Consider the following 72,089-nt stretch of genomic DNA (forward strand, 5'->3'; position numbering starts at 1 on the left):
GTAAAATCAGTCTTCTTCAAAATGTTACAATATGTAAAATGAAGAGTTCAGATTATGTCTGAACAGTGAAAATTCCTCAGCAATGGTGTAATATATTTGGTATTTTAGTCATCAATACTTTTCTCAGTATGCCACTTTTGACAATTAAATAATTTTCTCTGTCTAATCCACTATATCTACCTTATTCTATCCTAAACTGTGTAAAGATAGTCTTAAAATATGTAATTTGTTTTCTGTAGGTATCACTGTAAGTAAAAGCATACTAATTTAAAAATCCACCAATAGATTTAATAGTAAATAAATCTATTCGGAGGCCATGTATCTGACTACTTGACATCTATTTATGTAATAAGAAATATCTTTAAAAAAGATGGTCGGCGTGATGTAACCGAAACACAAGTTATATATGGGCAGAAACCTGTATTTTAAATCTTTTGGCAATGTTGAAAGCGGCCTCTGTGCAGTTTTGTATAAATGAGGACAGTAGTTCTGAAGAAGACTGTGTTTAGAAAATGTGGAGGGACACACGACGGACACCAAACAATCATAAAAGCTCACTTTGAGCCTTTGGTGCTTAAAAGATGGTAACAGTAAGCAAACAATATTGAAATACGTTCTATACTTTATTTCTGGAATTGTTGGAAGCAACATGAACCCTTACCCTACTTCAGCTTATTATCAAATTTGTCTATCATTCATAATATGTACAGTACTGTTTTCACCGGAAAGATTAATTTAAAATTTACAGTCTAAAATAACAGTATCGGACATGTTGTTGCAGGTTAGTAATGATTTGCACTGGTTAGAAATTGTTGCTGTAATGCAGGGTAAGAGTTAATGACTGTATAAAACAAATAACCTTTTTGTAAAAACAAAATTTAAGGAAAGGAAACTTAACAAAACAGAAATAACTTAACAAGAAAACTTAACAAAACAGAAATATGTCCGGATAAGCAGATGAATATTTGGTTATGCACACCTGTTCAAGTGGTACGCATACAACCCGATAGTGCTGTACTTATAGATGTTATAGATGACGAGCGCGTTGTCATTTCACTCAGTGTCACACATGACTCAGAGTGAAGCTTTTTCAGCCTCTTCTTCAATCGCGCCACTCTTACAAAATCTCTCATTATGACTGAAAATACCGAGAATACCTTACCAAGCAATCCGATTGGTACATTATTCAGGCGGCATAAGGTCATACGAGGTCATAAAATTGTGCTTAATACGGCACATCGAAAAAAAGTGATTTTTTGAAAAATTGCACTTGTTGAGATTTTGCACTAGGGTGACAAGATGTTGTTTTAAAATCTCTTTAATAACTCGGTGGTGTGTGTGTGGTGGGGGAGGAGGAGGTCATTCTAGTGAATAAATTGATCACGTTAGGTCTGACAGCTGACATGAAACTTTTGACTATTTCATAAATATGTTATCAACAATACAGAAAAGAGATCTGAATCTCAATGAGTCTCTAATCATGAGTGTTACCACAGACATACTTACTTTACAGGTATTACCCTGCAACATTATCGGGACGCAATTGAAAATGGAGGTGAAATCCCGTTTTTGTGCCAACCATGTCAGCGCCGTAGTTCACTACCACACGGAGCTACATTTATCATACAGACATCCCTGTTATCAGATAACACGACAACAGATATCAGTACTACAGATACTACAGCTGCCAATATGACAACAACTCACTGAACAGACCATTCGACTTACCAGAAATGACTATCAATAATAAGCCAGAGACAGAAGAATATCAACTGGGGGAAGAAACACTATCAACGTCACACATACAGGAGGAAATTACAACCTGCACTGTGCATGAACAAGGCAGTAAACGAGGGAAACCGTTATTGGTATCAAGTGATGGATTCAGGTACAACGTCAAGAAAAAACAAAATAACTCAGTGTTGTGGACATGCAGTTCCAGAAGTGTTACAGTTCCGTGCTATGCCACAGTTATACAGAAAGGAAATGACTTTGTGAGGGGTGCTAGTGATCACAAAAATTACCCTGAGGTCTCATTGAATCAAAAGATTTCCATCTATATGCAGGTTAAAACAAAAGCTAACGAAAATGTCTACGAATCAACAACAGCAATCGCCAAGACTGCTCGTCAAGATCACATCCAACTAAATGAGCCTGGCTTACTAAAAACTGAAACACTCGCCAGAATTGCCAACAGAAAACGTGCAAAATTCAGACAAGCAAACCCAAGTGACCTAAACTTTGTACTTGACCAGGACTTCCTCAACTGCCAAGACTTCCTAGTCGCTGACATCAGCCAGAACAACGCCCGACATCTTATCTTCGCTACTGCAGAGCAGCTTCAGCTTCTAGGCAACACCAGATGATGGTTCCTAGATGGCACTTTTAAGGTACATTATTATAGCATTATCATTAATATTGATAAAATCTTAAAAGTAGATGCCTCGGAAGCACCGAAAACAATGCAAACAGTGAAAATTGCAGACTCGGTTTGATTGAGTCTGTTCATGAGCAGTAATGGAAAATGCAACACTGCCCACGCCCCCTAGCACCGGCTTAAAGCAGTATTCAATCTTCAAATCTAAATGAGTTGAAATCAATGATCCCGAAGGACCAGAAAATATAATAACATTGAGATGAAGTCGGGGCGACCTTTTACGGCCGCCACACAGCACTTAACACCCGCTGTTGTGAAGTAAATAAAATCTGGAAAGTAGATCCCTCGGAAGCCCTTGAGTATGTGATTTATAATATAATGTGTTATGAAAATTTATTCTTTCTCTAGAGAAAAATCCTGTATCTGCTGCCGATGATGATGATGATGAATTATGCTTATAAATGATAACCTTTGATGATGCTGTCGGTTTCATACTTTAAACCAAAGGTAATGTATTCTTGTTATTTCTCCAGGTTGTTGGAGAACCCTTCTCCTCAAGACAGCTTTCTTCCATACACGGCTTCATAGTGAATGGTGGTGTTGAAAAGCAGGTTCTAGTGGCGTTCATGCTCATGTCTAGGAGAAGAACTGAAGACTATGTGAAGGTTTTGACAACTCTCCGAGATAATCTAGATCAGGAGAAGGTAGAAAACTTCGTGATGAATTTTGAGCAAGGTAACTAAATGAAAGATATTTTACTTACATATATTACATATACTTTAAATAAGCTTCATCTTTGACTACCAGATTGATCATGACGAAGACCACAATTATGATACACACTTGATTGTAAAAATATAACTGGAAACTGTCTAAAACCTTATCAATTTGATATACATATTTTGATATTGTATTAAGTTTCATTTTTGTATTTTTCCAGCTGCATGACTAGCATTCTGCCAAGTTGAAAAACATTTTTCATATTTGATTGATGACAGAATGATTATGATGATCACTCATTTAAATGATTGTTGAAAACTTAATGTTAAAGATGTAGCATACTTCACTTAAAAAAAAACTGATTTGAATGCTGTCACTATCATTATCATTTTTTTTTTGTATTTTTCTAGCTGCCTTGTTAGCGGTCCGCCAAGTTTTCCCTGGGGCATCAATCAAGGGCTGTGTGTTCCATTTCACACAGGCTGTATGGAGGAAAGTCGTTGAAATATGGTTGAAACCAGCCTACATGCAAAGGTCATCGATACATACGCATATTCGTTCTCTCATGGCTTTACCTTTCCATCCTGCCAGGCACATTGAGCCTGCCTTCCAGGAGCTTGCATCTAGATCAAACCCCCCTGCAACCACAGCTCTTTGTGAATATATGGACACCCAATGGATGAATCATCCTATTTTTGACATTCGATTGTGGTCAGTGTTTGGTTTTACTTTAAGAACAAACAATGATGTTGAGGGCTGGCACAATCGTCTCAACAATGCCACAGCCCAGCAGACGTTAAGCTTCTATCGTTTGGTGCCTGCCCTCAGGAGTGAAGCGGAGTGTGTGAAGTATGAGGTTGCACAAGTCCGTCAAGAAACAGCCACAAGAAGGATAAGGCCAACCTCAAAGGTAATTGAGAATCAAATCCGAAAAGTGTGGCAAGAGTATAGTGACAGAAAAATTGAACTGGGGATCTCTTGAAACAGTGCGAAAATATTTATGGACCTCAGTGTGAGTCTGTTGAATAAAGAAAGCTATTTAAATGTGCACCGGGCAATCAATGTGACCAAGAGTATATGAGTAAATTTCTGAATGAACTGATGGAATTTATTATGTGTTTCCTTAAATGTGTTTGTTGCTATCATAAAGTGTCAGTGCATTGTAAATATGTTGATGAATTTGACATTTACCTGAAACATGTTGAACCAAATTAATGTCTAACAGAAATGTAAAGCTGAAATTCCATTTATTTGTTATGTAAGCTTTAATTTGTTTCCTCACATATGTGCTTGTTGTTTTCATACAGAATAAGTGTATTGTAAAAAGGTAGATGTATTTGATTATTATCAGAAACATATGGAACCAAATTAATGTCTTACAGTAATTTAAAGCTGAAATTTCATTTATTTGTTATGGTAGCTTTAATGTGTTTGTTGTTATCATTAAGTACAAGTGTACTAGCTGTGAAAAGATCAATGTATTTGTAATTTATTTGAAGTTAACATTTCGGACCAAATTAATGTTTAACGGAAATGTAAAGCTGAAATTTCATTTATTTGTTAAATTGCTCCTTTTTTAAACCTTATTCTTAAAATCTTTGTGGCTTAAAATTGGTTTAAAGATCTATTTTTACCATGTCAGAAAATTTTTAAGTCTCATTTCCCAATAAAATCTTTTAAAATCTTTGTTGCTTAAAATTGGCTTAAAGATCCATTTTTATCATGTCAGAAAGTTTTTAAGTCTCCTTTCCTAAAAATAAATCCTTTATTTTTTTTATAAAGTATAAAGTTGTTTTCTTTACACTCTATATATGTTTTGTATTATTTTTGTTGTGCTAAAAATGACACTTTACAAAGACACTGAGTTGTAATTGTTTATGTTATCTTATATATCTACATTAATGAGTAAAAGAGAAGTCAATAAATTAATAATTTTTTCACAGCTGTGTTGTCTTTAAATATTATTCAGCCAATGAACATACACGTGAGCATCGATTAATTCTAACCTTACCTAATATAACATATACTTTGTTATGTTGTGATATGTTATGATTAATTTTAACTTTCTAAAACATGAGAAGTATTAGTCAGCAATTTATAATGATATAGCTCTGAAAGGCGATGATTAGGCTAGCAATTTTCAATCAAGGAGCATTAAACAAACACAAGTGATAAGATAATTGATGACTTGTTAATATACAACTAATCAAGGAGGTTACATCTCATGGTGATGAAATAATGGGTAGCTTTTAAATATACACCATATCAAAGATTTTTCACAAATTATTTTGCAAGGTATAAGAAAATGTAATTAATGTTAAAATAAATGTTCATGCACAATAGAATTTTGACAATTTTATCCAAAGGATTAAAAGAAATATACATTTAAAACTCAAAAGTAATTTATTAATTTTTTTTTGATATAGTGAAGTATGAATTTTGTTGGAATGTTTTCCAGTTACATTTTTAGTTTCCGTTTTTTAGTTTCTATATACGTCAATTTCAATAAATGCAAACCCAACAAACTCAGCAGTTTACATCATTATATATTTAGGACATCACAGTAAAGTGTTATCATTTTTTTTTCTAAATATCCCCCTCTCTCTCTCTTTCAATATCCTTTTAATGTGAAAATATTGGAAACAAACTAAACTTGCTTTTTCAGAATATTAATAATTCAACTTGCATTTTCAGATTAATTAATAATTATACAGTCAATAATTAACAAAAAATAAACACCTTCATTATTATTTCCAGATTAATATTTTGGATTATCATTACCCTTCTGAGTAAAAATTAATCCTACAAAATTTCTCAATACACACAATCTGCATAACAAAAAGTACATAAAACATGTCAAAAGTATTAATTGATCTCCCATTAATCAAAATATCATTTCTAGAGAACATAAAAAAATTTGGGAGTAAAAAGTCACCTCTTAATAAAAAATGGGAGTGAACTGTCAGGGGAGGAAAAGACTTGGGTGTGAAATGAGTTGGGAGTGAAAAGACTTGGGAGTGAAAGAGCTGACACCCCTGAAAGGCCCTGCAAGGTAGCTATCCAGATCCAGATCCATGAAAAAATCAACATGATGGTTCCGGAATAGGAGCGTGCAGAACGGGTACGGTACGAGAATTAGGAAAACTAGACAAGAGTTGTCACCCTTGTTAAGGACAGGCAACGAAGGTGAAAAATGCCAATTTTGAGCACATTACGGACCACAGCTTCGGCTGGGGTTCGTTTTGCTCAGGCATTAGTACAGAAAAGTCAGCAGACTAAAGTTCCAGGTATATATAATGATGTTTTAGTCCAAAAGTTTATAGTCCCGTAATCCGAAAAGTTAACGTGAGGTGGGTGGGGTATGGTTCTCCGATGAATCTTTATGTCAACTTCCGCAGACAGAAAATTAACAACCTTTTCGGTAGATACAATATACTGACTAAAGGATAGCGGTAAGTTTAAATAGGTTTAAAAGTGTGTGCCGGAAAAGACGCAGTAATCAGACTTAAAATAGATCCTGCCCATAATACTCGTGAGAGGTGTGAGCAGAGCTCCAGATTAGCTGCGTATTTACGCAATTAAAATTGCAGAAAACCCAATTCAATTCATACAGTGTGCGTACTGAAATGCAAGTTAAATTCATAATACCCAGTTCCTAAAAAATCACTTGGGGTATCCAGGGCACTCGTTTGGCCGTTTTTGGGGCCGAATATGGGCCCCATTCCCCTCATAAAATAATATGTTTTTTTCCCCTTTCACAGAAGAAAATTCCCCAGATAACAGGTTGTTTGACACAACTAACAGGTCTAGGAAAGTGGAGTATTTACAGATTATCTGTAAATTTACAGATAATCTATAAATTTACAGATTTTTCAATCTGTAAATTTACAGATCAAGTGTTTGAAAACTGCTAAAATTATATTTAGACACAAAATCGCAGCTTGAAATTAATTGATTTACTTATGGTATGTATAAATAAAGGTCAATTGTAACTTTCAGTCATTTCTGTTGACTTTGATTTTTCTTAAAATGCCAAAAACTCAAAGTCAACAAAAATGGCTGAAACCCACAAATGACCTTAATTTATGCATGCTGTAAATAAACCAATTAATTCCAAGCTGCAGTTTTGAGGATAAATGTAATTTCATCAGTTTTCATACACACAATCTGTAAATTTACAGATTGAAAATTCTGTAAATCTATAGATTATCTGTAAATTTACAGATAATCTGTAAATATTCCACTTTCCTAGACCTGACTAAATATGAACTCTCTTTCAAGTTATATTTAGTTACTCTAAGGAAGGTTACTGCTGCAATATAGTTACATTAGTTAGAAATGATCGAAAACAGTATTGATAAGTGTGAAAAGTAGTAACATATATATGGCTAAAATCTTCCTCTTTTTGTCTTAAAACGTCGAAAAATTCCCCTTCCTGAGGGTATGGGTACCTGTCCCCAAAAGTTGTCTAGTGCCCAGGTATTGCATTTTCCTTATTATACTCAACATCACTAATCTCGCGTCATCACTAATTTCGCGGTATTTGAGTTGCGCCACCTACGTGGTGTTTACCGGGGAAGTTCTTGACCTATTTTACTCATGCTGGCGAAAAATGTTCCTACCTGCAGTTATATTGCTAAATATCTGTCAAGATTTATTAAAATCGTATTTTTCACATATTTATTGCCAAAATCCATGAATTAAGCAAATATTTGCAATGTTTATAAGTTCGTCTACCAGCTGATCGGCATTTGTCCTCATTAATTATGCAAATTAGGTCCCGCCTATAGGTTAGAGGACACAAAATTTTACGCAACATCCCCCAGCTACAGAAAAATGAATGAAATATGGGTACCAGGCGAAACATCAAAACCTCTTAACTCGACGGATTTTAAGGGGGAGGAAGGGATGGGGGGCCCCTGACCATCTCCTCAAAATACACCCATGATACTGAGCAGTGAATTTTAACATGTTAGATAACTATCAAACAGAAAATATTTAGTACTTTGTACTAGTAGGATTCTTAGGCTCCGCTGCATTATGACCACTCCCGCGACCTTGTGATTTACTTGCAAAATATCTGGTGTGTCTGCTGCACAGAGGATAATATTTTCGATAGTGCCAATGTAAACAGATATAATAAAAAAACGTTTAAATTGGCGTTTCATGACTTTTGAGTGTTCCTGTTAGTTTGACTTAGATAGTTTTTCAGTGTTTGAATTATATTTAGTGTTTTATAACCTATGATAGTTTGATTGACACAATTGTTGACCTATACTGCGACATTAGTGATGTGACGTTACACGATAACAATGGCTGACTGTTGTTGTTCAAAGTACTCATGTATGTTTCTTGAATGATATCTTATTCATTTTCACACAGTTATTGATGCATATGACATGAAATATTGTGGTAAAGACAAAAAATACATTGTTTCTCAGGGTTCGATCTTAACGCAGTCCCGCGATCCCGAGGACACCTATTTTAGCGGAGGGCCTCCTGAACTTGGAAGCTGGCTGTCCCGTCGGGACAGTAAGTTTTCAGTTCAATATCTATAGCTAAAAAAACTTATCAAAAATACCAAAATGACAGAAAAACCTTGCTTTGAAACGATTTTCGAAGTCGACATCTCAGCAGGGGTGTAAAATTCCACTCGCCCGCTCGCATTGGCGAGTTAAAGTCTGAGTAGGACGAGTGGACCTCGCTGTATACTCGACCGATCGGGCGAGTGGTTTTTTTACGTCCTTACTTTACCAAAATTCAGAAATACAACTCCAGAACGTCAACAAACTTTGAGATGGTTCAATCGCTACCTGGATTGACTGGAATTTACCCGCGAATCGTAAAGATATCAAAACGTCATGCCGGTAATTTTCCATTCCACAAGCACGTGCGACCTATCGTATTAAATATCTAATTTACATCGACACGTACACAAAAACCGTGCGTAGTGCATTCATTTTTTAACATTTTCACTTCAAGTTTTCAACACCTCTTGAGAAATAATACTATTTGAATTCTATAATGATTTTAATAAGATATCGACAGAAATGTAGGCAAAATTCTATAAAAACGGTCGAATTTTCATATAATCATTTGTAAAAATTCAAACAGCGCGGTCTTAGTTACTTATTTCTTTCTAAAAGTAAATCAATGATGAATACTCTGGGCATAAAATTCAGACTTTTGACCAGAAGGAACAAAAAACAGAATAAAAAAATCTTAAATAATGAAAAAGCGGCAGCAATTACAATACATGGAGTAAAACGATTTTTGGCAAACAGATGAGATTTCTGTTAGTGCGGCAGAATAGGTTACGTGACCTCATGAACGTAAATAAAAATGCGATTTTAAAATAAAGCAATGTGATGTCATTGCTGTTTTTAATAAGTTTTAAATGAATCTTTGTACATGTATTTTTTGACCAACAATTTAAGTTTTTTTTTGTCAAACAGTAATGTAAATTCCTTGAGGGCAAATAGGTCACAGAGGTAGAATATCCACTATAGTAACTATCGTTTGAGACATTTACCTTTTATACGGGATCTAGCACTTTCGCTTTTGATAACAAATTAAAGAAGAAACTTTTTATTGATTTCTATTTCTCAGCAATTTTAAGAACCGATGCGGTACGATCAGACAGTGATGTGTCACATGGCGCGAAAACATGACGTAATGCCTTGACAATCTCGAGCAAAAATACCGCTTTGATCTCCACTTCAGATGTCAAGATACTGACACACTGACACTTCTTTTAGCTCTACTTTGAGGGGGTGTAAATTGATCATGAAAACAAGGTCAATTACTTAGTTTATCAACTGAATAATTACCGATAATCTTTAACGTTTTTTCCCATCTCTTTCAACACGGGTGGATGGACGATGATTATTGTGTCCAAATTTTTTAGACACTTTTCAAAATAAATATTTTTCGGGAAATAATACTATTGTAAATAATACTCCTTTCATAAAAGTGACAGTATTAAAAGTGTCAGTTATTAGGGCGAGTGGCTGTTCACTAAGGGCGAGTAGATATTACTGGCTACTAGTCCTGCACGGCGAGTGAAGTGAAATTTATTTTTACACCCCTGTCATCTGTTCTAACCACAGTCCGGATGTTTACTCTCGAATACATACATGTACGTAGACTGGTTCCGCGTTATTTTCAAAGTTCATGGCTGAAGGACTACAAATGTTAATGTATCGATTCTTTATGTTCAATAAATATAAATAAAAGAAAGATGTATTTGCTTTGGTTATATATGTTTATTGAATCTTTTTAAATAGTGTTAACAATCGATAAAATCACTGAAAATGGGAGGGATTCCTGAAATCAGGGAGGGACAGCTGAATTTGTAAGGAGGAATCCCGCCAGGATTGTTAGAAAAAAAGTAAGCATCTAACCCTGTTTCTTGTTTAATGTGGTTACGTCGAATGTCAAGTACCGCGACATTACAGATGAACCGTATACTAGAACGGGTATGAGACTTTAACGCTAGATTTAACCAGGCCTTTTTTTCATCAATTTGGGAATGCCACCGACACCGGTGGAATTGGGAAAATGCTCTCGGAAATTGTCTTAATTGGGACAATTTGCAGATTACCAAAATCTACATAAATGTGTTTTTGTGTGAAATATTAATGAATTGCATTTTAGTATTTGTTCAACAGTATTATAATTTACCTAAATATACATACAAATCAGCAAAACTATCTTATAACAGCAAAAACCCTTAAAGGTATAATCATTTGGGAATTTTAAATTCAACTTTGGGAAAAAAACATACTTTCTTGCATTGGGATTACCTCCTTTTATAGGAGGTAGATTTATAGCGGAAAAAAGCCCTGTTAACTGACTGGTTATACGTTACCGCAGAACAGGGTGCAATTTATCGGAAAAATCACAGGACCATTCAATCGGCTGATCAGTGTTATTTGGACGCTTTGTAAACAATTCTACTCCCATAAAATGTAAAAGAGGTCACAGAAAAAAACATTGTTGCAGCACAAACAAACAAATTAGTGGGGTATTTTGCTGTTAAAGAATGACAGTTATCTATTTGTGACAATGTAGTGTCACCAATACTGGATGACATCTTTTGGGAGACTGCATATTGCGGTGACCACATTGTTTGGGATACTGTGGATGAACAGATCTCCGACTGCATTAAAAGTGAAAAAGAAAACAACAGTATGGAATATTCATTACAGTTTTAAATACATTTTTGTATTAAACATTGAAGGGGCCATTAAAGTACTTAGGTACTCAGTCAATCCTGTTTAATGATATATACCATGTATACTGTAAGGAAATATACTCAGTTGTTAGTGTGAGATTGGTAAAGTACCCAATTGGTTTTAGCAAATACCCAGTTACTTCTGATAAGGTAGGGTAATGATATTATCTTTACCCAATTCAAATTTCCAATACCCAATTCAGACAAAAAGTGATGGGTAAATACCCAATTGCACCAAAAGCTTATCTGGAGCTCTGTGTGAGGCAGTATAAAGAGATAGATAGATAGAAGCATTGACACATAAATTTTAGGAAGTGTCTAGCCTTTGATTGACAGCCGAAATAGCTGCTGACTGGCTAGTTCTTTTGTGTAATTGTAAGCTACACTTTTGGCAATTTTTTTGTCCCGGGGAATCGCTGTTGAGATGTTTTGGTGTCCTTTTCGAAAACGTTTGCATACAAATACACATAAATAAGCGTTTTCGAGAACACTGACACCAATGTCATGGTCGTGCCCATGTAACGAGTTTTAGGTAAAACATGCAGTTTTCAGTTGTTTTAGCATTTTATTTAAGGTGTTTCCAAACCTTGGCATCAAAGCCATGCCGGTAGGAAGTTTTTTGCACTGGTTATTACCAAGGTACCAAGAAAGAGTGTTACCACATGCCTTGATCAATTATTTTGTATAAAAAAGTTTCAGAATCAAAATGATTGGTGTTACACTTAATTCATACACACTGTATCGATTATTTGGCATGTAGAATAAGTCACACTTTAGACGTCTGAGCGCTCCTGAGAACATGTTAGTATTTTTAATCTCAAATATATGAATCGGTGATACACCACCATATAATTCACCAGGGCTATAGTCTCATGAAATTATTCTTTCAAGCATATAACCTCTTCATATTGTTCGAGTATGTTGAAATAATGCTCTGCCATATTTTATTTCATAAAAGAACTTATGCACTTCATTCACATGGCCAATGTGTTACTCCATATTGTCTCTCAATAACTAGAGGGTCTGCCCTTAATTACCCTAAGACAATGAACATACCCTGACTTGACCATTTGACCTTGAATATATCACATAAGACTATTCTAACATAAGATCTATTTTAAGTCAGCGAGACAACAGCAATGAATATACAAATGTATGCTCGATCTTTTGTGATCAGTAAAACTACATTGTATTTTTTGCATGTGAGCTTTGAACACAGACTGTCTGTCATGACCCTCTTGCTTGTGTTCTTGTTTTGTTAATGTATATGATTTACAAAAAGAGAATAGTTACTTCAATCTTTAGCCTTCTGGCGGCAAGTGATTCTGCCTTTGATCAAAATCAGCGTGCACATCCGTGCAGTCTGATATGGTCTGCATTGTTCACTATTCAGTCAGTAAATTTTCAGTAAACAACCCTTGGAATAATAAGTGGAATTACCCAAATTGAATGATAGACCAGTCCATTTTAAAAATTTAGCAGGCTAAGGGTTAATTCCGTTTTTGTACTTTTATAGCAGAAGGATTATTACAATTATTCTTTTTATTTTGATTTCAGTGAGGTATATGGGTGGTAATAAAATGGTAGTAAGACCATCCAGGTTTCAATCCCAGCAGCTCAAAGATGATGTGGTATGTATGTGCCCCCACTCCAAAAAGCATATTTTATCCTCTCAAATTAAAAAATAATGCCCTGTTTTAGCCTGTTGTGATAAGTCTAAAAAGCTTTTGCAGTGCATATCATTAGCTTTTCCATTTTAGTCTGTTTCGTTAAAAAGACAAACATGGCCTAGTTTTTCTTATTTGGCTTCATGTTTGTAAATCTTGGAAAAGCTCTTACTCTGAAACTACAGACATTAGTTTCAAAATAATTTTACAACTAAATGGAACTTAAAATATTTCTTTGCTATGGTAATACCAACTGAATGACAAACTATATGTACATAGGTTCAATAATCCTTGCATTCAGTTTGATAAAGTAACGTCCCTTTTGTAAAAGGCTGCTCTAGAATGATTTAAGAGCCTATAAGTTTGTGTGTCCAAAAGAACATGACCATGACCTATAAAACTTTACAGGACTGTTGTTCAGCACATAAGTTGTGCACCTAGGGTTTTATTTGAATTAATGCTCCACACACTACATACCCAGCCTCCTGCAAGTGACATATTTTTAACCATAAATGGGCAGGAAGAGAGGCACAAGTGTCCAGTGGACACACTTCATACCTTTTATGTACATTTACATTGTATAAGCACTTCAAAAAATTTTTAAGAAAAAGTCGTGTAAATTTGCAGGCATATTACTTTACTGTATAAAGCAGTCTAGTTGGTTATAAGTGTTCTTAAAAAAATATACTTTGTCTATTTTCAGTTTTACTTTCTTAGCCTTGGGATAGTACCTCTTGGATTGATTGTATTGTACACTAACGTAAGGATAGGTAAGTTGATTTTGTATTATGTTGGTTTGGAGGGATTAACTACGGTGTATGCGATGAGGAAAGAATTATCTGGTAAGCACAAACAGGATCGTTTAGTTTGTAATAGATAGCGCAAGCTTATGCTTAAAATAATGCAAATAAAACTCACGGGGCCGTTGGTTACCAACCAAGCTTTAAAGTCATCATATCCTATTTGTTTTGGTGCTTATCATAAGCCCATTTTAGAAAAACAGAACATATTTTTTAAGAAGCTTGCTTCTGTCCGTCTTTCTGTCTTAAGGTCATATTTTTTATTCAGAACATAACTTAAAGACCTAAGATAATGACTGTAAACTTTGCATATATAGGTAGATGACAATGAGATTATTTGCAAAGCACAGAAATTTGATTGGTAGCTCAAAGTATAAGATTACAGAGGTCAAAGTTCCAGTATGCCCACCATTATTTTTTGTCAAGAGCATATGAGCTGTGCCATGAGAAAACCAACATAGTGCGTTTGTGACCAGCATAGATCCTGACCAGCCTGAGCATCGGCACAGTCTGGTCAGGATTCATGCTGTTGGCTAATAGTTTCTCTAACTGATAAAGGCTTTGAAAGCAAACAGCATCGATCCTGACCTGACTGCGCGGATGCGCAGGCTGGTCTGGATCCATGCTGGTTGCAAACACACTATGTTGGTTTTCTCATGGCGCAGCTCATATAATAACCATTTAAGATATGGACTTCAAGCTTAGAGAATAGATAGGAAGGAATGTGATGATAAGCAGAGTGCATGAATTGGGTTGAGACTACAAACATACATATAATTATAAAGACAAGATCGGTAATGAAAGGCTCATGTCACAAATGAACTCAAAGATCGCGATCATAGTTCATGTCCAGAGCAGAACTTGAACCATCCCAAGTATTGGTAGTTGATGATGTGCAGAGTGGAGTCCAACAACTTTTATTAATCCCACACCCTCCCCCGACATTAAAACTACGTAGCCTAGTGGTAGAGCAACCGCTTTGAGTGCGGGAGGTCGCAGGTTTGATCCCCGGCCGCGTCATACCAAATACGTTAAATATGGTACTAGCAGTTTCCTCGCTTGGAGCTCAGCATTAAGAGGGTAGTGCTAGGACTGGTCAGCCTGGTGTCAGTATAATGTGACTGGGTGGGGTATCATGTCACGTATCTATGGCGTGATATTCCAGTGAGGCAGCACTATAAAGATAAAGTGCTCACTGTTACAAGTAGACACCATCGTTTATATGACTGAAAAATTGTTGAAAAAGAAGTTAAACCCAAACACACACACACCTCCCCCGACATAACCCTACTTTAACCCCCACATTAGAACAGGTCAATTTGAGTTGCTTTTGCTCAAGTTTCTCATGATCACCACTGCACAGAAAAAAAGTCCAGTGCACCCCAACCCTTACCCACTACCACACTACCCCCTCACCATCCCAAACATCTCCCGAGTTTCGTATGAACTATTTGAAGAATAAGGAGGGCTATTACGCTTGCCATGGCATCAGAGTCTACATTTGTTAAAGCAGATACTTTGATAAAACTTCACACTTCATCTAATGTTTCAGGAAATTTGAATAACACACAGTAACAACATAAAAGTCCCATGAATCTTTTATGGATTTTATGAAAATGAACTGCCTTCTTGGATTTAGAAAATTTGGGCTGAAGTTTTGCACACACATTGTTCTCTCCGGAGTCAGTGGAGATATATTGAATTGAAATTTTATTCAAGCGGAGAGGGATTAAACATGGTGAATGTCTCATTATTCTGAAATGTATTTTGGCAAAAGTATGCCCAATTTTTTACATAGAAAATGCAAGTTTTGCATGGAAAATATTAAAAAACTAGTCCCATAACTCTTACTCTGGAACTGGATCATATAACTATTCTTAGGGTGACCATTTTACTTACGAGCTTGCAAAAGTCGAACATACTGTCATGACCTCTTGTTTTAATGTTTCTGCCTTGTGCACAAACTACACTGACAACAAGTTGTGTTGGCATGGCTTGTAATAGGGTGCAGTAAAATTCACTATAAATACATATTTTGATGAGTAATATTATTACTCATTGTGTGTTTAACTGGTTGGATAAATAAATTCTGAGCTCATTTTTATTAGCTCATCTGATTTTTTGAAAAAAAATGATGAGTTATTGTCATCACTTGAGCGGTTGTCGGCGTCGGCGTCGGCGTCTGCGTCGGCATTGCCTGGTTAAGTTTTATGTTTAGGTCAGCTTTTCTCCTAAACTATCAAAGCTATTGCTTTGAAACTTGGAGTACTTGTTCACCATCATAAGCTGACCCTGTATAGCAAGAAATATAACTCCATCTTGCTTTTTGCAAGATTTATGGCCCCTTTTGTACTTAGGAAATATCAGATTTCTTGGTTAAGTTTTATGTTTAGGTCAACTTTTCTCCTAAACTATCAAAGCTATTGCTTTGAAACTTGGAATACTTGTTCACCATCATAAGCAGACCCTGTACATCAAGAAACATAACTCCATCTTGCTTTTTGCAAGATTTATTGCCCCTTTTGGACTTAGAAAATCAGTTTTCTTGGTTAAGTTTTATGTTTAGGTCAGCTTTTATCCTAAACTATCAAAGCTATTGCTTTAAAACTTGCAACACTTGTTCACCATCATAAGTTGACCCTGTATAGCAAGAAACATAACTCCGTCCTGCTTTTTGCAAGATTTATGGCCCCTTTTGGACTTAGAAAATATCAGATTTCTTTGTTAAGTTTTATGTTTAGGTCAACTTTTTCTCTTAAACTATCAAAGCTATTGCTTTGAAACTTGCAACACTTGTTCACCATCATAAGCTGACCCTGTACAGCAAGCAACATAACTCCATCCTGCTTTTTGCAATAACTTTGCCCCTTTTGGACTTAGAAAATCATTTTCTTGGTTGAGTATTATGTTTAAGTCAACTTTTCTCATAAACTATCAAAGCTATTGCTTTAAAACTTGCAACAGTTTTTCACCATCATAAGTGGACACTGTACATCAAGAAACATAACTCTATCCTGCTTTTTGCAAGAATGATGGCCCTTTTTAGACTTAGAAAATCATGGGTAGGACAATATTTCTATTACACAAAAAAAAATCAGATGAGCGTCAGCACCCGCAAGGCGGTGCTCTTGTTTATATTAAATTGGATGTACATTATTTTTAGCTCGACTATTCGAAGAATAGGGGAGCTATCCTACTCGCCCTGGCGTCGGCGTTAGCGTGAGCGTCACACAAATGTTAAAGTTTGCGTACCACCCCAAATATTTTCAAAGTCCATTGAGATATTGCTTTCATATTTTGCATACTTGTTTACCATCATGACCCCAGTCTGTAAACAGGAGCAGACAACTCTATCAAGCATTTTGACTGAATTATGGCCCCTTTTCGACTAAGAATATGCTTATTGTAATGTTAAAGTTTGCGTACCACCCCAAATATTTTCAAAGTCCATTGAGATATTGCTTTCATATTTTGCATACTTGTTAACCATCATGACCCCATTCTGTAAACAGGAGCAGACAACTCTTTCAAGCATTTTGACTGTATTATGGCCCCTTTTCGACTTAGAATATACTTAATTTAATGTTAAAGTTTGCTTACCACCCCAAATATTTTCAAAGTCCATTGAGATATTGCTTTCATATTTTGCATACTTGTTTACCATCATGACCCCAGTCTGTTAACAGGAGCAGACAACTCTATCAAGCATTTTGACTGAATTATGGCCCCTTTTCGACTAAGAATATGCTTATTGTAATGTTAAAGTTTGCGTACCACCCCAAATATTTTCAAAGTCCATTGAGATATTGCTTTCATATTTTGCATACTTGTTGCGATAGAAGCTGTATTTTTCAACTGATCCTAATGAAATTTTGTCAGAATGATTACCTTAATGAAACCTAGGCCAAGTTCGAAAATGGGTCATCTGGGGTCAAAAACTAGGTCACCAGGTCAAATCAAAGAAAAACCTTGTGTATGCGATAGAGGCTGTTTTTTTTCAATTGATCATCATGAATTTTGGTCAGAATGATAACCTTGATGAATTCTAGGCAGAGTTCGAAAATGGGTCATCTGGGATCAAAAACTAGGTCACTAGGTCAAATCAAAGCAAAACCTTGTGTATGCGATAGAGGATGTATTTTTCAATTGATCTTCATGATTTTAGGTCAGAATGATTACCTTGATGAAGTCTAGGCCAAGTTTGAAAATGGGTCATCTGGGGTCAAAAACTAGGTCACTAGGTCAAATCAAAGAAAAACCTTGTGTATGCGATAGAGGCTGTATTTTTCAGTTGATCTTCATGAATTTTGGTCAGAATGATTTCCTTGATGAAATCTAGGCCAAGTTCGAAAATGGGTCAACTGGGGTCAAAAACTAGGTCACTAAATCAAATCAAAGAAAAACCTTGTGTATGCAATAGAGGCTGTATTTTTCAATTGATCTTCATGAAATTTTGGTCAGAATGATTACTTTGATGAAATCTAGGCCAAGTTCGAAAATGGGTCATCTGGGGTCAAAAACTAGGTCACTAGGTCAAATCAAAGAAAAACTTTGTGTATGCGATAGAGGCTATATTTTTTAATTGATCTTTCTGAAATTAAGTAAGAATTATTGCCTTGATGAAATCTAGGCCGAGTTCGAAAATGGGTCATCGCGGGTCAAAAACTAGATCACTAGGTCAAATCAAAGAAAAACGTTGTGTATGCGATAGAGGCTGTTTTTTCCAATTGATCTTTATGAATTTTGGTCAGAATGATAACCTTGATGAAATCTAGGTCAAGTTCGAATATGGATCATCTGGGGTCAAAAACTAGGTCACTAGGTCAAATCAAAGAAAATATTTGTTTATACTCAAGATTTTTGCTTCAATTTCTAATGATAATTGGTCAGAATATTTTTTTCCATGAAATCAATAGGTCCAACATGTTTACACTGTTTTGGTGTGTTTCTCAGGTGAGCGACCTAGGGTCATCTTGGCCCTCTTGTTGTATATAAGCTGGTATCTCAGTAACCACTTGTGGAAATAGATTGAAACTTCACACATTTATTCACTGTGGTAAACTGACTTACACTGCACAGGTTCCATAACTCTGGTTGTTTTTTTTTTTACAAAATTATGCCCCTTTTTCAACTTGGAAATTTTGGTTAAGGTTTTGTATGTAAGCTGGTATCTCAGTACCCACTAATTGGAATGGATTGGAACTTCACACAATTGTTCACTGCCATCGTCTGACATGGCAGGTCCCATAACTCTACTTTACATTTTTTCAAAATTATGCCACCTTTTTGACTCAGCAGTTTTTGGTTACGTTTTTGTATGTAAGCTGGTATCATTGTATCCACTAAAGGGAATGGATTGAAACTTCACACACTTATCCACTGTCATGAGCTGATAAGCACTGTGCAGGTTTCATAACCCTGTTCCCATTTTTACAAAATTATGCCCCTTTTTCGACTTTTGTATTTATTCAATTGACAAAGCTGTTGAATAGTCGAGCGTTGCTGTCCTCAGACAGCTCTTGTTTTTTTTTCTTTTAATATGTAACATGTGAGTATTAGTTTTCTTCGTATGATATAAAATTATGTGCTTTTTTCAGGTCCAGCAGAATTGGTTGATACGCCGGAGGGATATGTACCTGAAAAACATGAGTATTATAAAGTAATTTCAAATTTTCTCTTTTTATGCCCTCGCCATGAAATGTGGGGGACGGTGGGGGCATATAGTGTTACCCCTGTCCATGTGTGTGTTTGTTTGTTTGGAAAAGGGTGGTGTTCATGTCAGGGCCTGACATGCATGGTTCATTTTCAGAATAATTTCACACAAATGATAAGCATGGATAGACGATGTGTCTTGCGCAATAACCAGGTCCCTATGTCTAAGGTTAAGGTCACAGTCTTTGGTTTAACTTAGCCAGTTGTCACTACATATATACTGATAATGTGGTCTTCGTGTCCGGTCCATAACTTTGACATGCATGGTCTAATTTCAAAATAATTTGACACAAATAATAAGCATGAATAGACGATATGTCATACACAAAAAACCAGGTCTCTAGGTCTAAGGTCAAGGTAACTCTCAGAGGCCAAAGATCAGATACAAGAATGACTTTGTCCTGAGCATTTCTTCTTCATGCATGGAGGGATTTTGATGTAAGTTGACTCAATTGTACACCATCATGAGACAGAATGTCATGCGCAATAACCATGTCCCTAGTTTAGAATTACTTCCCTTTGTTATTACTATAAATAGCTTATATTGTTACTTTTTTAGCTCAACTTTTCAAAGAAAAAGAAGAGCTTTTGCACTCACCCTGGTGTTGCCGTCACCGCTGGTTAAAGTTTTTTATAAAGTCAAATATCTCTGTTACTATCAAAGCTATTGACTTGAAACTAGTTATTCATTATCAAAGTCTACATCAGGAGAAACAATCCCCATAACTCTGATTTGAATTTTGACAGAATTATGCCCCTTTTTAACTTAGAAATTTTTGTTAAAATTTTTGATAAAGTCAAATATCTCTGTTACTATTAAAGCTTTTGACTTGAAACTCAAAATAGTTATTTACTATCAAAGTCTACACCAGGAGACACAATTCCCATATCTCTGATTTGAAATTTGACAGAATTATGCCCCTTTTTAACTTACAATTTTTGGTTAAATTTTTTGATAAAGTCAAATATCTCTGTTACTATCAAAGCTTTTGACTTGAAACTTAAAATACTGATTTACCATCAAAGTCTTCACCAGGAGGAACAATCCCCATAACTCTTGTTTGAATTTTGACATAATTATGCCCCTTTTTAACTTAGAATTTTTTATTAAAATTTTTGATATAGTCAGATATCTCTGTTACTATTAAAGCTTTTGACTTGAAACTCAAAATAGTTATTTACTATCAAAGTCTACATCAGCAGACACAATTCCCATAACTTTGGTTTGAATTTTGACTGAGTTATGTCCCTTTTTAACTTGGATTTTTTTTTTACTGGCAAAGCTCTAATTCAGAGTCAAGCACTGAGAAAAGTCAAGCGCGCTGTCTTATGGACAGCTCTTGTTAGCTCATCTGATTTTTTGAAAAAAAATGATGAGTTATTGTCGTCACTTGAGCGGTTGTCGGCGTCGGCGTCGGCGTCTGCGTCGGCGTTGCCTGGTTAAGTTTTATGTTTAGGTCAGCTTTTCTCCTAAACTATCAAAGCTATTGCTTTGAAACTTGGAATACTTGTTCACCATCATAAGCTGACCCTGTATAGCAAGAAACATAACTCCATCTTGCTTTTTGCAAGATTTATGGCCCCTTTTGTACTTAGAAAATATCAGATTTCTTGGTTAAGTTTTATGTTTAGGTCAACTTTTCTCCTAAACTATCAAAGCTATTGCTTTGAAACTTGGAATACTTGTTTACCATCATAAGCAGACCCTGTACATCAAGAAACATAACTCCATCTTGCTTTTTGCAAGAATTATTGCCCCTTTTGGACTTAGAAAATCAGTTTTCTTGGTTAAGTTTTATGTTTAGGTCAGCTTTAATCCTAAACTATCAAAGCTATTGCTTTAAAACTTGCAACACTTGTTCACCATCATAAGCTGACCCTGTACAGCAAGAAACATAACTCCATCCTGCTTTTTGCAAGATTTATGGCCCCTTTTGGACTTAGAAAATATCAGATTTCTTGGTTAAGTTTTATGTTTAGGTGAACTTTTTCTCTTAAACTATCAAAGCTATTGCTTTGAAACTTGAAACACTTGTTCACCATCATAAGCTGACCCTGTACAGCAAGCAACATAACTCCATCCTGCTTTTTGCAATAATTATTGCCCCTTTTGGACTTAGAAAATAATTTTCTTGGTTGAGTATTATGTTTAAGTATACTTTTCTCATAAACTATCAAAGCTATTGCTTTAAAACTTGCAACAGTTTTTCACCATCATAAGTGGACACTGTACATCAAGAAACATAACTCTATCCTGCTTTTTGCAAGAATGATGGCCCTTTTCATACTTAGAAAATCATGGGTAGGACAATAGTTCTATTATACAAAAAAAATCAGATGAGCGTCAGCACCCGCACGGCGGTGCTCTTGTTATTACTGGTTGTAGGGAAAAATTAAAACCACTTTTCTGTAGTACAACATGCATGTTGCATCCACTTTTGAGATGTATTTTGACCTATCTGTACCTGGTAAGGATTTTTGTGTGGACTTAGAATTTTTTTTTATAAGATTAACTTCCCTTGGCCAATGGTCCTTTTTGTTTGTGAGCAGTACCATGCCTGACCTTTATCATGTTGCAGGGGGGTGGGGCGGGGGTGCATCCGTGTCTGTGACACATTTCTAGTTTATAATACATTATGAAATAATGCAGATGATTAAGGAATACCTAACAGATTACTGACAATTTCAGTTCATTAAGTTAGCATGTTAACAATCATGTCCTTCATCATTACTCACATCAGATATGACAAAGTCATTGACTGTTATACCATCAGTCTGTACTTTCAAGTTAATGTTTTAGCTCACTATGAGCACAAAATGCTCATAGTAGCTATTGTGATCATGCTGTGTCCGTAGTCTGCTGTGTGTGTGAGCCTGCGTCTGTCCATTGTTATTCATTATCTTGAAACAACATCTCAAGGGATATAAACTAGCTATGTTTATTTAGGGGCCCAGACTGTCAAAAATAAATGTTTAACATTAGGTATATGGGTATTTTCTCCAAAGATTTAGGGGCCCAGCCCAAAATCTAGGGGCCATGGGTTACTGGGTCCCTGCTAATTTATATCCCTGATCTCCTCCAAAACCACTGACCTTTTGTTTTATACAGTTGTCTTTAAATCATACTTTTAAAATAACCATCATTTGGTATATGCTATATTTTTCCTAGTGCGTTTTTGGTTCCTGGTTTCATATTACTTAATGTATTATTTTATATGTCATACTTCCAGGAGTGTGTAAATATTGACTGGAGTATATAAATACTACCAAAAGAACATAAATACATGTAAATTCTGTCAGGTGTATGTAAATTATAATAGGAACTCACTGAAAAAGTCTCTAGCTTTTACTATGTCTCCCACCACACAGTGGTCTCCCACCACACAATGGTGTGGGAGACACATTGATTTACTCCAGTCTGTGTGTGTGTCTGTCAGTCACAAAGCTTGTCTGCACTCTAAGTCAAACATTTCTCATCCGGTCTTCACCAAACTTGAACAAAATGTGTTTAACCGTAAGACCTAGGCCAAGTTTGATAACTAGCCAAATCGATCCAGGCATATTGGAGTTACGGCCCTTGAATTACAAAAAATCGTCCTTTTTACTCTTGTCCGCACTCTAAGTCAAACATTTATTCATCCGATCTTCACCAAACTTGAAGAAAATGTGTTTGACCATGAGACCTCAGCCAAGTTCGATAACTAGCCAAATCAGTCTAGGCATTTTGGAGTTAGGCTCTTGAATTACCGAAAAATTGGCCTTTTTACTCTTACCTGCTCTCTTAAGTCGAACATTTCTCATCTGATCTTCACCAAACTTGAATAAAATGTGTTTGACCATAAGACCTTGGCAAAGTTAGATAACTAGCCAAATCGGTTCAGGCATTATGGAGTTACGATCCTTGAATTACCGAAAAATCGGCCTTTTTACTCTTGTCCGCCTCTAAGTCGAACATTTCTCATACGATCTTCACCAAATTTGAACAAAATGTGTATGACCATAAGACCTTAGACAAGTTCGATAATGAGCCAAATCGGTCCAGGCATTTTGGAGTTCTGGCCGCTGAATTGTAGTGAGTAAACAGTATATAAAAACTGACTTGCTATTTAGATGATTAGGTAGTTGTGGGAGACATTCATTTTTCTCAAAAGCGGCTCCAGTTTTATTTACATTGATTGAGATGCATTGAACATGCCATTTACAAAATTCTAATAGATATAGATTCAGTTCCTTAAATTTTAGATTTTTCATTCAGCAATATCCATTTTACATAATTATAGCTCAGATATTTAGCAAAATTTGTAACTTTGATTTTGGTTACTTGATATACTATTATTTGTTCAAAACAGGTTTCCTGAGTGGTGAACTCATGTTGGATGTTTAGAGGGGGTTTTGTTAAAATTTGATTTTGCTATTATTTAAACATATTTTGTATAAATTTGTAAAACATACCTAGTCTAGTGAATTATATAAATATAAGAAGTTTTGTATTGTTAAAAAGTTGCATTTGCAACAATATACTGAGCTGAAAATCATAACAAATTAGAATATAAAATTTAAAAAGTAAGTCTGAAGCCACACACAGTTTTGAAACTTGCCTTTTGCTTCACTTTGTTGAAAGATCCAGATGTTTATCAGGTGGAAATATAAATTAGAGCTAACATGGAAATTGAAATAATCAACTAAGCTGCCCACTTACATATTTAAAAAGTGGCAAAAAATCAAAATTGTATGAAAAAAATATACATTCTAATGATGATCTAACTTTGTGTAGTTTTTTCTAATTTGGTGTTTTTGTTCCTTGATAAATCTGATAGAATATATATAAAAAGTGAAAAGGTTCTCAAATGTTGTTTAAATTATATGTTTGATCACTTTATAAAATGTCCCGAAAAAGATTGACCACCTTGAAAAGTTTCTTAAAATGTTGCTTAACCCTTACCCTGCTAAATTTTTAAAATGGACTAGTCTATCATTCAATTTGGGCAATACCATTTATTACTTGAAGGGATGTTTACTGAAAATTTACTGACTGAATAGCGAACACTGTGCAGAACATGATCAGACTGCATGGATGTGCAGTCTAATCTTGGTCTGCACTGGTCGCAAATGCAGAATCACCTGCATCCAACAGGCTAAAGGTTAAAATTTACTGTGGTTAACCACCTTTAAAGGGACTGACCCACACATTTTCGGCAAAAAATAAATTTCTTTTAAAAATCCATAAAAGGTGTGTACTCTGAAGTGACCAGTGGTACAAACTTATTATCGAAAGATTTTTGCATGGTGTCATTACAAATAACACAAAAATTAATGTTGTGCAAATGCAACAACATTTTAAATAATGCAGAAAATGTGATTCTTCATGCATTTTTACCACCATTTAAATTTTATTTTCACCCACTTTAAAGTTTACCATTATTCAGTGTCATATATACATGTACATGCAATCTGACTAAAGTACTCTATCTTCTGAACGAAGATCTGAAAATGACCCATTCACATTCGTCTTCTGTATATTTTGGATTTCCAATATTGCTATTTTTATTTTTGCAAATCTTTTTAGCTCATCTGATTTTTTGAAAAAAAATGATGAGTTATTGTCATCACTTGAGCGGTTGTCGGCGTCGGCGTCGGCGTCGGCGTCTGCGTCGGCGTTGCCTGGTTAAGTTTTATGTTTAGGTCAGCTTTTCTCCTAAACTATCAAAGCTATTGCTTTGAAACTTGGAATACTTGTTCACCATCATAAGCTGACCCTTTATAGCAAGAAACATAACTCCATCTTGCTTTTTGCAAGATTTATGGCCCCTTTTGTACTTAGAAAATATCAGATTTCTTGGTTAAGTTTTATGTTTAGGTCAGCTTTTCTCCTAAACTATCAAAGCTTTTGCTTTTAAACTTGGAATACTTGTTCACCATCATAAGCAGACCCTGTACATCAAGAAACATAACTCCATCTTGCTTTTTGCAAGAATTATTGCCCCTTTTGGACTTAGAAAATCAGTTTTCTTGGTTAAGTTTTATGTTTAGGTCAGCTTTTATCCTAAACTATCAAAGCTATTCCTTTAAAACTTGCAACACTTGTTCACCATCATAAGCTGACCCTGTACAGCAAGAAACATAACTCCATCCTGCTTTTTGCAAGATTTATGGCCCCTTTTGGACTTAGAAAATATCAGATTTCTTGGTTAAGTTTATGTTTAGGTCAACTTTTTCTCTTAAACTATCAAAGCTAATGCTTTAAAACTTGCAACTCTTGTTCACCATCATAAGCTGACCCTGTACAGCAAGCAACATAACTCCATCCTGCTTTTTGCAATAATTATTGCCCCTTTTGGACTTAGAAAAATCATTTTCTTGGTTGAATATTATGTTTAAGTCAACTTTTCTCATAAACTATCAAAGCTATTGCTTTAAAACTTGCAACAGTTTTTCACCATCATAAGTGGACACTGTACATCAAGAAACATAACTCTATCCTGCTTTTTGCAAGAGTTATGGCCCTTTTTAGACTTAGAAAATCATGGGTAGGACAATATTTCTATTATACAAAAAAAAATCAGATGAGCGTCAGCACCCGCAAGGCGGTGCTCTTGTTTTATTTTAACCAATCAGACGGCTTAATCAAATGACAAAGAGAAAGAAAAATGTGCTGTCAATCCAGGGCTCAAACCCGGGACCCCTCGCTTACAGAGCAAGTGGCCTACCGACTGAGCTAACAAGCTCTCTGACACATTACGACATAAGAATTGTAAATATCAAAAATTAAGACTGACTATAGATTTGCAAAATGTTGTAAGTTAAGCTCTGATTGGCTAGCGAAAGGGTCATCAGAATGAGGCTATTAATAGCTCGTTGTCAGATCCTAAGCGTAGCGTAATAGGAGATATACTTTAGTCAGATTGATATACATGTACATTCTTGAAATAAACGTGTTGAAAATTTTCATCTAAAACTGTGGGCAAGTAGCTTTAAAAGTTTCCTAAAATGATGTTTATATGTGACTAATCACCTTTAAAAAGTTGTTCATCATTTTTCAGCTGCCTATAACTAGATATATCAGCAAGTATTTGTCCTTCAACAGCATAGAAAAGTACCATGAAAGATCATTATATTACTTGTATAAAGCTGATATGAAAAGAAAAGCCAAGTAAGTAGCTATTGTAGCCATGGCATGGAAAATTTGTTCTACGCTCAGATCCACTTCTTCTGTATTACATTTTTTTCCTTGATTTCTCTTGAAATATAGTAATGTTATTATATTACCGCCTTGATCTGCAATATTGTATTCGGCATTAATGGATTATGACAGGCCTGGAGGCTGGTTCATACAAGGCGCTTGCAAATATCTGGCAAAATTCATGAGAGCCAAATGTATCATTGCTGTTCAATGTATTGTTTTAATGACCCTTTAATGATATGCATACATGTACATCAGTTTCTATATCAGCCAAAATTAAATATGATTTTAGATGAACAAGACTGAAAATCATTTGAAATTTTGGTGAACTTCTCGACACAAAGAAAGATGAGAAGCCATCATTGTTTCGTTTCTGAATGAGTAGTTTTTAGTGGCCTTTGGGAGTTGTATACCGGTACAGGCATTTGTTTTTAGCTCACCTGAGCACGCAGTGTTCATGGTGAGCTATTGTGAATCAAGCTGTGTTCCTTGTCCATTTATTTTGATGAAACTTGGCCTTAATGCTCCTTGGTTGGTCCTGTACCATTCCATACTTCATGTTTTTATTTCGATGTAAATGAGATGTGAAACCAAAATTTGTAGTCCTGTTTGGCACCATATAACCTATACTGTGTTGGAACGCCGTAAAACCCAAATAAATAAAATAAATAAATGGTCCTGTACCAAATTTGTTTAAATAGTTCTGCTTTGTTGCACATAGGAACTACCAAAGCTAAAAATGGCAGAATCTTCGAACAACATCTCCTAAATTGCTGGTCCAATTTTTAAATAATATCCACAAATAAGTCATTTTCCAAGTTCAAATTATTCCGATTGGTCAAAAAGCGTGGCCGCTAAGGCGCATGGTCACTTTGCCCTGTATGTATATTGTGGAAACTTTAAATATCTTTTTGGGTGAAAGTGCTAGCCCAATTTTAACTCCCCTGAGCACAAAATACTATTGGGATCACACTGTGTCCATTGTCATGCATGCATGCATCCAATTGTCTTCAATAATTTCTTGAAACAACATCTCCAAAACCACTTAATGGATTTTGATAGAACTAAGAAATGATCTCTGAATGGCACTCTTTCAAATTTGTTAAAATGGTTCCAGTTCATTGAACATATGGGTGAGTATGGTTAAAAATAAGCTTCCAGCAGTCTTCTCTGAAGTGATATTGATATTTGGCTTTTTGGCGATGGTATATTTGTGTTACCCTTTTTAACTGAAAAACGGTGATTGTGATAGTAAATGTTAAGTTGAAAATTTAAGACGAACATGCGAGTGACTTCGTTTGATAAAATGAGTAAAAACAATACATGTGTTTACAGTATACTGTAATAAGTGGGAGACAAATGACAAATGTATTCAGCGGCTGAAGCTGTTTAAAGCTGACTGCACAAAGTGTATTTGAACATTTTTTGAGAAAATTGTGGAAATATCAATCGGGAAAGAGTGCACTTAAAAGCCACATGAAAAGTGTTAAACATCAGCAAAATTATTATGAAAACAATATTTTCTATGTGTTGTTACTTTACACATGTAGGAGCCTTAAGTATGAAGCCATGCATTTGGTATGGCAAGTAATGCTACCATTTTGAATGTTGTTTTACTTTTACATTACATGATGACACAATCAAAATGATTCTGATTACGTCGTGGGTTTGAAAAAAAAATAGCCCGTGAAAAATTGTAACAAGTCCTTGAAAGTCCTTGAAAAGTACATGCACGTGTACTTGATTTTCATCTCAGATGCTCTGTATGAACCATGATTTAAATTTTTCAACTTAAAAAACCTAATGTAAATATCTGTCTTTGGAATTATGGCAATTTCTGGAATCTGAAAACATATGTATTTGTTGTTGACTTTCTTTTCAGACTTGAGCAAAAAAAGGTGCGGCAGCTTCAAAAAAGTCAAGTTGATCAGAAAGGTTTGTTTGTGGAAAATGTGTCTATTTTCCTTAGGCTTTTCATTGTTAATTATGGTATCCATGTATAGTAGATATATTCATTTAGATGTTATATTGATGCAAAATATGCTGCTTAAATAATCCAACTTATGAACATAGTTTTAGGGCTGGCATTGACAGAAAATTTTGGTAAACAAAAAAAGCTACCTGCATGGACTTACAGATCAATTTTTTTTGCTCATTAGAAACATATCAAGACAGAACTGTTTAGTGTTTTATTAGCTCATCTGATTTTTAAAAAAAATCTGTGAGGTATTGTCGTCACGTGATCATCAGTGTTGGGGCTGGTTAAAATTTTTGTTTAGGTCCACCTTTTCTCAAACACTGTAAGAGTTACAGCTTTGAAACTTTGCAGACTTGTTTACCATCATAGGGGACTATGTAGGCAAAGAACCATAACTCTGATATGCATTTTATCAGAATTACAGCCTTTTTTATACTTAGAAAAATCTTAAAATCTTAATTTTAACTTTTTTCTCACATATCGTCCAGCGCTTGCAGATGAGCAAGGGCTCCGGTAGTTGCTGCTCTTGTTTCTCTTGGAAGGATATATGAGCTGCGCCATGAGAAAATCAACATAGTGGCTTTGCGACCAGCATGGATCCAGACCAGGCTGCGCATCCGTGCAGTCTGGTCAGGATCTTTGCTGTTCACTTTCAAAGCCTATTGCAATTAGAGAAACAGCGAACAGCATGGATCCTGACCAGACTGCACAGATGCGCAGGCTGGTCTTGATCCATGCTGGTCGCAAAGCCACTATGTTGGATTTCGCATGGTGCGGCTCATATATTTTATAGATGGAACCATGATAATGATGTAGCAATACTTTCCTTGAATAAAAACTTGAATGAGACAATATGCTGAGTAAAACTTATTTTATATTTTCAGGCTGGTATTATGTTCCAATACAAGGGACTTTAGAGCAAAGAGAGCAGTCTTATGAAAGCTTCAAACCTAATAAAAAAGTCTGAGTAAAGCACTTGGATCAATGATTTTGAGAATTTTTATTGATATACAAATGTATAGACAAGGTTAGAAAGATTTTAGGTCTGGATTTTCTGTGGAACATTGTGAAGAAAATGGATATATCTTAATATTAGGTAAAGAGAAACTTACATGGAATTTGTATGTTTATTAAAGTGATTGGAAATGTTTCTTACGTTTTATCTTGTTTATAGTTGTTTATTTAGTGGAACTTCCACTCTCGATTAGACCATGAAAAAATTAAGATCAGATAAGAAGGGTATCAGTATTGAGACACAAGAAAATTATTGTGAAGGTAACTTTATATCTGAAGCTATTACAGGTATCTTGATATCTGAAACTATTAAGGTATCTTGATGTCTGAAACTGTTAAGGTATCATGATGTCTGAAACTGTTAAGGTATCTTGATGTTTGAAACTGTTAAGGTCTCATGATGTCTGAAACTGTTAAGGTATCTTGATGTCTGAAACTGTTAAAGTATCTGGATGTCTAACACTGTTAAGGTACATGTATCATGATGTCTGACACTGTTTAGGTATCATGATGTCTGACACTGTTAAGGTATCAAGATGTCTGAAACTGTTTTAAGGTTTCAAGATGTCTGAAACTGTTAAGGTATCAAGATGTCTGAAACTGTTAAGGTTTCAAGATGTCTGAAACTGTTTAGGTATCAAGATTTCTGAAACTGTTAAGGTATCAAGATTGCTTGAACTGTTTTAAGGTTTCAACATGTCTGAAAATGTTGAGGTATCAAGAGGTCTGAAACTGTTAATGTATCAAGATGTCTGAAACTGTTTTAAGGTATCAAGAGGTCTGAAACTGTTTCAAGGTTTCAAGATGTCTGAAACTGTTAAGAATCAAGATATTTGAAACTGTTTAGGTATCAAGATGTCTGAAAATGTTTAGGTAGGTATTAAGATGTCTGAAACTGTTTTAAGATATTAAGAGGTCTGAAACTGTTGATACCAAGATGTCTGAAACTGTTTTGGTATCAAGATGGCTGAAACTGTTGAGGTATCAAGATGTCTGAAACTGTTTTAAGGTATCAAGAGGTCTGAAACTGTTATGGTATCAAGATGTCTGAAACTGTTAAGGTATCAAGATGTCTGAAACCGTTTTGGTATCAAGATGTTTGTAACTGTATTTATGTATCAAGATGTCGAAAACTGTTTCGGTATCAAGATGTCTGAAACTGTTACAGTATCAAGATATCTGAAACTGGTATGATTTCATGAGGGATGAAACTGTTATAGTGTCGAGAGGTTTGATATTAAGGTTTCAAGGGTTTCGAGAGGTATAAGACTGTTAAGGTTTCAAGTGGTCAGAAACTGTTAAGGTTTTGAGAGGTTTGTAGACCAATCTATTTCCGGATGATACGTGACCAGGAACAGTTAAATGATTTCTGGATGATAACTCGAGAACACTTTGGCCTGGGATCATAAAAGTTAATAGGGAGGTTGATCATGACCAGCAGATGACCCCTATTGATTTTCAGGTCAGTAGGTCAACGGTCAAGGTCACAGTGAACAGGAACAGTTTAACAGTTTCCGGATGGTAACTCAAGAATGCTTTGGTCTAGGATCACGAAAGGTGATAGGGAGGTTGGTCATGGCCAGCAGAATACTAGTATTGATTTTGAGGTCAGTAGGCCAAAGGTCAAGGTCACAGTGATCCAGAACAGTTTAACGATTTCCAGATGATTACTCAAGAACGCTTGGGACTAAGATCATGAAAGTTGATAGGAAGGTTGGTCCTGACCAGCAGATGACCCCTATTGATTTTGAGGTCAGTAGGTCAAAGATCAAGCTCACAGTGACAAGAAACAGTTTAAGGGTTTCCAGATGATAACTCGAGAACACTATGGCCTAGGATCAATAAAATTGGTAGGGAGGTAGCAGATGACCCATATTGATTTTGAGGTCAATAAGTCAAAGGTCAAGGTCACTTTGACCAAGAACAGTAGAACTTTTGTGCATTTCTGTTCCTTGTGCAATTACTGAATGCATCAAGGGTGGGGGGTGGGCATTTCATGTTCTACGAGCTCTTATTTTGATTTTCTGAAACTCCTGGAAAGCATATCAGTTATTATTGTAGCAAGCTATCGTAAAATGTAACTCTAAGAATTGAATGTTATTTTTTGTGCGTTTATATGGGTATGAACCACACTGAAAGGCTTCTTGCTAATCATCCAAGAATCGCTAGCGGGATTTCATAAATTTGCAAGAAGTCCCAATGTGGTTTATACCCATATAGACTCACAGAAAATTATTAATAGCATTCAATTCTTATATATAGCTACACGTGTGTGGAATATATGCAAATCACCTTGTAGTAAATACTCTAAAATGTGTAGGAACTGATCAGACTGCTGAGGGCAAACTTTTACTTATTCACAAATTCAAAACAGACAAAATGATGAAACTATTTGAACAGATTCTTATTTCATTCTTCAAGTTTTAAATATTGCAGTTATAGGAAAATGTTGTAAGCATTATATTGATCTCTAAAACAAAGTTAAAGGTATTGTTTGCCATATGTTGCTTGTTGCATTTTAATATCACAGTCGTCCTTGCCATGATTATTGATTTTGAAAACTGACAATTTCAGTAATGTTTCTCTACATTCTTGGAAACAATCGAGTAAATAATGATACAGAGACAAAAGTTTTGTGACAGATGTTTAGGCTAAAATTTAAAATCTAAATTCACGAAATGATAATAAAGGATATGTGTAGACGACATTAATAATTTGTTGGTTATGAGCATTTGTTAAATATTTGCATCCTGTCTTTATATCAGTATTTACCTGACATTGTTCCTACCCCCGTACGCTCTTCTAATCAGATTATTATTGCTTCTATGGAGTTTTGAGCTTTTTTAGCCCACCTGAGCAAGCTAAGATTTTGTGATAGCCCTGTGTCTGACGTCCGTCCGTCGTACGTCATCAACAGTTTGACTGTTAACACTCTAGAGGTCACAATTTTGGCCCAATCTTAATGAAACTTGGTTAGAATGTTACTCTCAATTAAATCTTGGACTAGTTCGATATTGGGTCATCTTTGGTCAAAAACTAAGTCACCAGGTCAAATCTAAGGAAAAGCTTGTTAACTCTTTAGAGGTCACATTTATGACTGTATCTTCATGAAACTTGGCCAGAATGTTAATCTTGATGATCTTTAGGTTAAAATTGAATTTGTCGTGTGGGGTCAAAAACTAGGTCACCAGGTCAAATCAAAGGAACAGCTTGTTAAGACTAGAGGCCACATTTATGAGTGTATCTTCATGGAACTAAGTCAGAATGTTAACTTTGATGATCATTTGGTCTAGTTCGAATCTGGATCATGTTGGGTCAAAAACTAGGTCACCAGGTCAAATCAAATGTAAAGCTTGTTAACAGTCTAGAGGCCACATTTATGACCATATCCTAATGAAACTTGATCAGAACGTTAACCTTGATGATCTTTAGGTCAGGTTCAGTTCTGAGTCAGATGGGGTCAAAAACTAGGTCACCAGATCAAAATCAAAGGAAAAGTTAGTTAACACTCTAGATGCCACATTCATGGCCTTATCTTGATGAAACTGGTGGTTAATCTTGATGATCTTTAGGTCAGGTTTCAATCTGGTTTAGATGGGTTTAAAAACTAGGACACCAGGTCAAATCAAATGTAAAGTTTGTTAACACTAGAGGCCACATTCATGGCCATATCTTAATGAAACTTGGTCAGAATGTTAATCTTGATGATCTTTAGGTCAAGCTTAAATCTGGGTCAGGTGGGTCAAAAACTAGGTCGCCAGGTAATATCAAAGGAAAAGCTTCTTAGCACTAGAGGCCATATGGCCATATCTTAATGAAGCTTGATCAGAATGTTTATCTTGATGATCTTCAAGTCCAGTTCAAATCTAGGTCAAGTGAAGTCAGAAACTAGGTCTCCAGGTCAGATCAAAGGTAAAGCTTGTTAACACTCTAGAGGCCACATTTATGTATATATCTGATGAGCCTTGGTCAGAATGTTAACCTTGGGTGGGGTCAGAAACAAGGTCACCAGGTCAGAACAAAGGAAAAGCTTGTTAACACTCTAAGAGGCCAAATTTATGACTGTTTCTTCATGAAGCTTTGTCAGAATGTTAACCTTGATGATCTTTAGGTCAGGTAGGTTCGAATCTGGGTCATGTAGGGTCAAAAACTACGTCAGCAGGTAAAATCTAAGGAAAAGCTAGTTAATACTCTAGAGGCCACATTTATGACCAATTCCTAATGAAACTTGATCAGAATGACCAGAATCTTGAAGATCTTTAGGTCAAGTTTCAATCTAGGTCAGGATGGATCAAAAACTAAGTCACCAGGTCAAATCAAAGGTAAAGCTTTTTAAGACTCTAGAGACCTAATTGTGCTGCCCCCATGAGTGGTTCGGGCATATAGATTGGTCTTGTCCGTGTGTCCGTCCGAAGTTCGTTACACGCCTAGCTCAACAAGTTTTTGATAAAAATTGATGAAACCTTGCATGAGTTTTTAGCTCACCAGTCACAAAGTGACAAGGTGAGCTTTTGTGATCGCGCAGCGTCCGGCGTCCGTCGTCCGTGCGTGCGTAAACTTTTCCTTGTGACATCACTAGAGGTCACAGTTTTCATGGGATCTTTATGAAAGTTGGTCAGAATGTTCATCTTGGTAAATTCTAGGTCAAGTTCGAAACTGGGTCACGTGCCATCAAAAACTAGGTCAGTAGGTCTAAAAATAGAAAAACCTTGTGACCTCTCTAGAGGCCATACTTTTCAAAAGATCTTCATGAAAATTGGTCAGAATGTTCATCTTGATGATATCTAGGTCAAGTTCGAAACTGGGTCACGTGCCTTCAAAAACTAGGTCAGTAGGTCTAAAAATAGAAAAACCTTGTGACCTCTCTAGAGGCCATATATTTCAAAAGATCTTCATGAAAATTGGTCAGAACGTTCATTTTGATGATATCTAGGTCAAGTTCGAAACTGGGTCACGTGCCATCAAAAACTAGGTCAGTAGGTCAAATAATAGAAAAACCTTGTGACCTCTCTAAAGGCCATATTTTTCATGGGATCTGTATGAAATTTGGTCTGAATGTTCATCTTGATGATATCTAGATCAAGTTCGAAACTGGGTCACGTGCGGTCAAAAACTAGGTCAGTAGGTCTAAAAATAGAAAAACCTTGTGACCTCTCTAGAGGCCATATATTTCATGAGATCTTCATGAAAATTGGTCAGAACGTTCACCTTGATGATATCTAGGTCAGGTTCGAAAGTGGGTCACGTGCCATCAAAATCTAGGTCAGTAGGTCAAATAATAGAAAAACCTTGTGACCTCTCTAGAGGCAAGATTTTTCATGGGATCTGTATGAAATTTGGTCTGAATGTTCATCTGGATGATATCTAGGTCAGTTTCGAAACAGGGTCATGTGAGGTCAAAAACTAGGTCAGTAGGTCTAAAAATAGAAAAACCTTGTGACCTCTCTAGAGGCCATACTTGTGTATGGATCTCCATAAAAATTGGTCAGAATGTTCACCTTGATGATATCTAGGTCAAGTTTGAAACTTGATCACGTGCCGTAAAAAACTAGGTCAGTAGGTCAAATAATAAAAAAAACCTTGTGACCTCTCTAGAGGCCATACTTTTCATGGGATCTGTATGAAAGTTGGTCTGAATGTTCATCTTGATGATATCTAGGTCAAGTTTGAAACTGGGTCAACTGCGGTCAAAAACTAGGGCAGTAGGTCTAAAATTATTTAAATCTTTTGACCTCTCTAGAGGCCATTTTTTTCAATGGATCTTCATGAAAATTGATCTGAATGTTCACCTTGATGATATTTAGGTCAGTTTCGAAACTGGGTCACGTGCGGTCAAAAACTAGGTCAGTAGGTCTAAAAATAGAAAAACCTTGTGACCTCTCTAGAGACCATATTTTTCAATGGATCTTCATGAAAATTGGTCAGAATTTTTATCTTGATAATATCTAGGTCAAGTTCAAAACTGGGTCACATGAGCTCAAAAACTAGGTCACTATGTCAAATAATAGAAAAACGACGTCATACTCAAAACTGGGTCATGTGGGAAGTGGTGAGCGATTCAGGACCATCATGGTCCTCTTGTTATCATGATATGAACTTGCGCACCTATTTTTCATCTGGCTCCGCCCCCTATTTCCAGAGTTGTAGCCCCAGAAACAGTCAAAAATACAGTTTCACCTTGTGATGCGCCTAGCTCTAAAAGTATTCATTATGTCTCCCCCAGAGGGGGGAGACATATTGCTTTTGCCCTGTCCGTCCGTACGTCACATCATTTCCGAGCAATAACTGGAGAACCATTTGACCTAGAACCTTCAAACTTCATAGGTTGGTAGGGCTTATGGAGGAGACGACCCCTATTGTTTTTGGGGTCACTCCGTCAAAGGTCAAGGTCACAGGGGCCTGAACATGGAAAACCATTTCCGATCAATAACTCGAGAACGACTTGACCCAGAATGTTGAAACTTCATAGGATGATTGGTCATGCTAAGTAGATGACCCCTTTTGATTTTGGGGTCACTCCGTTGAAGGTCAAGGTCACAGGGGCCTGAACATTGAAAACCATTTCCGGTCAGTAACTTGAGAACCACTTGACCCAGAATGTTGAAACTTAATAGGATGATTGGTCATGCAGAGTAGATGACCCCTATTAGTTTTGGGGTCACTCAACTAAAGGTCAAGGTCACTGGGGCTAGAACATGGAAATAAATTTCCGTTCAGTAACTTGAGAACCATTTGACCTAGGCATTACAGAGAAGTTGACCCCTGTTGTTTTGAGGTAACCCCATCAAAGGTCACAGGGGCCATCCGTTCGTCACACTTCATTTTCGATCAATAACTGGAGAACCATTTGACCTAAAACTTCAAACTTCATCGGGTGATAGGACTTGCAGAGTAAGTGACCCAATTATTTTTGGGATTATTGGATTAAAGGTCAAGGTCACAGGGGCCTGAACATGGAAAACCGTTTCTGATCAATAACTTGAGAACCACTTTACCCAGAATTTTACTATTTCTTTAGATTTCGATATAATTTCTAGTTTTACATTTACATTTTATAAATATTGGGATATTTCAACTACCTGAAACAAAAGGCAAGTTTTAAAACAGCGAATAGCTTCAGAATACATGTACTTCCAATTTTATCTTGGTTGCGCAACCGAGTTGGGCAAAAGGAGGTAATACTAATTTTATAAACTTACATTTCTAAATTATTTACTGGAAACTAATTTCGACCTTTCAGTAGCCAGGTCTGTGTGACATTGACTTTGAAATACTGACCTAAAATCAGTAGAGGTCATCTGCTGGTCTTGATCATCCTCCAACAGTCCAGTTTTGTTACAAATGAAATTATAAAGTAATACTGTATGGATTCTACGGTTACAAAGATCCAGAAATAAGAATAAAATTAGCATTAAAATTTATGCCAATGGCACATCATTTTATAAAGATTGCTTATAGAAAGTAACTTTTTGACCAGTTTTTGTAATATCAATAAAATGTGTGAATTGTAAATAATAAGTTTTCCGGGATCATGGAGCGCATACAATTTTGATTTAACCTTATATAACTAGTCTTTTTGTTCCTAAAATAAAGCTCTAACAGAATATATGAAAACTGAAAAATGTCATAAAATGTTGCTCAAATATGACTGACCCCCTTTAAGAATACACTATATCGGTGCTAGGGCGCGTATGGAGTGTTTAGGTGTTTCATTACCTCTCATGAACAGACTCGGTAAAACGAGGTCTGCTAGTATTATGCCACTCTTATGAACAGATTCGGTCAATTATGTCCCCCACCCCCCGGCACACACTGGGCCCACTGTTTTGCCCAGGCAGTCCATCCGTCCATCATACATCATTTCCGATCAGTAACTAGAGATCTGTTTGACATAGAACCTTTAAACTTCATAGGGTGGCAGGGGTTATGGAGTAGACGACCCCTATTGTCCTATTGTTTTTAGGGTCACTCCGTCAAAGTTCAAGATCACAGGGGCCTGAACATGGAAAACCATTTCTGATCAATAACTTGAGAACCACTTGACCCAGAATGTTGAAACTACATAGGATGATTAGACATGCAGAGTAGATGACCCCTATTGATTTTGGGGTCACTCTGTTAAAGGTCAAGGTCACAGAGGCCAGAACATGGAAAACCATTTCCAATCAATAATTTGAGAACCACTTGACCCAGTATGTTGAAACTTCATAAGAAGATTGGACATGCGGAGTAGATCATCCCTATTAGTTTTGGGGTCACTCAACTAAAGGTCAAGGTCACTGGGGCCAGAACATGGAAATCAATTTCCGATCAGTAACTTGAGAACCATTTGACCTAGGAATTACAGAGCAGATGACCCCTATTGTTTTGAGGTAACTCCATCAAAGGTCACAGGAACCATCCGTTCGTCACACTTCATTTTCGATCAATAACTGGAGAACCATTTGACCTAAAACTTAAAACTTCATCGGGTGATAGGACTTGCAGAGTAAGTGACCCACTTATTTTTGGGATTATTGGATTAAAGGTCAAGGTCACAGGGGCCTGAACATGGAAAACCGTTTCTGATCAATAACTTGAGAACCACTTTACCCAGAACTTTTAAAACTTCATAGGATGATTAGACATTTAAAGTAAAGTAGGTTGATTTTGGGGTCACTCTATTAAAGGTCAAGGTCACAGGGACCAGAACGTGGAAAATGTTTTCCGATCAATTTGACCCAGAACCTTCAAACTTCATAGGTTAACAGGTGTGATTTGTTTTCGGAAACCCAGCACATCATTAGTTACAAATAAATTCTAGATATTTAAGTAGTTTCATATGAAAAATCGGTGGATACGTGCAAACTATTTCTCGGTAATTGAAAGAAAAACGTACAACTTGTGTAATTCATAAGGTGTGCTACACTTCAAATGTGATAAAGCAAAATAAATAATGATTTTTTCACTTGTGAACAAGTGTCACAACAACCTCGTTTGGGTACAGGTAAGTATCCAGAAAATTGAAGAAAGTTCTAAAATTCGAATGATATTTTAATACTGCAACATTTTCAATAACAACAGTTTAGGAAAAGCAAAACAACGGCCAGATATTGCTAATTATACATAAACTTATTCTGCAACTGTTTAAGCTCACTAAGATAGAAAGTGCGTTTTAGAATGCGCTTTGCTAGTGATATCTTAAAGTATTGAGTCATTACTGCTTTTCCGTAGTATCTGATGTATACAGCATCTTTTAAAGATATTAAAACAAAAGCATTGTATTAAATCAACAGCAGTTGTATAATAATGAATTCCAGATTTGTTTTATATTCAACAAATTCGCTATGATTCAAAGACACATTATTCTCCAATCTTGATTGAAACAAGCTGTCTTCACTTACACATGAGACTTGGCTAAACGAAGGACATAAGTAATTTATGAAATATTTAAAGCTGCAGGAAGTGCTTCAAATTATGCATTGTAACTGGCATGATCAACCATACCTGAAATGTTATACATATCCGTAAACAATGGCTAATATCATCAGTAAAGTTCACCATTCACTGAGAAAAAAAAAACAGACGCGATGACCAATATAAACAATTTCACAAATATGCACAAACGTTGTCTATTAATCAATAATGACCATCATTCAATTAAATAAAACCTGGAAAGTAGATCCCTCGGAAGCACCGAGAACAAAGCAAACAGTGAAAATGGCAGACTCGGTTTGATTAAGTCTGTTCATGAGCAGTAATGGAAAATGCAACACTGCCCGCCCACGCTCCCTAGCACCGGCTTATGCAGCAGTATTCAATCTTCTAATCTAAATTAATTGAAATCAATGTTCCCGATGGACCAAAAAAATATAACAACACTGAGATGAAGCCGGGCGACTTTCTACGGCCGCCACACAGCACTTACCACCAGCTGTTGTGAAGTAAATAAAATCTGGAAAGTAGATCCCTCGGAAAAATCGGTAAAAACATAGACTACGAGCAATGCGTACAATATCGCATACAGTATATCGAGCATCATTTTAAAGAATTTCTGTGATTTTCAAAACATTTTGGTTACACGTTGCTGACTTTGGTCAAGCTAATTCTGGGGCATTTTCAGTAGACACTACACTACAATCAAATTTCTTTTTCCACCTGGGAACCGTCTCATTAGACACCGTACTAGACCCATAAAGACGGGTTATTTCGGCAGAAAGCTCTTTCAAGGAACAACCGAGTTTATTGCGAACTTTATTATATGAACGAATTTCTTCAGTATTTGTTATTCGTTTTCTAACCATATTTGCTACAGTGCTCAACGACTGTCTTAACTGAAATAGCGACAACTCGGTAAAGCGGTTATTGAATGGATACATGTACATACCATTGTGTAGCTATTAGATAGAGGTAATCAGCTGTATAAACATCGACGTGAAATTCCTTGTTGAAATGGCATGTCACCACAATGCACAATACTTTTCGGACATTCCTCTTAACTCCCATCTGAGTTTTCAGGCAAACCTAACAGTACGGACCTGAGTTCACCTTGCTCGTCATGAATGGATCCAAACTACTTAGACTTCCCCTGTAGAGTGTTACTACTTATGGATCAGATACCTACCATATAACCGAGAGGTCGAGGTAGAAACTGGGTGGTAGGTCGCCAGATAACGCCATGGCATTAGAAATAGGATCAGGGAAATAATGCGATGTCCCCTACGTCAAACCTGGAAGGGACAAAACAAGAACGATTAATACTTTATATAGAAATAATCTGACACAACACTATGGACAACAGACTATATAACATGTCTGAATATTTTGCAACTAATGTGGCAACCACTGATAAACTCACTTTGTAGATGTACGTAGCGAAGACATATTAATGGTAGGACATACTTCGTTAGAATGCCTTTTAATGATGTTCGAACGTTTTATTTCCGTATTTGTCTCCCTTATAGACAACACATTAATTTTGGCGTTATGCAATTTGTGACTTATCAAAAAGTGCTTGCGAGGACAACTTGACGAAATAAGAATTACGGTCTTCTTAGTTGTTTATATTAGACCTTTGCAACAATGTAATGTAAATATAATCAACTGTTGAGATACAGGTAAAATTGTTTGAACATTTCAGCGATGCAACTGCTTTAAACGCTACTCAAATTAATGTGAAATCACGGTCATAGCTCTTCCATCGATGCGATAATCTCAAAGGATGTCTGTGCCGTTTGCCGCATATTTCTCGGAAAATATTTGTCATTTAAAAACAAGAATTCACTAGGCTTTGGTTTTGATTTTGAGTCTGAGTTCTATTTGTAAATATTTGAAATATATCAAAGTCCGTGTAATTTTTGATCCACCCCTAGTAATGCTACGGGATCAGAAATCAATATGAAACAGAATATATACTGTGCACTCATCATATTACTGCGTGTAACAGTGCATATTGAAATGATGAAGATACTTCTTGCGTTTTCTCTTGTAGCTCTTACCTTGGGTGAGTCTGTTTACATTATTGTAATTGTATTTACGAAATAATTCTAACTTGGCTTTTGGTTTTTATACAGTAATATTATTCTCTTTTATACGTCATATAATACATAAAATATTTTATTTTTAACGTTTAAAATGACGAGACATTTATTGAATTTTACCACATGTTAAACGTCGCGGGAGGGAATTAAAGTCATTACATAAATTTTATAATACACTAGTAGTGTAATAAAGCTTTCATGTCGACGTCGTTTTAAGTATAGGAAACGTCAGACTCTGTGGAATAGACTTGTATATAATAGTTAAAGAAAGTGGATTTTTAAAAAAAATATTTAGGCTGGAAAAGCTAACATGTGACAAAAAAGAATATTACATTTGTGACTTTCCACATTGAATTTATCAAACTCGTTGAATAAAATTGATAAAATGCTCGGCAGAGCCTCGCATCTTGTTATTTTATTCAACCCGTTTAATAAAATCCACATGTAATATCCTCTATATCTTGAAATGTAAAGAAAGAAAGAAAAAGTAGTAACCAATGTAGATATTTTGTAAATAAAATGTTTAAGAAAAATTCGGAACTGCAACTGCGTCAGTTTAAAACTTGAAGAAAGTATTTGTGTGGTTAATTAGTTAAATGCATGGGCAATAATTGTTTGTGTTTGTAACAGGAATAAGGATATTAATCGTTCAAAGATATGCTTCTTCTGTGTAGTTGAAAGAAGTAAAAAAAATAAACAACATTTCTTTGCATATTTTCATGTAGAACGTACGCCTGCTTTAATCACACTTTTTCATAACTAGCTAGAATGTTTCCATGTTTATATTTCAACTATGTTAAATGTTTTGTATCTCGAAATCAAAAGTGTTTGATTCTAAAATAACTTGATGCGAACGTGCATAATATCTATAATGTAACTCAAGGACTTTATAATGTTCTATCCAATATTAAAAGTTAAACAATATTGGCCTTGATGACAATTTAACTATAATTTAAGCCCAAATTACACATACTGTCATTTAAAGCACACATGTGTACAAGGCTGTAAACAGGAAGTGACATTTCTCATTAACAGTAATTTTATTATTCTGAAAAAAAGATGTGTGAGCCAATCAATAAAAAATAACACCACCATCGATTCAATGCACCCTTAAATAACATTTTAAAATTTTAAAGCCCCTCATCGCGGCTATTCAAATTCTATTGTGTGTATGCAACCCATGATTACAATAGGTAACAGTTAACGGCCACGTGCCACACTTTAGCATGAAAAACCACAGGTATTCTATATAGAATTTTATATAAAGGACATTGTGTGATTTCAATTACCATTCTCCTCAAGTAACCTTAAGGTTTAGCAGTATATCACAAAACAACAGATTTTTTTAGTAAATGAACAGCATCTTGACATACAATTTATCTGTCCAATACATGTTTTACTGTTCTGTCCCACAGAGTTGGATACTTAAAATATTCTAAATGAGTTGTCCCCCTTTAAATAAGAATGCCATTTGTAAAAAAATAAATGTAAACAATTGTCAAAAACGATGTTTTATCTAGTTATGTAAAGTTTAAACACTCGCACGATGTTGCAAATGCATCTAAACGAAGACATGTAACAGCTTTTAAAAAATGGTGAGTTTTTAAAGGCGCTGAATTGTTCAGAAGTGTGGCCCCTTCATGCAGTCACTTTCCGGAATTCAATACATATATCAGTAAATTGACAATGGTTTTGTAGAATAATATAAATGTTTTATACGCTGTTAAATTTTCATGTAAAACAATGCTTTCTTTCTATGATTTGATGACGTTCGAACTTTTTTCTCCGAAACATGGAGCTATACCTTAAAAATAAAATTTCTACTAAACTTTTATGGAAAGAAAAACATGACCCTGATAATGAATAAAAACGACCCAACAATGTCTTCATTCACAAAAAAATTGTAAAAAAATGACTTTGAAACGTTTTGTCTGAGTACTTTCCCCTTATATTTCATATACAATTTCATTTGCAAATGGCATGCCTTTACCCACCGTGCATCAAGAAGCTACTCATGGAATATATGTAAATATCAATAATCAACATTATGTGTTTATAATTTTTTTATGCATTGGGTGGGGGGGGGGGGGGGGGGGAAGTACTTTTATTTAAAAAAAATGCACATACAGGCTGTACCATGATTATTGACACATATACATTTTTTGTATGATGAGTTTCTATCAAAGAAAATATTTTACACTTGACAGGGGCGATATTAACCATTAAATAACATTAGCATGGTTCCTGGACACTTCACAGAATTAATATGTTGCCTCTCCGCCCTTCTAATTATCATACTATTGGTCATATTAACCTCATTTTTTTGACCAACCTATCAGATATTTGGTATGTAGGTACAATTGAAGGACTTCTCATCTTTGATAAGGTTAAAAGTACAGGACTGAGGTCAAGGTCACTGATACTAAACAGATTTCTGAACATTCTATTTTCAACCATACAATAAAATACACGATTGCCTCTCTAAACTGCATTTTGCTATATGTGTGTGATGTAAGGACACCACTCTATGGTCATTTAAATCAAAGACCATTGCAGATACAAATCAATGCAAAAATGTTTATTTCTTTTAGTTTTTGCTTAGTTAGGTACTGTAATATATGTCATATAAAATTCTGTTGACATTGACGTTTACATGTCTTAAAATGCTGATCAGGAATCACTAATAGTTTTTGGATATGGTCATTGTAAAGAAAATCATACTTAAGTTTAAGTACATTGATTGAATGTTTCACACATTGTAAACAGAAGCCTAATATATAGGTTCATGTATGATAAAAATATTTCAGTGGTTTGTCACTTAAAAGCTACCTGAGAATATATCTCTCCATATTTTACAATACAATAACCAAGGTATACGTACAATGTACTCTGATTGATATATAAATAAGTCTAGATATTGACCATTACATGCAGAAACATACCGTCTGTTTATACATGTCTTAATTTATACACAATAGAGTGGTAAAAAGGTTGATATGAAAACGCATGGGTGATTTCAATGATACAGGGTGGACTATAAGTTTTATTATGATTTGAAGTTTTTCTGTGGAGTTTTTATTGAAAATTATCTTAAACACTTAAATAAAACGTGTTTTCTGCTAAACTATATACTAAATGTGTATCATAATTATTTAATCTTAGATCATTACTAAATGAAAAATATAATTAAAGAATATTTTTTTTAAAAATCAACCCTTGCTAATTTAATATCGTTATTTTCCTTTTAATAATCGGAACTCAAAGAGTTATTCAATGAATGTGTACTGGAGACATGTCAAGCTACAAGATTAAATTCACTTTTTTGCCCTTGTGCGCCTACTCTTTGAAATATTCATGGTTGAAAATGAGGACAAAATACCATCAAATCGTACGATGTCCTTAGACTCTATTTCGACAGGCGTCTCTGTCCATAGTCAGGATTTTCCTGCTTTTTCAGAGACAATTCAAGGTTAAAAGGTAGGACTGGAGCAGGTCTTTATTACTAATTGCTTTACACATAAATATTTGCAGGTTTAAGCCCTCAGTTTAACCCTGATATGTTACAATTCCCTGTACAGTCCAGTTCTGCAACACCTGGGTCTCCTGTCGGAACTTCATACGCTTCAGCAGACAACGTAAGTTTTTTCTCATGTAATTACTGGACATTATTATTACAATAACCAAATCACGCGTTAGAAAACGGTTTCAATATGTACTGTACTAAGGCTTCGATATAATTATGATGAGACGAACTGTAAAAATTAAAGCGATTTCCTTCCGACAGCCGGTGTATCACGACCACATGTTACTAACCAAGACTTGTATCACCACAAAAATGCTGTGAAATTGTTACTACTTGTCGGGGAATAATTTTCACTAATGCTCAGCTTCTGAACATTTGCGAAATCATATTCCAACGAATCCGCAAACACTTGCTTTGTCCTTAATGCGTTAAATAGACCACAGAACATCCGATTTTGCAGACACAACGAACTTTTATACTTGCAAAAATAAATGATTTCCCAGTAATTGTCACCATAGTACAATTTTCAATGCTATATATTATTCACGGACGCTGTGTTTTCTAAGATATACCCAGTAGTATTACTGTACATAATTATGTGTTACGAAACTATGATGTTTCCTTACACATTTATTTCTTTTTTCGGTTATTTAAAATTACTTTCAGAAAATAGACCTTTGATGAGTGCGAATTGCTAAAATATTTTGATATTAATTTTGATACCTTCAGTGACTGCGTTTGTTAAACCTTCAGTGACTGTGCGTTTGTTATTGTTAATCTGCAATAGCTGCAATCGCCCTTCTTTCAATGTATACGTTAATTATATCGACTGATTTTTTGCAATATTTTAACAAGATCTATCAGTAGTAATATATATAGCGCTTCTGGCGTTGTTTGACCTCACCTGACCCCTCACCCTCTTCTAAAATATCCAAAGCCGGCCAATTCAAATTTAAAAAATCCAAAGCCAGCCAGTCTTAAAATACTAACTCAGTGCATTTGTACCCTGAAAATCTTTGATGAACGTAAGGTTGAAGGGTCAATCTGACCTCCCCCGACCCCTCACCCTCTTCTAAAAACCCAATACCAGACAATTAAAAAAACATCTGGTTTTATGAACGTAAGTGGGTTGAAACGTCGTCTACCCACACAATTAAAAACTCCTACAAGTTTAAATCCATTGAGAAAACATATATTTTATATAAAATATATTTCATTTAAAACACTAAGAAACAATTTTCAATAGTAGTGCCCTTATTGATAAAACACAACGCATTAGATTTATACTACGTTTATTCATTCATGAAGCGTAGTAAATATCGGTCGGGTTGCCATGGCGCTGAACAAATTTATCCAATCGAGAGAGTTTACCGCACGGAGTGACAATCGATATGCTAGATTATTCTTTTCAATATAGTGTTGTATTATAGGAGAGATCGCCGTGACGTCACGCGTTACCATCTGTTTATCTGGTGGTTGGCAAAACAAATGATTTTAACACCGTTTGCGTATTGAATCAGAATTTTTAATTTTTAATAACTTTTTTACTCATTTATGGATTTTCAAAATTCAAAAAGATTTGAAATACTAACAATCTTCATATTTTTGTATCCAAATATCTTTTTTCAATGAATAACTGTTTTAAATGACATATAATTTTAAAAGCGGCGTAGTGATTTTCACAACGAAAAACAGTGTAAGTTAAGCGTTCATAATTAATCCATTTTATTTCGAAATAACAATTAAAAGTAATCAATAAATTGCTTGTTTTATAACCTTTCCATTGATCAAAAAACTATTTATGTAATTTGTGTTTTAAGAAAGTTTAGACCGTTAGAAAAACATCACTGTTTACAAAAAACATGGACGGTCGGCTTCTGCCCACCCGATCACTGTCTTATCAGTTCTAAAAATAGAATTTGTATACAAACACGATCTCTCCTATACATCGGACATTTATCAACTTAGATAAAGGAATGGAATGCTATTTTGAACAGTTATGACAAAGGATATGTCTTATAAAGTTAAATAATTAAAGAAAGGACTTATTAGAACACTACAAAGATATGATTATTCGAGATTTCTACAGAGATACCTTGAGTTTTAACTACGTATTTGGAGAGGGATGGAGTACTTACTTTGACAATCATATATTCGTTATACTGTGACAAATATTATGAACTTACTAAACAACATGTCTGGAATTCAGATAAATTACAACAATAGAACTTACACGCAACGGACTACTAACTGTTTACAAATATATCAAACTTGAAAAACAGTCGATCAATTAATAAAATCGAACAAAAAGGATATGATTTTAGACTTTAATAACAAAGGATATGTGGAAATATTATTGAGAAATAAAAAGAAAGGATTTAGTACCACACACACCCAGAACATTCTACACAACGAAGCTTACCAGAGGCTCCACCGGCGGTGTAATATTGTATCAGACGACACACTAGAACTTTCTTTGCTAGAACATTCTTTGTTAGTATAAAAAGCTGCGTAGAAGCTGTTGTTATATACCACAACACAAACAACGATAGAATAGAAGGAAGGGAAATTCAAAAACGACTAAAATGTAGCATAAACATCGGAACTTTAATAAAAAAGGGAAACTGATTGAGGAAATATGTAAAGAATTAAACTGGTAATTTATATTAAACGTGTACAATGTTCACGTTTTTTTTTTAGTTACTAGTCACTGCTGTGTACAATTTTCCGTTTTTTTTAAATTTAAAGGGGAATTTCTATGTATTAATCTTTCCGTGTAAAATTTTCAGTTTATTTTAGTAAAGTTTACCTGTAAACGCACGTCACTTCCATGACAATTTTAAAGTTTTTTTTAACTTTTTTTGAATTTCTTATATTTATATTTTATTTTAGTAACGTTTACAATGTAAACCCCTTTTCCTTCGTTAAAGTTATTTTTTTTAACTATACTTCTTTTATAGTAATGTTTCAATGAAAACCCCGTCACTTCCGTATACACTTTTGGGAGTAGTAGGAAATTTAACTTTTTGGGTACATTTTTGTTGTAGTAAAGAATTTTATGATACTATTTTATTAAAAAATTTTAATTGTTTGTTCTTTACTTTTTTTGATTGTTAACTTTTATATTTTATACAAAAAACATAAATGTTATCCCATTTTGTAACTTTTAATGAAAAATAAACAATAAAACCACAGAGTGTACTTTTTTTGTCTTGTATTGTATGTTGTTATATTTTAACCCCAAGGTATATCCCTAAAATTCTTTTGGCGGGGGAAAGTCCAAATGGATCGAAGTAAAAAGTTTTTAAAGAAACAAACCCAAATGGTTCCGGGGACCAACAGAGTCGTCCAATTTATTATTACCATTTTCTTTATTCAATTTTTTTTTTGGTAAATTATTTTTACAAATACCCCCCTAAATTTTTTAATTTTTAATGTTTAACCCCATTGTTAAATTTTCAAAGTTAAATTGGTTTGTTTATAATTTTTTTTTTTTTATATTGGGAATTCGTCTGTAAGGTCCCCTTGAAAAATTAATTGTAGTCCTTTTACTTAACAAAGATGTAATCAAAGGTACCCCTAGCTAGCGGCCAGATGCCAAAAAAAAACCCCCGTCTTGTTTTTTTTTTTTGTTTTAAATTTTTAAATCACTCCAATCCCACTGTTGCTTTCTTTGGGGTTTGGTGTAAGATATGGCGATATGATTTTTTTTATCTTAGCTACCGAAATCGACCTTTTCCAAGTATTTTACTTACCCATTTCTGGCAACCCAGATAAAGCCCCGTTGCCTAGAGGGGCAAAAATTTTTGGAACTTTTTTGCGCATGGAAATTTTTTTTCCAACAAACCAGAAAAACTCAAAACCGCCATTTTGACCTTTGGGGACATTTGTTTTTTTGAAAGTATTTTAAACCCCTTGTTATTTTAATGATTTTTTCAATCTGATTAATTGGTTTTTTTTTGTTAAAAGAAAAGGGGAATTTTCCCACGTAATTGTTCTTTTTTAATCTAAAGTTTGGGGTTTTTATTATTATAAGCCTGTGCTAAATTTTTTCTTTTGCCCTTCTGTTGGGTTTAATTTATATTCGTATAATTTGATGTCATTATTTATTTAAAAATTTATTTTATTTAAACAATAAACAAGTTCATTTCCATAGTATTTTTTTTCAATGTTTCTCATACATACAATTGGTAAACACGAATATTAGTGCGGGTGGAATTTTTTACTTAACTTTTAAATGTAATATGCTTGGATCTTTGTTATACTTCCTTTTTATATTCCAATTTAAAATAAACAAAATCCAAAAATTTTCGAAATTTAAATCTATTTAAGAGACTCCAGTAGTTTTGTTATTTTGTTTTAATAAAAATTTAAATTAATCATCATTATTCTTGATATATTGTGTATTTGTTTTTGATAAAAAAACACCATTACCAACTTCAAGACGAAAGGTCAAAGTGCAATTATCATTTCGCTTTTAATTTAAATGTATCTAAAAAATGTGGATTATGTTTTGTGAATTACTTTTATAGGTCGTTGTAAAAAAACAAATAATTGTGGTTTTGTTAACCCCGTTATTCTAAAGGTTATATTATTTTGTTGTATATCATGATTGTGTCACCTTCCCCAAAGGGTTTTGCCCATCTTGTTTTTTAAAATCTTTCAAAATTAGTTTAAGTCCAAAATCAAATTAAACGGGGAAACCCCATAAAAATTAATTTTGTTAAAATTACTCTCCCGCTCAGCAGCATTAGCTCAAAAAAATTAATTTTCATAAACCGTCGTGCGGTTTTATTTGAATTTGATTGGGGAAAATTTATTAGTTTCAAAACCCTGAAAAAATGAAAAATTATTTAAGGGAATTTTGCATTTATTTTTTTACCACCCTCGTTTAAATTTCCTTTTAAAATTTTGAAACCTTTATTTCATATCAGCGCAGTAATATATCTAAATAGAAAATTATTTTTCCCAGTTGATTTTAATAATCATTAGATAGTTAAACAAAATGTTTTATTTTTATACTTGTATAAATTTTTAAAACATATACAATTTTTCATTTTGTTTAAACCATAACGATCATTATTAAGCTGCTTTTTTGTTAAAGCAATTTGATCTCCGCCATCTAATTTTCCCTTTAGCAATTTTATTAATTTAAAAAACTTATTAAAAAAACCCATTAACCAATCAAAATATAATTCTATCTTTTAATTGAAAGTGATACCGTTTTTTTGTTGTTAACTTTATTTCCAAGACGTTTTAAAGGCGTATCTAATTAATGGAGTTAGTTCGTATATCAACATTTTGTTTTTTCTAAACAGTTTATAAATTTTTTTATTTTTTATAAATTAATCTTTTAAATACTTTGTGCCCCCGACCGGACAAAAATCTATTTAATCTTATATCAAATCCCCTCCTCATTTTTTTATGTTTCCTTTTCTTGTAATTCCTTGGGCAATTAAATTAAACTGCCGGAGAAGGTTTCTTTTTAAATTTCAACAATTTATTACGCTAATTTCCAACTTCCCTTTCCCAACCTTTTTGTTCCACTTTCAAGGTTGGTTTTCCTGCGTTTCCGAGCCTTTTTTCCAGCTGTGAAATTTGAAGATGCAACCCCCGGGAAACTTTTTGTTAAAGTGTCAAAGATACCTGTACCGTGTATATTTTCTTTCCCGTTTGGCATCAAAAAAAAATAAATATTCCTTTTTTTTGTCTAAACTTTCTTGTACATTTTTTTAAAACAAAAATTTAATTAATTTCTTTTAAAATTAGTGAAAAAACTTTTTCCCCCCATTAAAATTAATTTTCTACCGACACTTTGAAATGTATATTCTTTTTGAATTTTGTATATTTATTTTTTAGAATATTTTCTCTTTTTGGTTTTTTGTAAATGGATAAGTTTGTTAAATCTGCAGTACTTAAAAGATAGATAATATCACTAAAATTACCATCAAAAAGTAAATTTATCAAAAAATCACAAGAAGAAATTTGTACCCACAGAGTTAGTTATTTTGTGTCGAGTTCCCATTCAGTATTTTCAATGCTTTTTTCTCAAATCCAAGCAATGTATGAATATTTGACATTCTTAAATCCAACATAAAATTTTTTTAAATTGAAATCAAATTTAAAATATTAAAATAAAATTTCCCAAAACTTTTGGAGCAATTTTGATTTTCAAATTTAATCTCATTACTTATCAGCTTTTCCCCTTTTTAAAAATATTGTGTCGATAAACGTAAGGACCATTTGAAAATTTAAAAATATCTTTCCATCCTTTACCTTTTTATAACGATTTCTTTTTTTCATTTCACCCTTTAAATATTATGCCAAGAATAAGTCATAGTGTTAATATACCCAAACCGACAACATAATTTTTATTTTTTATCTAAAATTCAGAACCAAAAATTGATTGTAAAACCTGGGTATTTTTATTATCATTTTTAAACTGTTTAGACTTAATCTATTTTTTTTGTTCCATTTATATATTCAAGAAAAATTTTTTATTAACTTTTCATGTTTTTTTGGTAAAAATTTCATTCATTTTTAATAATTCATCAATTATCTAATCCTTATTTTTTAGTTTTTTTTTTTTTCCCAAGCATCAATAAACACAAATTAACCCCAAGTCATTAAACCCAATTTTTCTGGATTACATGGAAAACGTCATACCCCCGTCCCCAAATTTCTTTTTTAAACTTCAAGATCTTTTTTGATGGGAAATCCTGATTTTTCTGTTATTCTTGAATTTTTTTTCTAGAAGAATTGAATGCTTTTTTTTATGTTATTCTTTTATTAATCAGATCAATAAAATTATATATTTATTTTTTGGGGTTTTAACGTCGCACCGACAAAATTTTTTAGGTATATGGCACTTTCCACTTTAATGGGGGAGGAAGCCCCAGGTGCCCCTCGTGCACATTTCATCACGAGGGGGACCTGGGTAAAACCCCCGCCCTTCGTAACCCAGCTGGAGGTCCTCACGTGAAGAATTCTACGCCCCAAATGAGGTTTCAAACCCCACACGAGGGGGCAAATGGTTTGAAGTCAACGACTCTAACCACTGGGGCCACGGGGGCCCCCCAGATAAATAATCTTATCTACTTTAGTTTTTAATTACTTTTTTTCCGTTTTCTATCCTTAGCGATTATTTTTTTTGGTTTAAAAGTTTTTTTATTTTAATAATTAAATTCCCAATTGCCCATTTGGTGAAATTTTATATGGATTTATGATATCTTATTCCTTCCAAATACTTTTTGAGTCTTTAATCATTTTTGTAAGCGTTCACTGATTTTTTAAGTTTTCTCTATGTAATTCAACCTGAACATATCCCCTGCACCCATAGGTTCTGCATCTGAAAATTTTAATTTTTTTTTCTGGTTCTTGTTTATTATTTATTTTATCCAGAAAAGCCCTTTAATTTTGGTGCCCCCTTTTTTATTGACCCAATCTCTTTATCTTTGTTTATTGCAAACTTGTTAATGTGGAAATCCATATTTGAAATACATCTTTACGAATTTATCTCAAAATTTGCCGCAAATTCTTCGGGAAATTTTCAGTGTCTTCAAACTCATCCCATCACCCCCTATCCATACCCAAAACCCACATGATCTTTAGGAGGACCCTGTTTTTGGGTGTGGTTCTTGGAAAAACTGTGGAAAACCCTTGATATGTTTCTATGTCTTTCATTTCATCCCCTGTAACGCAAATTGCCCCTTTAAATTCCCAAGTAATGCTTTTAACTGACTTGTAATTTTTTTTTTGCTTTCATTCCTTCGAAATTTGGGTTATAAATTTCAGTGTAGATACCCCGTTTTGTAGCTTTTTAATTTTTTCTCTATTATTTCTTCTCTAAGGCTTCATCTTTTTGCCCCGAAAATTTTTTTTCTTATTTCTTTTCATTAATTTTTGATTGATTTAAAATTAATAATGAAGATAATGAAAGCTATTGTAAATAATGTAATATTATTATATTATATTATAAAAAGGGAAAATTTCCCAAAATTTGATACAAAAAGTGATAAACCCAAATAATTTTTAAAAAAATTAAAGAAAACCTTTATGCGGATTCATTTTTTAGAATTTTTTAATATGTGGATTTTGGATCTGGAAAACAAATCACTATGTTTTGATACAAAACATTTTTATATTATGATTAATTTACCTTTTTGTAAAAACTTGGAACAACAAAATTTTTCAGGTTTAAATAAATGACTTAAGTCAAATTGCAAAAAAAAAAATTAAAAGTAACCCAAATAAAATACTGAATATTCGGCGTTTCCAACCAAATTAAACCCCTGGGGAAAACTTGAACCAAAAAAAAAAAAATAGTAATTTTTGATGATTTTGTATGCGAAGAAAAAAAAGGTTCAAAATGAAATAACAAAATACTTTATTAAAGGACGTCAAAAAAAATGTTGTGTTTTTTATTTAAGTCAGTTTTTACTATAAAGCCCCAAAAGTATTCAGATTAACTGTTCATATTATATTTTATTTGAAAGTCCTGTAAACGAGAAAATGATATGATTTGTAATGAACAAAATATTAACCTAACTCTTTTGCTAATTTCACAAAAAAAAAATATGATTTCTTATATAGAAAAACCAAGGAATTTTTTTAAAAAAAAAATTTACAGGAATTATAAGTAATTATAAAAGGGGATTTTTTAAATGATGAAAAAACAAAAAAGGAAACCCTGACAGTATAAGTAAATTTAAAATTGTATTTTTTAATGATTATGTACTTAAAAAAAATTTCAAAAATTAAAAGAATCGGAGTCGTATTTTACAGAAAAAAGGAATTTGAAACCCAAAAATAAACGAGCGTTTGTAGAGAGGTAATAACCCTTTTTAACCCAGAAAAATCCAGATAAACCCAAACGAGCTTTTTCAAGACGTTTTATGATAAAAAGTTCAAGGTTTTAAATTTTCTTTTTTGAGTATCAGAGTAAAAAAACAGACATAGAAAAGAAGTAAAGAATATTAAAGAATTAACAAAAGTTTTTTAAAAAGAATTCATTTTAATGTTCAGTTACAAGAAAAAATTGAAAAAGAAATGAAAGTTGGTTGTTTTATTAAAGAATTTAAAGAAAAAATCTGTTTTGACAGTAAAAACTTAAAAAAGTATTTCGAGTCGTTTAAACATTTTATTCATCAAATTCAAAAATTTAAAAGATATATGATTAAACATAAAGAACAAAAAGACAAGATTATTGAAAGCCGAGACAAAGTTAAAAAATATGTATCAGTTAAAAAATCAGAACAAAGAAAATAAAATAACACTGAAATGAAAAAAAGATCAAGATTTTTTCGATACTTTTCAAAAAATTTGCAAAAAATAAATCTGAAGGAAAAAGGCGCTTCACAAAAGGGTGATGACGACACAGCATTAATAACCCCTTAAAAAAAAGCTTAATTCTAAAAATAAAAACTTTAAGAAAAACTTCGGATTTGATTTTTTTAATGTGACAACGTCACAATTTTAAAATAGCAGACTTAAATACATTCAGGTTGTTACAAAAAGTGGCCGCTTAAGCTAAAGTTGAAAAAAAATAAAAATGAAAAGACGTTTTAATTTTTAAAAAACAGTTAAAAAAGGAGGTTAATTATGCTAAAAACTAAAGCTAAACCCCTAAAACTCAATCAATTTTTCTAATTAGGAAAAAAAATTTCAGAAGTAAAAAATGTTTTCTTAAAAAAGAAACCAATTAGCCAAACAAAAGGTTTTGTTGGCAATTTTTTTTGCTTCTGAATTGTACAAAAAACGAGTTTGATTTTGCTGAAGTAAATTTCGAACATGAAAATAAATTTTCGATATAAATTAAACTGGAAAAAGTAAGCTGAAGTGTTTCTTTTTTAATACAAGGTAGAGATTACAGTAATTACACAACGGCCTTAAAGAATACTCGCATATCATTTAAGAAAAGTATTTTCATAGCCACGGGGCTGGTATTATCATTATTGCTTCGGTGGGGGGCGGGTTATATTTAAAGGGGGCCCGGGCAATGTGGGCTATTTTTATTTATTTTAAATTTTGGGCTGGAAATATCGTAAAAATTTAAAGATTTTTAAAAAAAACCAAAGAATTAAACGGCGACCGATGTACCTTTAAAAAAAGTGTTTCAATCAAAAAAAGCTGGAATTTTATAAAAATATCAGGTTTTATTTTAAAGCAAGAGTTTGGCGGGGGGTGCGAGTATGCCCCCAAAATCCGTTTTGTTTTTAGTTGGTGACGAGAGGGTTTATCTGAATTTCCCCCGGGAGGTAAATATAAAAAACCCGTGGTTAGTGACATGAATAATCATGCTTCAGTGATGTGATATAGTATTTGTTCGTTAAAAATCCGCAGTATCTGTGTATGAAAAAAATCAAAATTTTTTTTTTAACGAAAAGACAAAGTTTGACTTAATCTTATAAAGGGGGACTCAACACCCCAATATAGAATTTTTTCTTTTGCCAGGGAGTTATGTCAAAATTTAATATTTGGGGGAATATTAAATTTTAAGAAAGTAAAATTTTTTAATTAAAACATTATTTAAGTTTTAATTAATATAATGGGAAATTCAATTAAAATAAACGAAAAAGTAAGTAAAAAGAAAGACAATTTTAAAAAGAAAACCTCCATTGTTCTTAAAAATGTTAACCGAAAATACCCATAGTGGGTTTTTTCAATGGAAAACTGTAAATGTAGTCCTGGTTTAGTTCAAAATGGTAAAAATGTAAGAAATAATTTTTTTTGTATTTTTAAATTTTTTTGTCCCGCAATTTAAAATTTGTTAAAAGGGGAAGTTAAATTAAACTAAAAATAAAGAAATGTAAAACTTTAAAGTTAAATGCAAAAAAAAAACGAAAAACGACTATTTCTATTAATTATGCAATCAATTTCAAAACAAAAGATGTAAATTTTTTATTGTTCTTTAAACGTTAAAAAAAATTAGTTAACAAATTTTTGGTTTATTATTTAAGAAAAGCTAAAGTATCAATACCATTTCAAGAATAATCTTTTTTCGTCATAACATGATAAAGATGTTTTTTTTTTTAAAATAATGGAAAGATTATGTTATCAGAACGAATAATTTTAAAAATGTGTTACTTGGGTTTTATTAAACAAAGTATCTTTTAATTTTTATGAACTTTTGTTTTCTTTACAACATGTTTTTAATTCTTTACATTTTTTAAAAAACTTGTTTTCTAATAAAATGAATAATTTTTTTCTTAATCCAAAAAATTAAAAAAGGGGAAAGCGAGTTTATCTTTAAATTTTTTCCAAATTTCTTTTTTATTATTGTCGGGAAAAAATTTTGATTCGGTTTTAATCAATGCATCTTCGGTTTTTTTTAAACATAATGAAAACAGGGGTCAGTGAATAGTAATTTTGAATTACTTTCTATTTTTCCTTAATGTAATTATAATGAAAATCATTATTAAATTTTTGATAAATTTGAATGCACATTCCCAAAAATAACAAGGTCTTTTTAATAACAAAATTTCTTTTATTTTATGAATACCCAAAAAAATTCTTGTTAAACCGTTGAACTAACAAATGAAGGTTTGGCAAATTTTAATAAAAGGTTTTATCATGAGTTAATTTTTTATAACCCTCTTGCGTAAATTCTCCATCGTTTTTTTCGAATCGGGTTTTTATCAACTTTAAAAAGGGGGCCTTTTAAATGATTTTTTTGGGTTCAGATCTTTTTGATATTAAAAATCAATATTTTTTAACCAAGACTTTCGTAAAAGTTAATTTCTATGTATTTTTTTTTCTTTTTAAACCCCAATTGTGTATATGTTCAAGATTTTTAAAAAAGAACAACATAATTTTGTTTTTCATTAAAGTTTGGAACAATTTTTTTACATTACTTTTTTTTATTTCAAATTTGTTTTAAAATTTTTTTAATAATTTGAAAGCCCTATGTTGGTATTTTGATTTTTTTAGGAGCCCAAAGGGAAAACGTTGTGAAAAAGCTGTAATTCTTTTGGATGTTCAAGTTTAATTAACTATAAAATTTGTTTTACCATTTGCAATTAATTTCTTGAATTGTTTTTCGGGAAAGAATTTAAAGTTTCCAGAGGGTAAAGGTGACACTGGCCCAACCGTAAAGTTTTGGCGTCGAGGGACATAATGTATTTTGATTCTAAATTTAGGGTCATAATTTTTTATGTATTGTTTGCTTTACGTTTCTGTTTGAATATAACTTATTCCCCCTCCGTCCCTTTTCAATAAAAAGATAATTCGAAATTTTGTTATTAAACTAACTGAATTTCCCGTCATTTTTAAATTGATTCCCAAACTAAACCAGGAAAATGAAATTTTAAAGACAAGGGGTCTAAATTTTTAGTATTTTAAATAGTTTTTAAAATTTTCGAATCTCAGTTAAAAGTAAAACGTCAGTTTTTAAATAGATCATGATTTTCTCCCTTGTTTTAAATTTTTTAAAATTTATTCCAAACAGTTTTAGCTGTTCTTTTTTTCATTAGTAGTGTGTTTCTTTTAAATTGAAAAAAACTCTTCTTTTGGGGTAATTTGTTTCTTTGAATTTTTAAAAGAATCCATTAACATAGGATAAAAACCTTTTGTTTTGAATAAATTAAGTTTTCTTTACAATTTAATTCAGTTTTAAGGTATTTAAATTCTGGAAAATTTTTTATAAGTTTTCCCAAAGTTGAGCTAAATTGGAATAATCAAAAAAGCCAAATCGGAAACCGTAAATGCAAAAACTTTCCATATTATTGGAATAACTTAATTTCTTTTTTGAATTTTTTATTTGTTTCTAAAAAAAAGCCTCAAACCCCTTTAAACTGAAAAATACAGGGATTTTGTGTGTTGTCTAAAATAAAATTTTCATTTTTGGTGGCACTTCCCTGAATTTTCCTGATTTTTGACATGTACTACTTTGATTGAATCTTTGTATATTCTTTTTCCAGTTGACAAAACATTGTTTTTTAAAAATTTATTTGTCTTTTTTAGACATTTTAGTTCTTTTTAAAGTAACCTAAATTTTTCCCTTTCAATATTCCTCTTCCCCAGCATTTTCCAATAAATTTAAAACGCATTTTGGGGCCCCGGGAAATCGGGTTGGGGTTTGATATTTTTTCGTATAACAACAAACAACTTTATCCCCTAACCCAATCTATATATTTTTATACGGTTTAGTAAATGAAGTTCAGGTGATGGTAAGAGTTTAAAACTTTTTTATTATTGATTCAAATCAGATAAATTACAAAAAATACTGCAAACCTTAGATAATTTTTAAATTGACTTTTCTTCCCCCTTTTTGGATTTTTTCCTTGAACACCCTAATGCTAAACAATTTTGGTATGTGTTCATTTAAATTTTTTCTTTAGTAAAAAAATGCAGGGGCTTTTACAAAAATGTTTTTTAGTTTTATTTTGTTTTTTTTAAACGTTTAAACTTTTAAAATCTTTTATAAAAAATAATGTGTTATTTCGTTATTTTTAATTAGCAATTTTCAAGTGTTCTTCATTTGATATTTTGATTGTACAATGGATAAATTCCCCTGGTTCTTCATAAACCCCAAAAAAAATTAATGAAAAAAAAAATTTTAAAATTCAAATTTTTGGGGTTTGATTTAATGTAACAGGAAAATTTATTTCCTTTTTAATAAGACGTTTTTATGTTTTTTATTTTTGAATTTTTTTTAGGATCTTTTAACAGGAAATTTTAGGGTAAATGACACCCTCTAAAAAATTCATTTTCACATTTTTTAAAATTTATCAATCCCTTTTTTTGGATTTTGTAATGGTTTTGGGAAATTAAATAACTTGAAGCAGCCATGGATAAACTTTCTATTTAAATTTTTGGCATCAACTGACTCTTTCCCAGCCCCTTTTTTCAAAATCCAATTTCCAAATTTTATTTTTATTTCATCAAGGCTTGACGTAAGGTGTTTTTTTATTTGTTTTTGTTAATAATTTTAAAAACTTTGATTGAAAAATGGCTGATTTTTATATTGTACTGTTGCATCTTTTTTTCAAAAGTTATTTTTTAAAAAACGTTTATTTTTATCCTTTTAAAACTTTAAGTTAAATTTTTAAATATTTCATAAGAGTCGTTTATAGTTAAAAATAATTTTTTTTTTGGATTTGTTATATTCAATTTTTTAATTTCAAATTTCTTTTAATACTGTTTTTTAGATCTCTCAATTTCCAGCTTTTTTTTATATTTTGAAAAAAAAAAAATTGTTAAGCAAAAAAGGATTTTAAAAAAATAAAAAAATAATAAAATTTAAGAAAAAATAAAATTTTAAATTTATATTTTTTTCCCTTTTTTTGATTTCATTTTTACTCTGTTTTTCCTTCCAGCAATTTTTTTAACCTGAATTTATCAAATTCTTTAAATGTTGTGTAAATGCTTTTATATATTTTTTTTCTTGGTCACAATCGGGTTCAATAACTCTTTTGGGTTGTTTCGATGATTTTTGGTTAGGCAATCACATAACCCTTTTGACATTTTCTTCTCAGTTTAAAAGACAACCCAGCCATTCAAATAAATTCCTTTTAATAGTAAGGTTATAAAATTTTTGTAAATTATCAGTGACATGATTTTTTATTCATCGCTAACTATTTGATTAAGTTTTGATTTAATAAGTTTTTTCTTTTGAGTACGTTTTTTATGAATTATTGTTGGATTTTTTCTCATAAAGTGCTAGATATTTTTGGGGGATAATATTTACTATTTTATTAACCACTTTAAAACTTATGAAAAAAAATCTCTAAAAAGCCGTAAAGAAATTATATTGTTTGAGAAAAATTTTTTTTTATTTTCTATATCTTTTGAATAAAGATTTTAAAGTTTTTTTTCAAAATTTTTATAACTGTTAAAATTTTAATACCCTTTTGAGCATTTTGTTTTAACCCCTTTTTATGAATTTATGTAGTTTTTCTAAATAATCTAAACCAATTATTTTTTTATTTTTGTTTCTTTTTTGAAGTCTTTTGGAAACATATTTTTGGATCGGGGTTTTTCATAAATAAAAGCATCAATTTGGGGGTTTTCCCGTATTTTAATACATGGTCAATTAAAAAAAAGATTGTATACTGCCATTCGGGACATTTATAACTCCCGGTGACTGATATTGTTTTTTAAAAACTTTTCTGTTATTAAATTTAAAATCTTCAAGAAAAAAAACCCCCCAAAGTTTTTAGCAGAAAATTTAAAATTTTTTTTGTGATGTTTAAAAATTGCAATTGAAAAAGGGAAAAGAAATTTTTGGGTTCTTGAGCAGCAAGTTCAAAAAAAGGGTTTTAAAGAATTATAAAACGAGTCCAAATTTTTGCCATTTATGAATTTGGGTTTGGGAAATTTTATTTTAAAATTTGGATTTATTCTTTAATAATATTAAAAATACTTTTTCCCGATGGGAATTACCTTAATGTATAATTTTTTCATTTTATAAAATCTTATAGAAAAAAATTTTTAAAATAAACCCTTTTTCTTTTTTTACTTTTTTTATCCCTTAAATTTAATGTCTTCTTTTAGTTTTAAAGGGATTAAATAAATTTTTTTTTTTTCTGCATTTCTAACAGTATTGTAAAAAAATCTCGAATAATTTTTTTTCTTCTTCTTTATTTCTTTTCCAAACCTTTTTTTTTGTTTTTAGTTTTTTTTATTTTGTGATGATTTTTTTAAAAAGATTTTGTCTTAAGTTTTAGCTATTTGTAAATATGGTAATTTACTGTGGGAAAAAACCAACAACGCTACAAATATAGGAATAGCTGGAACAATGGTAATGCGCAACAACCCAAAAATATTTTTGTAATATATAACCCAGTACTTACTCTCCCCAAAAATTTATAACTTTTTCTGTAGCAGCAGCTAGTTAGTTGGTGAATAATTAATTGATCTATTGTTTTTTTCCCTTTTTAGAAATTAATTTTTATTACTCATTTTAAAAAATAAAATTTTCATTAAATTTTTTCCTTCATTAAAATGGTACCAACTATTAAAAATTTTTATTGTAACCTTTCCCTTTTATAAAGTTGTTTTTTTTATGTCCCCTCTAATAAATTTTTCATTTTAAAAAAATTTTTGTGTAGGGAAAAAGTTTTTGTTCATAAAAAATCCTTTAATTATTTCACATTTGAATTTTTAAGTGTATTTCGGAATTGGGATTTTTAATTTTTTTAAATTATAAATTTTTCCCCTGTCCAGTTTGGTGTAACCTTTTTTTAAAATGTCTTTTCAGTTTTTTAAACGAACTCGATCAAATTTTAAATTTTGGTTTACTCTTTGGATCTTTAAATTACCTATAAATTAAAGTAAAAAGTACCTTTTTTTAAGTTTTTACTGGTTCGTTAGTGTCATTTTTTACAGAATGTTTTGTTTTGTTAATTTATCAACCCTTTTCCGCTATTTTTAAAATTTAAGGTAAAGTTATTTGCTGTAAAATTTCCAATTTTTCTTTTTAAAATTTTTATTTAAAACTTTCGATTACGACAGCTTTTCCCTTTATTAAATCATGAACATTTAATCTTATTTTTATTCAAAAAAGATTTAAACTTTTTATTTAAATTCTTTTCCTTCATTACCATAAATTTTTTTGGGGTTTTTACCTTCTGAAAATTTTTTTTTAAAAAGCTTCAGTAAAAGATTCCCAGTTTTTTTTTAATGGAAAAACCCCAAAATATTTACTGAAATATCAATAAAGGTTAACAATACTTTACTCCTTTATTTTAATTTTTTAAAAAACTTGATTCAAAAAATCAGAGACCCGATATCAAAATTTATTAACAATCACCCCTCGTTTCCCAAATTTTCTTTTAATTGGTTTGTGTAATTCTTCTGCTAATTTATCACTCCAGCGGTAGCCCAGAGTTATCGGCTCTGCAGTTATTTCGGGGGTCTTTTTGAGTAAGCTCTTAGCTTCCAAGGACTATCGTCCAAGTAAATACTCTACCCCCTTTTCCCGTTTTTTGACTTTCGTTTTTGTCCTAGTGAGCTTCCGCTCCCGGGGACTTATGTCCCAGCCCAAGTTTATATTTCGTTTTATTTGCAGGTTTTACAATTAAATGTTTTGCAATCTTTTCTCCAAATGTTTTTGATTTAGTGTTATTTAAGTTGGAAAGCATTTGTTTGTCGCATGTACCCTTTTTTACACCGCTGTCATAGCAAAAGTCGTGGGTCTTACATACTGCTTTCAGTTCGTTGACAGGAGGTCCATTATCTAAAGGATTTCCTGGTCCACAATAGTTATATCCTGGAAGTGTTAACCCTTTTTTAGGTGATAAAGGTAACACTGCTTTATGGATATCTAAATTGCCTGCTTTGATAGTACTTTTAACAAACTTTGATTTCATTCTTTCACAAGATGAACAGGTGGCCATTATCATTCTTTTCCTGTTTTTTGCTGTATCATAATGGGGGTTTATATTATCAGCAAATCTTCTTTCTTTCAAACAATATATTTTATTCTGTAAACTCATCTGTATCATATATATTTAAAACTTTTAATTGGGTTTAAAACCTGTGGTTTTTTAATTGTCCGGTATTTGTCTGGACTGGTCAAGGGCTATAGGTTAAATAAGGTCAGATTGACCATTCAACCTTACGTTCATCAAAGATTTTCAGGGTACAAATGCACTGAGTTAGTATTTTAAGACTGGCTGGCTTTGGATTTTTAAATTTGAATTGGCCGGTTTTGGATTTTTTAGAAGAGGGTGAGGGGTCAGGTGAGGTCAAACAACGCCAGAAGCGCTATATATATTACTACTTCTATCTTACTTGTAGGGGCAACCGGTAACCTATTCGCTTGTACATGGTGACTCGGAGTATTTTAGCATTGACGCATCGAGTGGTGAGATCACATTTAGCAACATTGATCCTAGTGGCAAGGTTATGATGGTGTTTAGTGTCAAAGCTGTAGATTCCAACGGGATGGAGAGCTACCAACCAGTCGCCGTTTGGTTCGAAGATTTGTTAGTAAATACTTGCTAGTCAAACACAAATAAATATAGATCTATGTCTTTGTTTTCTCTTAAAACATTGGCTTTGCCACTGGAAATATGTGTCAATATTTCTATATACATGTAACCATAAGTAATACAAATCGTTTGCTGTCTGCGTTCAACAGATTGACTAAATCCCAGCTAAGAAGGAATCTCCCTGTACGAGAGAGAGTGTATACCTCTGAAAAAAAGGAGAAAGTAGGAGTAGTGTCATTTTGGAGGTCCCTCCCCACCCATCCTCCGATATTTTTGCTCCGACCCAATATTTCTGCTCTAAACCCGCCGCCATATATAGGCGCTTAAAGGGAAATAAACGTTATAAAGGCTCTTGTCAAATGTTGAGAAGAGTTCTTCTTCCTAATGAATACACCGTGCCTTGTCTTGGAATGCGGGTAAGCTGATCTGCAACCATTCTGCCAATCATTCGAGGTTGATTTTACCGATTTTAGAGGTAAAACAATCTCCCTCGTTTGTGCCTTTAAAATCAGTTTTCAACTAGACTTGTCATTTGTTGTATTATGACACGTATAACATGGCCATGGATAATAAAAAGGAGCAAATTTTGCAACGTTTTTTTTTTTCAAATAAAAAAAAATCCCGCTACGTACGTAGTTGTTCAAACGTTTTAAGTTCTAAACAAGAAGCACCACGGAATATTTACAATCACTTAAATAAAGCAGACCGATCTGTAATGAAACAAGGCTACATGAAGACGACATCAAAAATTAATCTTTACGTTTGGTTCCCAGCGCAGTAGGTCAAACTAGCATAAATATTATTCCCTATAAATTCTATATAAAACTGACATTTTTAATGAGCTACCAAACATAGCTAGACCCATTTTAGAGAACAAATCCTTACTTCATTGTAAAGCGTTATGATAAAACTGACATAAAATGAAGAGAAAAGTAGGGGTCATGTATCTTCTAAGAGAGGTTTCTCTTGTCACATTTGCTTACTGTAAAATCACATCAAAATCACACTGCTGTGACCTGAAGTACTACTCGTACTAAAATTGAGTTCACCAAATACAACCTTCTCTCCTAATTTGTCAAAAATACACCCACAATGAAATGTAAACAGAAACCAGCTTTAATTTAGACCTATTTGTCCATGCCAAAGTGAAAAATTAGTGTTTAAAAACCTGTCCGCCATTACGCGACTAGACCAGATGTCTCCCACGATGGTTCCTTGACTATAGTTAGGCCAGTATACAAAGTAAAAGTAGCGTAGTGACAGGAGCGGGCAATCAGATGGTAGAAATTATGCTCAGTTTCAAGAGCTTCATTGTCAACAAGAAACCCCAAAAGTATGTACCAATTCACCAACCTTGATAAAATTGAATTTAGTAATAATTCAATTGAGGAAAGTACGGTTATATTGAGACATGCTACTCAGAGATGCATTTTGAAACAGACGCATAAAATACCTTTTTAATTTCAAATTGTGAAAAAAATGCAATATTTTTCCTCAAGTCAACGGCCATGCAAACAAATAGGACAGATCAGTGTCCTATAAGGATTTATTCTTTAAATATCAATTTGATACTGTTCATTTACCACACCATGATGCTGCGTTTTAATACAAAATATAAGTATTTTTGATGTCAACAACTAGCTATCCTGAAGACAGATTAAAGTTTAAATATACTCCTTGCTGCGTTTAACATACGAGGAAAATTACGAAATTTAGATATGGAAAAATAATATGCTGCAGGAGTGTAGCTGGGGTCTTTCTCATAGTCTGCAGAGGTTGCGTATGGGGGTTCTCAAGTATAATCCAAAACAATTTGTTCGAGAAGGACGGTAAATAATACATTTTGGCAAATATTTTAAGCAAATACAATGATGAAAAAATATTCTTTCTTGAATAAAATTTGATATAAAATATGTTATTTTCTGTAAATTATTGCAGTTCAGTGGATTTCTTCTTTTCGCTTCTGTGTATCTGCGTAATGGCAGCTACGCACCTGTGTTGTATACAACAAAGAAAGAAAATAAAACAACAAAAAAAAACTTACAGAATATGACATATAATTGATTTAGCCACGTGACAGATAAACAAAGAGAAATATTAGAGCGCACCAAAAACAAAAATAACTTATAATAATGCGTTTGTAAACAAAACAACAATGACTCAATAGAGGAGTAGGGACTTTTTTTATACGAGCTGAGAGAAGTTAAGAGGAGTGCCTTTAGGCGTGCTATTGAGTATATCAGGAGTGACTACCGGTATGAGTCCTTTCCAAAGGACTGTACTTACTTGGAATTCTTTACCGGCAACTGTTGCCGAGGTTCCTGACTTGGTACACTTCAAGCAGCAGCTTACCAAGATTACCATCTAATTGCAGCTATCCACCCAGACTGTTTTAAGAACATAGGATGGTCAGAGCTGGGCGAATTCCCATTAGGCGTTAGGCTAGCCAGGTTGGTCTGTCGCTGAGGAACCGACTCAGTCTTGGGACTATCTCTTGTATTTTCTTACTTTGAACTTGCTTGTTTCTGCCTATTCTATTATATTTGTACTGCTTATCTTAATTGCTTTTTCACTTTTTCTTGTCACTAGCTGAAACGTACTGGTAAGTTAAATATCTAGATGGAGAAGCCATTTCCATTTAAATGAAAAAAAAATATATAATAGATATCATTCAAGTTGGAAAAGATATATACTATATCTATTTGAAGAAATGTTCTCCATTGACAGATGAAATAAATAAAATATCACGCTTTCAAATGTAAGGAACAAGTGTTATGTTTGTTTTGTGAATTATGAATTTTAAGGGACTCGGCTCTTGTGTCCGCCTTTGACATTTAGCATGGGGGACTTTGTAGGTGTGTGGGGATGTACACCGGATTGCTTTAATCTGTTGTTACAACGTCGGAAATCTTAGGGTTTTTTTTTTCTTCTTCTTTTTTTTTTTTTTTTGATCAGGAACAGAAATGAAATGTCTACTTCAAATAGGCCACTCTTAAGTTCGACCTTAAGTGATACAATCGTGCAAACTAACTGCGATAGGTTGTGTGTTCTGTCAGATAATGTTATGAAATGTCCATTAAATATAAGTTTTAATTGATCTGGATTTTATCTGATTTTCATTTTTCTGTTACCTAAATTTGTTTAAATGAAAGATCAATATGGCTGAAGAATAGTTTATTGGCTGTTCGTTATGAATCCGAAATTATCAGTTAAAATGCGCGTTAGTCAAAGCAAGGCAGTTGTGGATCTGCAAAGGATTAATTATATTTTTCTTTATTATATACCTATATTAGTTCTGTAATAAATTGGTTCGAGCCGAATACAGCATCCAAGATCGAGCTACTCTTATAATAACCCTATTTTATCATGCACTGGTAATTTATTATAATACCGACTAATACTGATCAGACTGAGTGAATAGTGATATGATTATAACGTAGTTTACATTCATTCTGCGATCATGTCTTTTTCCCCTACGTTGAGTGCGCAGGCGCGTTTTTTGTCTTACGTTACTAAGGGAAAAAAGTGAGATATGTTGAAAAAACACTAGGGCTGCTTCATAATACCTGGTTAATACTCTGAATTGCAATAATATTCGGGTAATTGATATTGGGATGTACCATGTCCCTTTTTTTAAATGACTTCTATATTCATTCTTTTCTTTCAACTCCACAATCACCATGTAATGCTAGGATTGCGGTACCGTCTTCAAAGTCGCCAGCTTGAAATCACTGTAAGCTCTAGGGTTGTGGTTTCGAGCCCTGCTGCCGACCGTGACTGTTTATGTGAAAAAGTTGACAGTTACTTATTGTGGATAGGGATCTAGTACTGGTCTCTTTGCGGGAACGATGCTTAATTAAAACAGCTCGCTTATACATTAATGAAATTGGCGTTAAACAACAACAGTAAGTGCGACTCTCTAATAAGATGCATGATAATAGGACTGATAACATAACAACACTTTTGAAAATGTATATTTTTGTTATTCTTTTACATATCTACATTCAATTACTTATATGAAATAACGTAATTATAATCCATCTTTGCAAAATACACATGACATCAGTGTTTGGAATTATGTTTCACGTTGTATAAAGTTTAGTTTTCAAAAAAAGATGTCTCAGTTGTTCTGTTATTTCGACACTAAACACTATATCCTTGCTAAACAAAAAGGGTGGTGTAACAGTAAGGTCTTTTTTTCTCCGTCTGTTGATACGTTTTTCAGGTAACAATCTAAGAAGTCTCTAGTCTTGAAAGATATCGACATCTCTATATAGCGTACTGATATTGCCTTGAATTAATTGTATTACGATTTCAGAGACGGCATCAAAGTTTTACCTCGACGTTATCGTTTCAATTAAGCGACGGCGAGCTTGTGCATTTGCATTTGTCAAAGGTCTTGTATAGTTTATTTCACTCACTTCATAACGATTTTATCCCTAGATACTAAGACATTTGCTCGCTATCTTCGTCTGCTTCTGTATGTTCCTTCGAGTTTGGAATTCCGAATGTGTCCAACACCTTATAAAACAAAAATCGACGTTTTAAAATAGCATATTTCCAGGCCTCTTGCTCGTCGTAGTCTTCTATTGAAATGAGTTTATTGACTATCTTTCTTATGACTTTATAGACCAGATTTTTCTTCATTACGTTCTACCAGAGAAACTTAATGCTAAACGCGTCCATCATTGCATTCCTGTAAGTGCTTTTAATGCTTTCAAAGACAGTTTCTCTGGCTTCTTTTTCACAAATTCCAGTATCTTCCTGGTATCTTCCTATACTTTTCAAACGCTTATTCTACAATGTCTTGCCAAGGATCGATGTATGAAGAATCCTCGGAGATTACTGGCATATCGTCGTTGCTATCATTTGTGTCCTGATCGTCAACAGGACCAAAAATGTCCACTTGTACAGACATATTGACAAGGTGTCTTCGTCCGTATCATCATCAAAATGCTTTGACCTTTTATGCCGCAACATATTATCTCTTCTTCCAAACACTTTGAAAGAAATATCACGTTCGTACATTTCTGTCCGAAGCCAAAACCTCTAATGAGGAGGAGTGGTGGTATAGTGGTTAAGGTGTCGGCCGCTCAACCTGTAGATCGTGTGTTCGAGTCCAACTTGGGTCTCGACCATGACTTCTCATATGACACCAGTACTGTTTCTTTTTCCAGAAAGCGGACTCGAGAGTGGTTCAAATAAGCTTTCATCACAATCGAGCTAAAATGAATTAGTATAAAGTAATGAAGAGTAGTCGGTTAAGCATTTGGTTTTATTCCTGTCTAACTGTAGCGATGTTGTCACTACTCCACGTTGACTGTATTGGCTTTTCGTTCCTATTAGATGGCGCTTCGTGTTTAGGTATCTTAGCTTTTCACCTACCATCTAATTTCCGGAAACTTTGTACTTACGTTTGTCTCTTGCTTCTTTCTTTCTGTGTAGTTCCAGATCACTCAAGGTAGACTGACTCTCAAGCATGTTTTTTTTCCAAGTCGTGGTCTGTTCCGCTGGGAGGATCATCCGTGTGCATATTTCTGAATAGGGCGTATGTTTATGCTGCAAAAATTTAAATTTTGATCCTTATACATTTTTTTTAACATCAAAAATATCCATTCTTTTTTCGAATACATGTCTTCACCCTTTGGTGTCTAAGCGATGACTGTGATAACACAAAATGTGGGCCTGTATTACCTAAGCTTTGAAGCATCTGACTTTCTTTTATATCGCATGGCTCTATCTCATTAAAAAACTTTTACTACGTGAATATAAACTCATTCAGTTGCATTCCTAATCACGCTTTGTTTCGTTATTACGAGATATTTGATATACTTGACATGCCCGCCCGCTTAGCTCAGTAGGCAGAGCGTCGGTCTACGGATCGCGGGGTCGTGAGTTCGATCCACGGGCGGGGCGTGTGTTCTCCGTGACTATTTGAGAAACGACATTGTGTCTGAAATCATTAGTCCCCCACCTCTGATTCATGTGGGGAAGTTGGCAGTTGCTTGCGGAGAACAGGTTTGTACTGGTACAGAATCCAGGAACACCGGTTAGGTTAACTGCCCGCCGTTACATGACTGAAATACTGTTGAAAAACGGCTCTAAACCCAAAACAAACAAACATAACAACTTATTTACACGACACCAGTCGGACACTTGACAATGTTTGCTACGCTGCACTTGCCACAATCTTTGAGCGATATTTTGGTTTTATTGCAGGTCCAACACACGTTATTGGAAGGTATTAAACTGAAGCTAAGTTAAATCCAAATTGTATAGCATTAAAAACGATATGTCTTTATAATAACGTTTCATCTGTACGTTATTTTGAGCTAGCAATATGGTCTTATCCATGTTACATAGCATCCAACGAAAAGCTGAAATACCGTGACATCCTATCCAACTGACAACGTTAGCAATGTATCCTCTAAGAAAAGGATTACTTTCATCAAATCCTGATAATCCATTGAGTCATAGCGAGACTTCTTCTTGAGATAAATGAACATCGATTCCTGAAGATCCTTAACGTAGGTGTTGTCAACAATATGCTCCTCCATGTCAACTCATAGATGTGGGACGGAAATGGTCACAATGACGAGTTAGCCGTATATGACCTTAGACTGAATACTTGCGTTCTGCAAACACTGCTTTAAAACAATATTTACTGACCCGCAGGCGTTGGACAAGCCATACGTTTTCTGTAAGTAGAAACTTTCTGCGAGTATAGATGTTAGTAACATGGTCTCCGAATGGAAAGGAGCTAAAATATATACTGCAACGTTTTAAGTAAGTATTCAAATCATTCACTCACTTTATTCGACTCACACTTGAACATGATGTCCTTCTAGAAAGTGCTTTAAAAAGTCAAGCTTACTTCAGCATTGCTAATGTCTAGAAATGCGTGAAACTGGTAGACTTATACATTTACTTCCGAACTTTAAAACAATCGTAATGTTTCAAAATGAACTTTTCCATCTAGATATTTAAGTTCCTTGACCACCCGGTATGTCAATTTAAAATCGACCAAATATAACTGCTTTTGATCATTATAAGCTAAGCACAAAATTTTGGTATCACTCGTAGTTTAAATACTCTAGACATTAGTTATAGCTGTTGTAATACACATAGTCACTCCTAATGTACTCAATAACACTCCTGGAGGCAGTACTTCTAACTCCTCTCAATTCGTGTCAACAAAGTCTCTACTCCTCAGTTTGAGTCATTGTTGCTTCGTTTCAAATTCATTATATGTTATTTTTGTTTTTGGTGCGTTTTAATAATTATCTTTCATATACAGAATGACCATTATAGCGTAACGCTATATGCATTTAACTATAAAACAAATGATAAAACATTATTATAATAGATTAAGAAAGCTGATTTTTTCTTTAAAAAATGACAAAAATAATTATACATGTATATATTAAGTTCTAACTATTATGACACTCATAGTCACTCCTGAAATACTTAATAGCACGCCTGGAGAAACCCCTCCTAACTCCTCTCAACTCGTGTGAAAAAATGTCCCCACTCCTCTATTTTAGTTATTGTTGCTTTTTTTGTTACAAACTCAGTCTGTAAGTTTTGTTTTTTTTGCTGTATACAACACAGGCTCGTAGCTGCCATTACGCAGATACACATGATCGTGGTGAATATTTGACAAGCAAAAGAAAGAAATCCACTGATCTGCAATAATTAACAGTAAAATAACAAATTTTATATAAAATTTTATTCAGGAAAGAATATAGTTTTTCCGTCATTGAGTTTGTTTCAAATATTTGCCAAAATGTATTATTTACCGTCCTTCCTAAACAAATTGTTTTGGATTATACTTGAGACCCCCCCCCCCCCACCCCCACACCCCCCACCTCAAAAAAAAAAGAAAAGAAAAAAGAAACCCACAACCAGCTACGCCCCTGCAGCATAATCTTATTTCATATCTAAATTTGTTATTTTCATCCTTTGTTGAATGCAGCAAGGAGTATATTTAAACTTTACCCAAACGAAAAAAATGATTAACAAAACACTAACAAAACACTAGCAAAACATCAACAAAACATATTTTGATATTTTGTTAGGATGTTTTGTTACTACAGCATTTAACAAAACACCAATACTGTACTTCCAGGATTTTAGGTGGTTAGTATTTTGTTAATGTTTTGTTATATCAGTAATGTTTTATTGATGTTTTATTACACTTTGAAGAATGAAAACCATGTCTTCTTAGTGTTTCATTACACTTGAATTTGTACATGCTATATTTTGTTGGTATCTCATTTGACTTGTAGAAACACGAGCTTTTGTCTAGGAAAGTTGGACTTAATTAGTAAAATTTTGGAATGGAAAATAGCATGAAAAATAATAACTTAGAAAGCTTTTGTGATGGAAACTATAGTCACAGAATTTTTGGGAGGTATTTCTTGTGAACATAGAATATTTTAGGGGCTTCCTAATGGCCAAGTGGTTAAGGTCGGTGACTTCAAATCACTTGCCCCTCATCGGTGTGGGTTCGAGCCTCACTTGGAGCATTGTATTCTTCTTGTAAGGAAGCCATCCAGCTGGCTTACGGAAAGTTGGTGTTTCTACCCAGGTGCCTGCTCGTGATGAAATAATGCACAGAGGGGCACCTGGGGTCTTCCTCCACCATTGAAGCTGGAAAGTCGCCATGTGGCCTATCATGAGTCGGTGCGACGTTAAATCCCCCCCCCCCCCCCCAAAAAAAAAAGAGAATATTTTAATGGATAAGTATTTTTATGACCAATAACTACAATAAACTTAATTATATAGGTAACAAAACAAATGGGATTAAAACATGTATTTTAATGCAACTTGTATATATAATGTATTCATGCACCTTGCAGAAAAGTTCATTTTGAACTAGTTAAAAATTTATTGAAATAATTATCATTACTTTTTCTCCTAGAGTAACACCAAAAAGAACATCACTTTTAGTAGTTGCATAGATAATATTGCAATTTTTTCCACCTGGCTATTAAGGGGTGATAAATTAATCTACTGCAGTGTACATGTTGCTTGTCTCACAACAGGAGATTACCACAGACTGATAAGATCTTGTCTGCTTTATATTTAGAAACTCTAGACTACCAAGAGGTCAGCCAATGAAAATAAAGTCAGTGAACTACTTCTGGGGTGTGTGCATGTACCACAAAAAGTAATCCTTAACTTTTTTTTTATCAGAGTAACCTTTAAAATTTATGTGTTATCTAAACGGAATAAAATCTTACTCTAGTACAGAAATAGTTTCAACATCCTAGATGTATCCTTCATTAGCTGACTGTAAATGACACATTTGCCCAAGAATATCAAAATTTCAAATCTAAACAGGAAGTTCTTTGAGAGCAGGATGGAGTTATTTCACTACAAAGAAGTTTATTTATATTAGCTCTTTGTTTACTATGTGCAGTTTATA

General features: G+C 33.5%; 3 protein-coding genes across 3 annotated transcripts; all 3 read left to right on the plus strand.

The window, feature by feature from the left end:
* Nucleotides 1–1,718: 1,718 nt before the first annotated feature.
* Nucleotides 1,719–2,384, plus strand: LOC128548302 (uncharacterized). Its single transcript, XM_053522791.1, has one exon. The coding sequence runs from the start codon at nt 1,734–1,736 to the stop codon at nt 2,364–2,366; it is 633 nt and encodes a 210-aa protein (XP_053378766.1). The 5' UTR covers nt 1,719–1,733; the 3' UTR covers nt 2,367–2,384.
* A 3,839-nt stretch (nt 2,385–6,223) lies between these two features.
* On the plus strand, nt 6,224–29,820 carry LOC123527642 (NADH dehydrogenase [ubiquinone] 1 beta subcomplex subunit 5, mitochondrial-like). Its single transcript, XM_045307244.2, has 7 exons — nt 6,224–6,384; nt 12,891–12,964; nt 13,704–13,770; nt 19,398–19,459; nt 26,553–26,662; nt 28,575–28,627; nt 29,555–29,820. Exons 1-7 carry the CDS (start codon nt 6,291–6,293, stop codon nt 29,635–29,637), a joined length of 543 nt encoding a protein of 180 aa, XP_045163179.2. The 5' UTR covers nt 6,224–6,290; the 3' UTR covers nt 29,638–29,820.
* An 11,263-nt stretch (nt 29,821–41,083) lies between these two features.
* LOC123528276 (uncharacterized) lies at nt 41,084–62,699 on the plus strand. Its single transcript, XM_045308010.2, has 3 exons — nt 41,084–41,166; nt 44,735–44,838; nt 62,466–62,699. The coding sequence occupies exons 1-3, from the start codon at nt 41,121–41,123 to the stop codon at nt 62,670–62,672; spliced, it is 357 nt and encodes a 118-aa protein (XP_045163945.2). The 5' UTR covers nt 41,084–41,120; the 3' UTR covers nt 62,673–62,699.
* Nucleotides 62,700–72,089: the final 9,390 nt, after the last annotated feature.

The sequence above is a fragment of the Mercenaria mercenaria genome, chromosome 14, assembly GCF_021730395.1.
Source record: "Mercenaria mercenaria strain notata chromosome 14, MADL_Memer_1, whole genome shotgun sequence".
In the NCBI taxonomy this organism is placed as follows: Eukaryota; Metazoa; Mollusca; class Bivalvia; order Venerida; family Veneridae; genus Mercenaria; species Mercenaria mercenaria.

Bases quoted from the DNA above. Each gene is read 5' to 3' on its own strand.
- LOC123528276 (XM_045308010.2), top strand. From the start codon at position 41,121: ATGATGAAGATACTTCTTGCGTTTTCTCTTGTAGCTCTTACCTTGG. The intron at 41,167-44,734 runs GTGAGTCTGTTT...AAATATTTGCAG, and splicing joins TCTTGTAGCTCTTACCTTGG to GTTTAAGCCCTCAGTTTAAC. The intron at 44,839-62,465 runs GTAAGTTTTTTC...TCTTACTTGTAG, and splicing joins CATACGCTTCAGCAGACAAC to GGGCAACCGGTAACCTATTC.
- LOC128548302 (XM_053522791.1), top strand. From the start codon at position 1,734: ATGACTATCAATAATAAGCCAGAGACAGAAGAATATCAACTGGGGGAA.
- LOC123527642 (XM_045307244.2), top strand. From the start codon at position 6,291: ATGCCAATTTTGAGCACATTACGGACCACAGCTTCGGCTGGGGTTCGT. The intron at 6,385-12,890 runs GTATATATAATG...TTTTGATTTCAG, and splicing joins TCAGCAGACTAAAGTTCCAG to TGAGGTATATGGGTGGTAAT. The intron at 26,663-28,574 runs GTAAGTAGCTAT...CTTTCTTTTCAG, and splicing joins GATATGAAAAGAAAAGCCAA to ACTTGAGCAAAAAAAGGTGC.